Source organism: Lactuca saligna, chromosome 9 (assembly GCF_052625555.1).
Source record: "Lactuca saligna cultivar CGN05327 chromosome 9, ASM5262555v1, whole genome shotgun sequence".
NCBI lineage: Eukaryota > Viridiplantae > Streptophyta > Magnoliopsida > Asterales > Asteraceae > Lactuca > Lactuca saligna.
The window spans coordinates 31,700,778-31,772,866 of NC_136425.1; the positions used below are offsets into that span (position 1 = coordinate 31,700,778).

At 37.9% G+C, this 72,089-nt stretch overlaps 1 protein-coding gene across 2 annotated transcripts; it reads right to left on the reverse strand.

Moving 5' to 3' along the window:
• Positions 1–25,613: 25,613 nt before the first annotated feature.
• LOC145018016 (protein NRT1/ PTR FAMILY 5.14-like) lies at positions 25,614–49,216 on the reverse strand. 2 transcript variants are annotated; one of them, XM_078975953.1, is made up of 4 exons: positions 48,892–49,216; positions 48,597–48,814; positions 28,662–29,098; positions 25,614–26,580 (listed from the first exon to the last, which is right to left on the reverse strand). In XM_078975953.1, exons 1-4 carry the CDS (start codon positions 49,040–49,042, stop codon positions 25,635–25,637), a joined length of 1,752 nt encoding a protein of 583 aa, XP_078832079.1. In that variant the 5' UTR covers positions 49,043–49,216; the 3' UTR covers positions 25,614–25,634. The 2 variants fall into 2 exon arrangements, with proteins under 2 accessions (XP_078832079.1, XP_078832080.1); XM_078975954.1 differs by having other exon boundaries at positions 48,913–49,214.
• Positions 49,217–72,089: the final 22,873 nt, after the last annotated feature.

A 72,089-nucleotide genomic window follows, 5' to 3' on the forward strand; every position in this document is an offset into this window, starting at 1 on the left:
ACCAGGTAGGAAGGTCAGAAGTGATAATGGATCAGAATTCAAAAATCAAGTATTTGAAGAATTCATGATAAACAAAGGAATCAGTCATAATTTTTCATCTACTTATACTCCAAAACATAATGGTGTAGTTACAAGGCGAAATTGTTCCTTATGTGAAGTTGCGAGGCCGATGTTATCTTTTGCAAATATTCCTTTATATTTCTGGGCTGAAGTAATTGGAATTAAATGTTTTTGTAACATTCAGGTATTGGTAAGTTTCACTTTTAGCCCTTAATGCAATTTTTTTTTATAAATTTGGTCCCTTGCTAGTACGCGATGCGTACTAGCCCATTGTTGGTCGTGGTTTCCACCAACATACGCGGAGCATACGTGGAGTACGCATGGCCTACCCAAGGCTAGGAAAAACCCTATTTTTTAGGGCTTGCGCCCTATTTAAACGACTTAAACTCATCTCTTGGACATTTTAGACCAGCCTCCATCTCCCTGTGCCCTGAAATCGAAACCCTAGAGTGATCTGGTGAGTTTTGAGCTTGAAAGAGTGTTTGTTGGTGGTTTGTGAAGCAGAAGAAGAAGAGGAACACTTGGAGGAGTGGCTTGAGCTTGTAGATCCAGGATTACCTTCTCATTTGCAAGCTTTTGAGGTAAAAAGCTCACACCTTGATGGTATTTTGTGTTAGATCTACTTTGTGGTGCTTCTTGGGCATTTTTGGGTCTTTTGAAGCAAAAATGAGCTTTTGATATACTCTAGAAGTAATGGATGATATATCTAAGCTCCATTTAGGCTTTATGTTCATAAAAAGGCAAGCTATATGGATGGTTTTTGGTCCGTGCATGTATTAAGACCTTTGTTAAGCTCTTTATGAGATTTTGAGTCCCATTAAGCCATGCGTGTATGTAAGGTTGCCGACTTTACATGATAAGTACCATTTCCCTTTTAGGATCAGATCTGAGAGTTTGGCTTGAGATATTAATCGATTAAGTGCTTAATCAGGAAAACTGGGGAGTATGCTGGGCGTACCTAGTTGGTACGCTGCGTGTACTAGCCCCAGATGGAGTATGCTAAGCATACGAGCTAAGTACGCCCCATGTACTCAGCAGAGGGGATTTGGGCTTGACATCCTCAGTATTGGCTCTAGGTTGAATTTTCAAATTTAGGTTTGGTTGGGCCATTAGACTTTTGTTTTGGGCTAGCATGTTGGGCTTCCTTGGATTTAGGCCCATGTTGGGTTTTGGGCCCAATTTGGAAATGTTGATATTTTGGATTTAGGCCTTTTGAATAGTTGAGTTGGGCCTTGGCTTTGGGCCAAAGATAAAGGGTAAAATGGTCTTTTACCCTGGTTATGGGCCAAATAGCTTAGACTTTTTCTTATGGGTCAGAATCCAATTAATAGTTGGATATTATTGATTTTGATAGTGCATGGATTTTCTGGGCCAACAGTCAGAGATTCATTCGAGTGATTCAACCGCTAGATGTGAGTTTCCTCACTGTTTTTAGTGGTCAAAGGCACCAATGTCGACCCATGGATTGTATGTTGAGTATGCTAGTTGTCTACGTGACTCTTGCATGTGATATGTGTTATATGTTACCGGGCAAGGCCCGATGTCGGGAGGTGCCCGATAACTATCCTGTATGATATTATCTTTGTGATTATTGCATGTGTTTGTATGATTATATGTTTATATGTTATATGTACACCGGGAGGGGACCGATGCCAGGCAGGGGCTATTGACCGATAGATCCATATACCGAGAGGGACTCGATGCCGAGCGGGGCCCATTATATGTTTATTATGTATGGTATGTGGTAGTTTGGGGAACTTACTAAGCTTTGTTCTTATGGTTTTTAGTTTATGTTTCAGGTACTTTTGGTTCGATAAGGAAGAGCCCGAGATGATTGCAATGCACACACCACCTCGTTCCACATTTTATGATTACTTTGATCTTTCATGATGTATTTGATATACTTTGTTCTATCGTGTTTTTATGATGATGATGTTTGGATTACAATTTTATTAATTTAAAAATGAAATTTTTTGGTCTTTATTTTTGGGACGTTACATTTTATTCAAATTCATTCATTTATCAATAAAATATTTTCAATCACTCCATAAGAAATTTTGAATAAACAAAAACCTAACATTAAATTCTTTCATGTACAACTCCAAAGAACATCGCAACAAGTTTGATGTTAAAGATGATGAATGAATTTTATGGGATATTCATTGACGTCAAAAGCTTTTAGAGTTATCAACACGAAATCCAAGAAAATTAAAGAAAGCTACTATGTTACATTTGATGATAATTTTTTTAAGAATTTTTGATAAAATCCAAATGTTTAGAATGATGAATGTTTTCCATCTTTAATACTCAAACATGTACTCTTATGACTCTTTATGAAGATTTATTAAATCTTTTTGATGATACAGAAAAGACAATTTCTTCTAAAGAGAAAGCTAATGACAATAATGAGGATGAAATGTTGAAACTGGTCGATGATGCAATTGAAAATATTGAGATTCATGAAGTAAGTCAGAACCATACTTTTGAGCGGGAGAATATAGAAAATTTTGTTCCACTTTCGAATGAAGAAGTTGTTAGATCAATCTCTAATTCCAATTCTAATTTACATAATGATGGTTTTGTGTAGGGGAGAATTTAAATAATCATGATCATTTCCATGGGGAGAATTCAAATCCGAACGCAAATGTCACATGGGAGAGTTCATTATATGATGACATTGGTGAGAAATCAAATTTTGAAGAAATAAATGTTGAAATTGATGATGAATACGATCTAAACTATCTACCTTTAACAAAATGGAAAAAAATATCATTCGAAAACTCAAGTCATTGCAGATACTATTTCAGGAGTCTTATATTGTGCACAACAAAAAGAAAAACAAGCTGCTTTATTTTCAAAAATGGAATTTTGCTTGTTCAATTCTTTTATTTCTAAAATTGAACCTAAAACCGTTAAAGTTGTTCTTGAACATGCAGATTGAGTAAAATAAATGCAAGAAGAATTGCATGAGTTTTAAAGAAACAAAGTCTGGAGATTAATTTCACTAAAAGATGCATTTGTTGTTGGTCTGAAGTGGGCACTTCGAAATAAGATGGATAAAGAAGGCAATATCATTCGAAACAAAGAACGTCTTGTGGTTAAAGGATATTGTCAAGGAGAAGGAATAGATTGTGAAAAAACATTTTCACCTATAGCTCGATTGGAATCAGTTCATATTTTTCTGGCATATGTAGCACACAAAAACTTTGATGTTTTTCAAATGGATGTGAAGTGTGTATTTATAAATGGAGAGCTTAAAGAAACTCTTTATCTTGAACAACCTCCAGGTTTTGTAAATGAACAATATCCGGATCATTGTTATGTTCTTGATAAAGATGTTTATGGTTTGAAACAAGCTCCTCGTTCCTGGTATGTAATTCTGACTCGATTTCTTAAATAATCCAAGTTTAAACAAGGTTCAGATGACCCTACTTTATTTCGTAAGAAGGAAGGTGAACATCTTATGACACTTAGATTTAATGGTATATGTGACATCCCCAATTTCACGGCCAGAAAAGACCGTTTTGTTTATGCTTTATTTTTAAAATTAGGGTAATCTTTTAAAGAAAATAGTTGCAAGATTTTCTCCCAAAACAAAATATGATAAGAATTTATCAAAGCATTCCTTTAAAGAAATTTATTTTCATTATATAACAAAATCTCGAGATGTCATGTTCCGATACAGACACATAAGCATAAACAGAAATTACATTTATTTACACTAATGATTTACATCTCCTTTAAATCTCTCAGTGAATTATGTCTTCGTATTGATACCTGTGATATAAAGAAAACTGAGTGGGTCAGGCTTGGGAGCCTGGTGAGCATATAGGGTTTTCATCCCACAATGTTATATCATATATTTATAAATATAGAACTTTCAAACTTGTACAATTTCACCATATAAAGGCAACTCTTATCCCACCCCATCGATCCTCACAACGACAAGATCAAAACTCTCGTATCTAAAATTTTCCTCTTTACCTGATCCCTACTCACGGATCTAAAACTAACCTTTTCACCCGATCCATACTCACGGATCTAAAACTAACCTTTTCCGCTGATCCATACTCACGGATCTAAAACTAACCTCCTGATCTGATCCACACTCCCAGATCAATAATTGTACCCAATCCATACTCCTGGAATAGGGACAATTAACTATTACTTAATCCTGATCTGATCCATACTCTTGGATCTATAACTGTGCCCAATCCATACTCCCGAACTAGGTACAATTAACTTAGTCTTAATCCATACTCCTGGACTAATAGCAAGTTTATCTCTTTACCTGATCCATACTCCCAGATCTAAAACTAACCTCTTGGTCTAATCCATACTCACGGATCTAAAACTAGACTTTTGATCTCATTATCCGACTCATCCTTTTATCACACACCAACTATCTCATCTACTCGTGTTCTACCCAACATATTTGTAGATATAAAATACATATACAGTTTAACTCATTTAAAAACTATATAAAACATCCATTCCACCAACATCTCAAATAAACAACAATATATAAACACATAACACATTTCATAGAAAATACTTCATACTTATGTGTTAGAAGAAAGTAACTATACACTCACTTGATCAGAAGATGATCGGACAGCACTACGACTTGTAAAAGTAGTATTCTTCGGTAGATCTGGAAGATCTTCACACATTTGGCTTCTCGCGGGCAGAGCTTTGGCTCAGAAACTTTACTTCTCGGGATCTTCGGGGCTTCGGGACTTGCTTCGGGTCTCGGGGTTGATACCGGGGCTTCGGGGGTACTTATTTGCATGTAAATCGAGGTAATATGGGTGAGAGATGAGAGAATGAGCAACCAAACTTGGCTGACCCTTCAAATCTATTTATAGGGAAAAATCTGCCCTTGCCACATCGTGACACCTTTTTCCACATCGTGGGCTTGGTCGTCACTGCACGCGTCATTGCAAGTTGCATCTGGGGGACTCCCGGAGGTGTCAGAAGACTTGCCACGTCGTGGTACTGCTCGCCACATCGTGGTATCTGACAGTTTTGGGGTTTCGCTCCCCGAACTTCAGAAATTCATAACTTTCGCATACGAACTCCGTTTTTGACGTTCTTTATATCGACGCGTAGGTGATATTATGCTCTACATATATTGTTTAGACTCTATTGGATAATTTTGAATTTATTTTTAATATATTATAAATATATTACTTATATATTATCTTTAGTAGGCCGGGACAAGAAAATTCCGTTCGAAATTCATAACTCCTTCATGTGAACTCCATTTTTGTCTGTCTTTTTATCGTTGGACTAATATCGAAGACATATTCGACTCTCGTATAGATCACTAAGGATATATATCTATCTACCTTAAATTCACTATTTACGTCGTGCTCGGTTCTGTCGCGAAACTTCGACATGTCATAACTTCTTCGTTATAACTCGGATTTTGGCGTTCTTTATATGCACGAAAACCTTGTGACATATACTAAATCTTGGTTAAGATTAATCATTCTAAATAATCTTCCATAAAAAAGTAATTTTTGATGCTTATCGTCTCTAAATTGACTAGCCCGGATCTACGGACGTTACAGTGTATGTTTTCTTATCCATGTGAATTGTCAAAACTATAGTCACAAGATAAGGATAATGACAAATCCAAACTCATATGGACTGAACTCAATCTTAATTTCTTGCCACCTGGCAGCTTATTACTTCCAAGTTGTTGTGCAACCAATTGAGAACTCTAAGAACTCATATACAAAGCCAACTTTAATTGGGATGGGCACAGAATATGTCAACACGATAAGTTATGAACCTCAAGTCGTGTGCTAGTGAAGAACTTCAGGTTTTTATTCTTGATTAGTTCTTGAGACTTTCAAGACATTTAAGACTCCCACTGTCCTCTTGACATATAAGACTTTATTGTCAGATATTCAAGAGATAGCGTGGATTCTAATCAAGACAAACACTTCACACTATTGGCCTTAGTCGGTCTTTGTTTTATCAAAAACATCACAACTAACCAATTTCAAATGTACAAGAGTAGAAAACTTTTACTCTTACATTTGACATGTGTTTTAAACCTTCTTTAAGACATGTCACTTAAGTTACAATCTTGGAGAATGACTCTAAGACTTGTATTGGAACGAAGTATGACTCATCTTCTTGATTTAACCATTTCAACAATTTAAGTTCCTATTCTTAGTCATAAGAATGCACTAAGATTTCCTTAGAGAACTAATTATGATATGGTTTCTTAATCATTAAGATGATCACAACAACTGATACTAAAGTACTCTCCCATCTTTCCATATTTGAGAAACTTTTATCTTTCTGCCTAAGTTGATTCTTCTTATTCACTCTATCATACATTAGAACCTTTTCTAATTTCTCAGAATTACACTTAAGCTTGTAAGTATAACCATATTTACCGAGCTTTAGTAAATTATGACAAATAATCTTATCAATCTTTTGTGGTGGAGTTGACCAGTGCACTACTCGATCCTTTAGTCCTTCACTTGACTTACATATACATGTGAACAAGGAACTAGTCTTAATTTTCCAAAGATGAAAATTTTTCATCCATCATGCTATATAACTTGCATGATTCCAAGTTCCGGTCCAATTGAAACTTGGGTGATGATGATCTTTCCTTATTTGGTAAATTTAGACATTACCACAAATGAAAGAATCAATTTCATATTTCCACTCTTGCTATTAATGGAATCATATAAGCAACAATTTTTTTCCTCAAATGCCATTGTAAGGATATTTTATAATAAATAAAATCATCATTTTTCCTTTTATTTTAAAAACTTTGCGGAAAAACTATCCTTACAATGCAAAAGAGCATGAAAACTATGTTGTTATCTGTTCCTAAGCAATATATCATAACTCCTAAGAAGTGGCTCAAGAATGTGATCTTCAAACTATGCGATAGAAATCTATCTACGTGATCAGATTCAACATATTCTTTCTTTAAGTTTCTTCACTGTTCTTTGATTCTTAAAACATCAACATGTGACCCAGTCACATCATGCATCAAGAATCTCAGAATAGAAACTTAGCAGAGTTAGATAGTGGACCTTTCCTGAAGTAGAGTCAAACTTATTAACTTTAACATCCTTAGGTAAAATTGGCAGCTTTGCAACTAATGCCCCTTCCTTTGGCAATTTAACATATGGACGCTTTGGTAATGGAACATGAGACTGTCACAGACTTAGCCTTTCTCTTTACCATTTGGTCAACCGGGTTGACTATGGCCGATCCCTTTCCATTGGGAAGGGAGAGCTTTACTGGATATCCAATGTCATTATTGTCAATGTCTATAAAGTTTTAGGAAGTTGATCTTAGCAAATAGATAAGATCATTAAGGGTCTTGTCATAGTATGTTTCAAAGGAGTCCCAAAGGAGCTCACTATATGACTTAGAAAGTGATTGAACCACCAAATTTCTCAAGACTTTGACACCCAACTCTCCCGGCTTGTCAATATGTGATTACATCTCCAAGATGTGACCACACATAGACCTTTACTTGCCAATAGGGCTTGAGTGACTTTAAACTTTTCAAGAACTTGTGGGTTAGGAGAATAATTTGAGGAGGTGAAAGAATTATGATTTCCATGGGACATCATCTTCATTTAGGAAAGCTTGTTTCAAGAGATCTGGGAAGATCATAAATGTCTAAACCAGACATCTTTTTGGGAGATATTCAAGATAGTTGATTTAAAGTCCTTAATATAACACCCAATATGAAATATTAAGGCTAGGACCCAACACAATACTTTTATAACTTGGAAGAGGGATGTCGTAATCTAAGCTATAAAATATTTGAAGGTAGGTGAATAACGATTCACCAGTTTCTACCAAGATAAACGAAATGTATTATTAGGTTTTAATTGGATTTGAAACTCCTAGATCTTTTGAGATCCATTGAACTTTTCAATGGTATGTTTCAATATCGAGTGTGCCCTTCAGGTTTTGTGACTGGGATGCCGATGATCACAAAACAAGGTGTGAAGTAACCATGCAAATATACTTGGTACCCTTAATATTTACCCCTTAATCAATGTGCCGGTTAACCACACACGCTCCACCGATACTATGATAAATATTAAGTTACCCTTTGCCTACCTTGTTAAGTCCAGGTTAGTGTGCCGGTTAACCACACACGCTCCACTAACGACTTAAGCAAAGTGCAAAGTGTAATTTCATGGGTTAGCACCAAATTCACATTTTCCTAAGTAACTAAGATTGGGTATTTATAAACGGTTTAGTTACTTAGTATTTATCATTAATACATTTAATGAAGGGAGAATTATAGTCCTTGTCCTACCCGTTCAGCTAACGACCCTCCACCAGTCAAGGAAGCGGTGGGTGAGAGTAGACACCCATTAAACTGCCATTTTATAGGCAGTAACCTTATACCCTCCCCCCCCCCCCCCTTATAGACCGGCTCCGTGAATGAGGCCTATTAACAGTAAGACTGACTTGCTCTTATACACATATATAAATATTATTAACTTATAATATTATAAAGTATAAGGGTTGAATTTTAAATTTTAAAATTCTAAGGGCTAACTTGGAATTAAAGTATTCCTAAGTGAAAACTTTTCAAATTCCAAAACTTGAGGGCAAGTTCTGAAACTATTCAAAACTAAGTAATTCCATAACTTATGTGTTTAAAGTAGTTTTAATTAAAAGACTCTTCAAGTTCCATAACTTGAGGACAAGTTATGGAAGACTTTAAACTAATAAAAGAATGTAACTTTTCTTTATTTTGTAACTTATGGAATTAATTAAGGTCACACATTTTATTACTTAATGAAGTGACTCTTGAACCTCCATAACTTGAGGACAAGACTCTTCATTTTTGTAACCATTGCCAACTTTTATGAGTTTTATGAAACTTAAATGTGACTTTCTATATAACTTGAGGACAAGTTACAGAAACACATTTTAGAATAAACTCTTAGATTAAAATGGATTGAAAACACATAATCAATTAACTTTTTCTATTAATCTAAGCAACTCATAAGAACAAGATAATTCAAATCAAAATTTTTCATGTAATTAGTCTAAACCTTAAACTAATACAAAAAATGAATCTATTGAAAATTATCTTTGAAATTGGATTAGCATGAACATTACCACATCAAAAACAAGTTTATAAGTCCAAAAACATCTTAGGGTAATGTTCCTAGTCCAATTCCAACCAAAACAATCGAATATATGCTGTTTGGGGGTCCAACTCGTCGAGTGCACGAACAAACTCGGCGAGTTGGATGCATTTTGCCTTGGACTCAGCGAGTCCATCAATGGACTCGGCGAGTCTGCTGAGCAGACAACATAAAAACTTGATTTTTCAGCCAATTTTTCACGTATAACAAGAAAACAAGCCTAGGCTCTGATACCACTATTGGGTTTAGAGCATTCTAACACTCCTAAGTGTACATGCAACCCTAAATACCTTGGATCTATGTTTTCTCTATTATACATGCAAATATGAACTTTCCAAGGTATTCATCCTAACTAGCATAATAACATTGATTCAAATGAATATATCAAGTTAGAATTACATACCTCTTTGATATAGATTATCTTCATGAAGCTTGAGTACCTAGTGCCCCAAGTGTGACACCTCAAATGGTTCGCACAACACCAAATACACATGGAATAACTTGAGAGAACATACACACTTCATGAAATCGTCTAGCCCTTTATTCTCACACATAGTCGCCGATTTCTTGAGCCATGGGTTTCTTTTTTATGGTGGCTATTAGGGTTACACCATGTAACTCATAACTTTACCCATTCCTTATGCTCCATGGATTATCCATGGGTCACCCCATGGACTTAGTCCAACATAAGGAATCTTGGATCAAAAGCCCACATATATAAGAATGAATTATTTACACAATCAATCCATATATTTAATTAGTCTCCTTTTGATCACTTAATTAATTCCAAATTATTTCATGATAAATACTAATTAAATAACCTTCTTAATATATTAGAACTTATAACAACCTTAAGTGTTATTTCTCTCATTATAGTCTATCCAAATGCATGATGCCATGCAACCCAAATGGACCATGTCGGGTTAGGTCAAGTCTCACCAATTATAGTTATGGACTTAGATATTAATCTAACAAGTACTTCATAACCCAACTAGTTAACCCTAGTCAAAGTCAAAGTAAAAGTCCTTAGTCAAGGTCAACAGTCCATGTTGACCTTAACTCGTCGAGTACCCTCGGCTACTCGCCGAGTTCCTTGAGATCCTTAGCCACTCGCCGAGTCATCGGGGTGACTCGTCGAGTTCCCACGTTTCTCGATTGAGGCCATATGGCCACTCGTCGAGTTTCCTTCTAGTAACACATCAATACACACGTATTCCTAACTTGGGAAAAACTCATACGACTCGCCGAGTTGTTCATGCAACTCGTCGAGTCTATGACAATCTTCATCGGACTTGCTGAGTTGTTCATCTAACTCGTTGAGCCCACGGCTATCTTCATATGAATCACCGAGTCTCCCTTGCGACTTGCCGAGTTCCTTCAATCCTTAAGCCATATAAACCCATTTTAAGCCATGCAATGGCTCCAAATTACAGATCCAAGCTCCCAGGGCACGCCTTTCACGTAAAGTTGCAAACTTTACGTGCATGCATGGCTAAAAAGGTTCTTAATGCCAAAACTATGCTCTTAATGGGTTTCATGCACAAGGGGGGGGGGGGGGCTCATTCACGACCAAGACATGAACTTTATGAATCTAGAACTCGGGAAAGGTCCAGATCTGAAGTTACAACTTCAGATCTAGCTCATGTCTTGAAATATCACCTTACTCAAACCATAAAACCCTAGATTTCCACCATATGAGATCTAGAAGGAAAAGAGATAAAGATGTTGACTTGATACCTTCAATGGGTGCTAACTGACGCAGATTTCGGATTTCACACTCCTTCCTTGCTCCTATCCCCTGGTTCTCCAAGTTCTTCCTCCCACAAGCCCTCCTTCCAAGCTTACAATGCACAAGAAAGACACAATACACGGTTAGGGTTTTCTATGAGCTCTTACTGACTGCAAGGAGGCCAAATGAGGCTTATGCCTCCTTAAATAAAGGGTAGAACCCAGGACTTAGGGTTTCTTCTACCAGCTCCTACTCGTCGAGTCCCTTTATGGACTCGGCGAGTAGATCACTAATTTCGTGGTCCCGCATCGACGCTACTCGACGAGTAGGGCATCCTTTACTCATCGAGTAGGGCTTAAAACTAAAGAAATTCTTCCTTAATTTAATACCTGGGAATTGCGGCGTTACAACTCTCCCCCACTAGAACTAGACTTCATCCTCGAAGTCCTTTAGAATAAACAACGCTGGGTAGTGCTTGCGTATCTCTGCCTCCGGTTCCCATGTCCACTCGAATCCCTTCCGGTGTTCCCACTACACCTTCACCAAAGGTATTTCCTTGTTCCGCAAAATCTTATTCTTCTTTTCTAAGATGGCCACCGGTCTCTCCATGTAGTTCAGGCGCTCATCGACCTGTATATCATCCAGCGATACTACCGCCTCCTGGTCCGTGATGCACTTCTGTAACTGCGAAACATGGAACGTGCTGTGAATCCTGCTAAGCTCTTCCGGAAGCTCAAGCCTATAAGCCACCTTACCAACCTTGGCAATGATCCTGAATGACCTAATATATCAAGGGCCCAATTTTCCCCTCTTCCTGAATCGGGTTACACCCTTCTAGGGTGAGACCTTCAGAAGCACCATGTCACCTACCTGGAATTCCAACTTGGATCGGCGTTTGTCGGCGTAACTTTTCTACTGACTCTGAGCTATCTGTAGTCGCTGCCTGATCTGCTGAATCTTCTCGGTAATCTGCAAGACCACCTCCATCCGACCCATCAACCTATGACCCACCTCGCCCCAACAAACCGGGGTGCGACACCTGTGCCCGTTACAATAGCTCAAATGGCGGGGCGCCAAGACTAGAATGATAGCTGTTATTGTAGGCGAACTCCGCAAGCGGTAGGTGAGAACCCCAACTCCCACCGAAGTCGATGACACACACCCTCAACCTATCCTCGAGGGTCTGGATAGTCCGCTCGCTCTGCACGTCTGTTTGTGGGTGGAAATGTTATGCTGAAGTGAAATCGTGTGCCTAGCTCTTCGTGAAACTTTTTCCAGAAACAAGAGGTAAACCTGACATCCCGATCAGAGACAATGTGTGACATCCCTAATTTCATGGCCAGAAAAGACCGATTTGTTTATGCTTTGTTTTATAAAATCAGAGTAATCTTTTGATTAAAAAAGTTGCGGAATTTGTTCCCAGAATAAAATATGATAACCATTTATCAAAACATTTCTCGAAAAGAATGTATTTTCATTAAATAATAAAACCTTGGGATGTCATGTTCGATACAGACCAAAAACATAAACAATATAAAATAGACCTTACAATAGTTATTCAACTACTGATCTATAATCCAAAATCTTTCGTCAAGTCCACCAACTTATACCCTTGTGCCATTACCTGTAATGAAAAGAAAACTGAGTGGGTCAGGCTTGGGAGCCTGGTGAGCATATAGGGTTTTCAACCCACAATAATATAATTATTATATGTAATTAGCAAACAATCAACCCAATTACCCATCCCCATTATCTTCTTAAGGTTTTACCCTAAGAACCAACTATCCTTCATTCATTCATTCGTAAGGAATTTGGCACGAATTCCATTGCTGCAGAAGCGTTATTTATCAAGTACTAAATCCATAGTTATCTGGCGCTAACTCCATAGTCACCAAGGTTCACTTAACAAGCGCTAACTCCATAGTCGCCAAGGTTTACTCAATAAGCGCTAACTCCATAGTCGCCAAAGTTTACTCAACGTGCGCTAACTCCATAGTCGCCAAGGTTTATACAATAGGCGCTAACTCCATAGTCACCAACTATTCCATCTACCAATGTTCTACCCAATAATTTTTTAGATATAAATACTTACACAGTTTAAATCATTTAACACCTGTATAAAACTCCAATTTCCATGCCCATCTCAAATAGAGAAATAACATATAAACACATAGCACGTATCTCATAGCAATATGTCATATTTATGTGTTAGAAGAAAGTAACTACACACTGACACATATAAACAACAATAAACTTAATACACTCAAACCATACTTGTATTATTATCGTGTTTATGAAAGGTAGTATACACTCACTAGATTAGAAGATGATCGGACAACACTACGACTTGCAGGAGTAGTATTCTTCGGTAGATCTGGAAGATCTCCACAAAAATCGAACTTCTCGCGGGCAGAGCTTCGGCTCGGGAACCACACTTCTCGGGATCTTCGGGATCTCGGGACTTGCTTCGGGGCTCGAGAATAATATCGGGGCTTCGGGGTATTTCTGGCACGCAAATCGAGGCAAAACGGGAGAGAGAATAGAGAAAATGAACAAAAGAACAGGCTGCCCTCGCATCTTTTTTATAGGAGGCTGGAGCCTCGGAGTACGCGGGGCGTACAGGCGTACGCGGGGCGTACACATCCGAATTCGTCACTGCATGCGTCATCCGAAGAACTCGAGTGCGAAGGTCGTCATGCTTCGCTGTACGCGGGGCGTACTTCGGATCGAACCGCTGACTCCTCTTCGGATAATGCCGAGGTTTAATAATTAATTTTAATTATTAATTATTTAATAAACTTCGTAAATTCATATCTCCTTCATACGAACTCCGTTTTCGACGTTCTTTATATCCACGCGAAGGTGAGACTATGCTCTACAACTTTTGTTTAGATTCCGTCGGCTAATTTTGAAATTTATTTTTATTATTTATTTTTAATAGGTCGGGACAGAAAATCTCGTTATAAATTCATAACTTCTTCGTCCGACGTCCGTTCTTGCCTAACTTTTCGTCGTTTCGCTACTAACAACGAGATCTTCGATTCTCGTTTAGATCGCTAAGGCTAAATATCACTCTAACGTAAATTGACTTTTTATGTCATTCAGCGTTGTGCCGTTTCTGTCGCGAAACTTTAACGAGTCGTAACTTCTTCGTTATAACTCGGATTTTGGCGTTCTTTATATGGACGAAAACCTTGTAACATATACTAAAACTTAGTTAGGATTATTCATCCTAAATAATCTTCTATCAAAAGTCATTTTTGACGCTTATTGTCTTTAAATTGACTAGCCCTGATCTACGGGCATTACAATTATCCCCCCCTTAGGATGATTACGTCCCAGAATCATCAACGAAATAGGATTCGTATACTGACTCCATAAGTTATCTCTCCATTCTAAGTAATAACCTTGATGCTCAACCCTGCATCTGCTCTTCGTACTACGTTGGACTTTAGATCGACATCTTTAAGTTACAAAATAAATCCTTATTGTGGACTCCTTCTTCTTCTAAGGATAAATACATTCATTTATCTATTGTAACTAACCGATGGGTCGTGCCCCGATGACCTCTCATCGCGGTCGGACTCAATTAATATGACCACTAGGGTCGGAATAACCATCATCCTACTAGTCATTACCGAAACAAGGGAAATGACAAACTTGAATAAAATGAAATCAATTACTAGCTTCTTGATAACCTTGTGACTTCCCCTGATCCAAGCGTGAGTCCCGTGCTTCCGGTAGTATAGATCTCTACTACCATTCACACCTACTCATACTCGTCCCAAGTATTGTCTCGCAGTTAACCAAGTCACCATACATAAACCATATAATCATTCAACACATCAGATAACAAAACCAGGGTTTATATTAAATCTTGAAACTATTACACAAAAGTTCAAGTTCACCCTATACTATGCCTCTAACAGGTTATGCTTCCTGATACAGACTTTATATATTAATGTGAAGTCTTCATCTTTTAATCCTCCCATCCTTTTCTGCTTCGTTGAGGAACATGTTGAATGCCCTTGGCTGTGGAGGCGTGTTTTACTGTGGGCAGTCTTTAGAAATATGACCTTCTTCGTTACACCTATAGCACACCTTCTTGATAGGTGCGCACTTGTTGGCGTAGTGCCCTGTCTTCCCACATTTGTAGCAAGTCATCTCCTCGCTACATTTCCCGAAGTGTTTCTTCTTACACTTCTCACACCACTTAGCTTCATCTCTTCCCCCAGATTTCAAGAATTTACTTTCCTTGTCGATTATTGAAGATCCTTCACGCTTCCTTTTCTCTCCAACTTCAGCTCTTTCTAGACCCTTTTCTTTTATTTAGGTCTCAACATTCTTGGCTGCCCAGATGGCGGCTTTCAGAGTGGTTGCTTGTTTGACTATCGGACCAAAGTCCGCTGGTAATCCATTGGTAAACTTGTTGACCTTGGAAAGCTCAGTTGGAATTAGGTGTGGAATAAGCTTCATCTTCTCCGTAAAGCTCGTAGCATATTCAGTAACGCTCAATTTTCCTTTCTTCAGATTCTGGAACTCATTGTTGATTTCCAGAAGATCTTGCTCAGAGCAGTATTGCAATTTCAGTTGCACCACGAATTCTTCCCAAGACATCTTGCTAGCTTCCCCCTTGGGCATCGAACCAGCCAGTAACTTCCACCAGCTCAATACTCCAGATTTTAACAGAGGGATTGCAAGAGCGGTCTTCTGTCTGTTGCTACACTCGCAACTTTCAAACATTGTCTCCATTTCGGAGATCCAATCCATGACTTGCACCGGTGTCGGGCTCCCAGAAAGACATGGTGGTTTGGATGCCATGAAATCCTTGTACTTGCATCCACGTCCATCATTTCCTCTATCCTGGTTGTTTTGGCGAACTATTGGTGGGTTGGCTTGACCAACGGTCCCACTGTAGTTTCCTCCTTCAGACTGCCCCCCATTTACTTCGGGTTCTTCAACTTGAATTGACAATTCCTCGCGATTCTACCTGATCAGACGTCTGGTTGCTTCCATCTGATTATTCAACATTGCCCGGATCATCACTTGAACTCCGACCATTGTCATTGGTTCAAGTACTGCTGCTACAACAGGTATTTGTTCAATTACTGGTATCTGATTCCTGTTTTCATCAGCATTTCCAACTCCACTCCTCGTTCTCACCATTTTTGATCTATACACCGAATAAGGTGAAATTAGATCCTTAGTCACGATAAATATTCAAATCATCCTTATCACTCCGAAACGTTTACATGTTAGTTCTAATATCGTAGACGCACGCTTAGAATCCTAAACACATAAGGTTTCCAGATCCGGTCGGCAACAGACCATAGATCCGAACAACTAATATATGGCAAACATATAACAATTAGCACATAATAGCATTTTAGGCAATTTTCCTAAAATAAAATAGTGTCTGTGTCAATTTAGGTGTACTACGTAAAATATAATGGACACACTCAACTCACAATCATTGCTTAGCATTCTAAGTTTAAGTCTAGAAATAAATCCATATTCCTAGTTCGCTTAAACTAATGCTCTGATACCAACTATGACATCCCCAATTTCACGGCCAGAAAAGACCGATTTGGTTATGCTTTGTTTTATAAAATCAGAGTAATCTTTTGATTAAAAGAGTTGCGGAATTTGTTCCCAGAATAAAATATGATAACCATTTATCAAAACATTTCTCGAAAAGAATGTATTTTCATTAAATAATAAAACCTTGGGATGTCATGTTCGATACAGACCAAAAGCATAAACAATATAAAATAGACCTTACAATAGTTATTCAACTACTGATCTATAATCCAAAATCTTTCGTCAAGTCCACCAACTTATACCCTTGTGCCATTACCTGTAATGAAAAGAAAACTGAGTGGATCAGGCTTGGGAGTCTGGTGAGCATATGGGGTTTTCAACCCACAATAATATAATTATTATATGTAATCAGCAAACAATCAACCCAATTACCCATCCCCATTATCTTCTTAAGGTTTTACCCTAAGAACCAACTATCCTTCATTCATTCATTCGTAAGGAATTTGGCACGAATTCCATTGCTGCAGAAGCGTTATTTATCAAGTACTAAATCCATAGTTATCTGGCGCTAACTCCATAGTCACCAAGGTTCACTTAACAAGCGCTAACTCCATAGTCGCCAAGGTTTACTCAACAAGCGCTAACTCCATAGTCGCCAAAGTTTACTCAACGTGCGCTAACTCCATAGTCGCCAAGGTTTATACAATAGGCGCTAACTCCATAGTCACCAACTATTCCATCTACCTATGTTCTACCCAATAATTTTGTAGATATAAATACTTACACAGTTTAAATCATTTAACACCTGTATAAAACTCCAATTTCCATGCCCATCTCAAATAGACAAATAACATATAAACACATAGCACATATCTCATAGCAAATACGTCATATTTATGTGTTAGAAGAAAGTAACTACACACTTACACATATAAACAACAATAAACTTAATACACTCAAACCATACTTGTATTATTATCGTGTTTATGAAAGGTAGTATACACTCACTTGATCAGAAGATGATCGGACATCACTACGACTTGCAGAAGTAGTATTCTTCGGTAGATCTGGAAGATCTCCACAAAAATTGAACTTCTCGCGGGCAGAGCTTCGGCTCGGGAACCACACTTCTCGGGATCTTCGGGATCTCGGGACTTGCTTCGGGGATCGAGAATAATACCGGGGCTTCAGGGTATTTCTGGCATGCAAATCGAGGTAAAACGGGAGAGAGAATAGAGAAAATGAACAAAAGAACCGGCTGCCCTCGCATCCTTTTTATAGGGGGCTGGAGCCTCGGAATACGCGGGGCGTACGCGTCCGAATTCGTCACTGCATGTGTCATCTGAAGAACTCGAGTGTGAAGGTCGTCATGCTTCGCTGTACGCGGGGCGTACTTCGGATCGGACCGCTGACTCCTCTTTGGATAATGTCGGGGTTTAATAATTAATTCTAATTATTAATTATTTAATAAACTTCGGAAATTCATATCTCCTTCATACGAACTCCGTTTTCGACGTTCTTTATATCCACGCGAAGGTGAGACTATGCTCTACAACTTTCGTTTAGATTCCGTCGGCTAATTTTGAATTTTATTTTTATTATTTATTTTTAATAGGTCGGGACAGAAAATATCGTTATAAATTCATAACTTCTTCGTCCGACGTCCGTTCTTGCCTAACTTTTCGTCGTTTCGCTACTAACAACGAGATCGTTGTACCGTTTCTGTCGTGAAACTTTAACAAGTCGTAACTTCTTCGTTATAACTGGAACTTTGGCGTTCTTTATATGCACGGAAACCTTGTAACATATACTACAACTTAGTTAATATTATTCATCCTAAATAATCTTCTATCAAAAGTTATTTTTGACGCTTATTGTCTCCAAATTGACTAGCCCTGATCTATGGGCGTTACACAATGGAAACGGGAATCCCATGGCGAGACACAATCTCGCGAACGTACACTTCGGACAGCTTCTTGGCCGACGGACTTTCCCGTATGGCCAAGAAATGGGCACTCTTGATCAATCGATCCACGATGACTTAAATGGCATTAAACCCCTTCGCCGTCCGTGGTAGCTTTGTGATAAAGTCCATCGTGATCTATTCCCATTTACACATGGGAATCTCCAGGGGTTGCAGCTTGCCAAGCGGCCTATGATGCTCAGCGTTGACCATCCTACAGGTCAAGCAACTATCGACGTACCAAGAAATCTCGTGCTTCATACATGGCCACTAATAGCTCAAGCTCAAATCTCGGTACATCTTGGTGGCCCCCGAGTGAATAGAGAAGTGAGATTTATGAGCCTCCTCCATAAACATCTGCCTAACCCCACTAGACACTGGAACCCAAACCCGACCGCATCGGGTCAGTAACCCCCGACTATCCTGCACGAACATGGTATTCTCACCCTTGATCCTCTCTAACTTCTAATTCTTCGGTTGTATGCCCTCTACCTGGGCATCTCTGATCAAACTCACAAGAGGAGAATCCACCGCTATCCTCATACATACAGTGGGGGTAAAAGATCCAGCCGACTTGCGGCTCAAAGCATCCACAACCACATTCGCTTTACCAGGGTGGTAAAGTATCTCACAATCGTAGTCCTTGACTACATCCAGCCACCTACGCTGCCTCATGTTCAGGTTCGGCTGATCCATGATATGTATGAAGCTCTTGTGATCCGTGTAAATGGTGCAGCAGACCCCATAAAGGTAATGTCTCCATATCTTGAGGGCGAACACCACCGCCCCCAACTCCAAGTCATGCGTAGGGTATCTCGTCTCATGCGGCTTCAGCTGCCGTGATGCGTAGGCTACCACTCGTCCTCTCTGCATGAGGACCACCCCTAAACATGTGGTGGATGCATCACAGAACACCACAAAATCCTCAACCCCCTCCGGGAGTGTCAAGACTGGTGCCTCACACAAACGCTGAAGGAGGGTCTCAAACGCCCTATGCTGCTCGGGGCCCCATCAGAAATCCACCCCTTTCCTTGTCAGGCGAGTGAGGGGTACTGCAATCTTGGAAAAATCCCGTATGACCCTAACCTGATGATACCCAGATGTCAAATCTATCTTGGAAAATCAAGATGCGCCCTGCAACTGATCGAAGAGATCGTCTATCCTCAGGAGTGGATAACGGTTCTTCACCGTTAGTTTGTTCAACTCCTGGTAATCAATGCACATTCGGTGCGAACCTTCCTTCTTCCAGAAAAAAAGAATCGGTGCTCCCCAAGGAGAACTGCTAGGTCGAATGAACTGTTTGCCCAACAGTTCCTGTAGCTGCGAAGACAATTCCTACATCTCTGGTGGCACCAATCGGTACGGTGTCGTAGCGATAGGGGCCACACCTGGCACCAGGTCGATCCTGAACTCGACCTGCCTCTCCGGAGGTATCCCTGGAAAGTCTTCCGGAAACACATCTGCAAACTCCCTGACCACTGGTACATCGGAAACCGAGGTCTAGTCCTTGATTCACGTATCTACCACATATGCTAGATAACCCATACACCCATGCTGAATGTACTGCCGAGCCCTGGCAGCTGAACAAAACCCTGATCCTACTCTGGTGCCCTCACCATATATAACCAGCTTTCCCCCACTTGGGGTTCGAACCACCACTCGCTAGTCCTCGCAATCAATCATAGCACCGAACCGACTGAGCCAATCCATGCCCACAATCACGCACACCTCCCCCATGGGGTTTGGAATCAAATCTATCGGAAAATACACCTTGAAAATCTCTAAGTCACATCCTCGATAAACTGAAGAAACAGAAACCCCGTGTTCGTTGGCAATACACAATCGCGACGGACACTCTAACTCGCCCACTGGCACACGGAACTCCCTACTAAAAGATTGAGACACGAAGGACCGACTCGCCCCCGATTCAAATAAGACCAAAGCAGGTAAAGAGTTCACCAAAAACATACCTAATCACAAGTTTAACAGATAAGCATACAACAGATAAATAAAACGAGATGAGGATAGAAACATACCAGTAACCACATCTGGTGCTGCTCTGGTCTCCTCCACCGTGAGCTGGAAAGCACGACCCTGAGCCTTCGGAGGCTTTGCCCTAATTGGTCTCCCATCCGTGATCCTCAAGGTAGCCGGCGCTGCCGCCTGCACCGGCTTGGCGGCAAGTAGTGGACAGTTGGCCCTCATGTGACCAACCTGATCGCAGTGATAACATAACCTCATACCCTAAGCTGGGGCGGCCTGGCGACAATCCTTAGCGTAACGCCCCTCCTTTCCACATTTGTGGCACCCACTACCAGCCCGACATACACCAGAATGACCCTTGCCACACTTCCCATAAGTACGGCTCTGTTGACCTCCGGTTCTAGTATCAGCGGTCTTAGACCGCTTCAGTGCCGGCTGTGACAGTGTCGGGGCCGACCGCTGCTCCTTTAGCTGCAGTTCAATCTCTAACTCCCGCCGTCTGGCGGCCTCCTGCAACTCCGAAAGAGTATCACATCATTGGGTAGATACAAACTGCCGGATATCAATCTTGAGCATACTCAGATAACGGGTCATTTGAGACTGCTCAGAAGCAAACTCTGGACAGAACATCGCCCGCTCGGTGAACATACTGGTGATCTCCATCACCGAATCTCCATCCTTTCTCAAGCTCAGAAACTCCTGTGCTAAGCATTCCCGCTCAACCCTCAGAATGTAACGGGCGTGGAACATATCCCTGAATTGCTCCCAAGTAACGTCAACTCTCTGATCATCAGTGTACCCCCAGTCGTAAGTCTCCACCAGTCCTTGGCCCCGGACCTAAGCAGGTTCAGTGCACACCTGACCTTCTGGTCAGCAGGACACGAGTTGGTGAAGAAACACCCCTCCACATCTGAAATCCATCTCATAGCCTTGATGGGATCCTGCATCCCATCAAAAGTAAGGGGCTTCGTGTTATCGAAGTCTCTATACTGAAAACCCATACCAATTCCTCCCTCTATCGTAGATATAGCTGATGCAGCTGCTGCTGCGGCGACTCTCTGTAAGGGCTGCGTAGCGCTCATCAAAATACTCCACCATGGCAGTCTTAATCGACCCGAACATTTCCAGCAACTCAGCCTGGAACAACGCATCAACCTCATCGTGCATGATCGCTCGCATTTCTAGGATAGGCATGCAAATATTTACAGTTTCAGAATGAGACTTACAAATTATTTTTTATAGAAATATCGGATTTCTGAAAGCACTATGTGAACTACTTTAAACAAGTACATAACCATTTTTATACAAAAATTCTTATGAACTCACCAACTTTTTAGTTGATGCTTTTCAAAACGACTTGTATTCTCAGGGATCTAGTAATAGGTAATAGGTAATAGGCTCGGCTATGAGATCAAGTGGTGCGACTTCAAGAAATTTTACTTTTTTACTTTTTTGTAACAAGTTCAATATGTAAATTATGTAAATGTGTATTTCCAATGAATGATGTTTGGTTGCTATGTATCATTCATATTCAATTGTTATGATACTTTACATGAAGTCATCCGCCCCCGGACGTTTTCGCCGTCTTGGTTCGGAGGTGTGACACAACAAAACTCGGCATCTATTAACCGAGATACCAAGCCGCGGGGTTGGCCTGGTGTGTGCCGAGGATGCCAAGCCCCTCGCCGAGCCCACACCCACCAACCTAATTGAATTCCTTTCGACTACTAAAAACAATCATAAAATTAAAATCTATTTTTAATCAAAATTTAAATATAAAATGTTACATATGCTAAGATCACATGGTCATGTGTTTACATAGTTAGTTTTCAAAACAATAACATATTTTTGTTTTTAACTATAACCTGCACACTTCTAAAACAAAATTTGAACGTTCTTTTATTTTAACCCAAATAATAACGTCTGTTGAAAGGAAACTAATTTTTGGCCAAAAACTTATTATCGGAATGAAACAAATCCCGCTTACGCATCGCATGGGTACACTACTACTATAGCATATCATCATCATCAAATTATGCATATAAACTTTAGAAAGGAAAATAGCAAAGCATATCATCATCATAACATATAAACATCTCTACATCAATCATAACATGTCAATACTACATGCCATCACTACACAGTATTCAAATATAACTTCACATAAAATAGTATGTATATTATACGCACATGTCCTAAAACAAAAATAATAGTAAAAAACATTTATACAGATGTGTTCGTAGAAAATGTTAGTAGAAAATCAACTACGAACTCACCATAAAAAATCACCATTTACTCGTCTACCAGAACCATAGGAATTGATCACATATATACTTATATCTAGGCATGTAAACTGTTCTAGAACCGGACCGGAATAAAAAAATCAAAAATCGAGTAAGCCGTAAACTAAGAACCAATACCAAACGGATACGGCTCGGTTTTCAGTTAAGAATTCATCCTTGCCTATATCATCACATTGCTAATAAATTATACAGATGTGTTTGTAAAAAATGTTAGTAGAAAATCAACTACGAACTCACCATAAAAAATCACCATTTACTCGTCTACCAGAACCATAGGAATTGATCACATATATACTTATATCTAGGCATGTAAACTGTTCTAGAACCGGACCGGAATAAAAAAATCAAAAATCGAGTAAGCCGTAAACTAAGAACCAATACCAAACGGATACGGCTCGGTTTTCAGTTAAGAATTCATCCTTGCCTACATCATCACATTGCTAATAAATTATCAACGTATTAGTTTGAATTTTCCCCACCTTGCTATGCTAATTGATCCATCAAAATCATAAACAATCAAACTTTGTATCGAAAACGACTACATAATTGAAAATCACCAAAAACGGGTAACATGTAATAGGTCCGGGCGACCTACTTACCCGTACAACACATGGTGTCGTAGTGGACCAAATTGGGATAAAAAGAATTAAAATGTGGTCAAATACAGCCACAGGCTGATCAATAAGAATCCTTGAGGGCGGGCTTTGTCGTTTTGATGTCCTCGTTGCTTCTAAATATGGTTTTCGTGTAGAAAGTGACAATTTTATGTTGTAAATATGATCTAGAGATGATTTATGGCATAAACCATTATCTAAAGTTATAAAGTTTTAAACCTTGTATATATCGATTAATTACCGATGGAATCGAATCAAGTAGAGGATTTAAGCGGTAATAAACTGCTCAAAAGCAATGTTTTAAAAACCAACCGGGAACCGGAGATGAAAGGGGTAGGTTTTATGTCAATTTATATATCGGATTAGAAGGTTTCTTCAAAACTGGGTTGAATTGGTACGATAGAACCGATAAAAAACCATTTGAATCAACTTATTGGATTTGGACAATTAGTTTTCACTCAGCCTCTTAAAACAATCTATTTCCGAACGAATTAAACAATTCGATCGATCAAGTTATCCACAGTGTACACAACACAACTTGAATATCGACACACAACACTATCCGACACGACTTTGATGCACACTTAGCACCCGTCCGGCGTTGATCTTCTTAACTTAATACTTCTCAATTGTTGTGTTAATGGCTTTATGATATAGTTCATTATGATAAATATATATGTTTCTGGATATATGTAGGAAAATAAAAAATACATAAAAGTTATGAAAACCGGATTAAATCAGCGATCGAAGTGGTTGAATCAGTTGAACTAGGATCTAGTCAGTTGAACTAAAAACCGGTTTTATACATTACTCAAAAGTGTAAAATCACAATTGAGAGGTGTGTGTGTGTGTGTGTGTGTATATATATATATATATATAGAGAGAGAGAGAGCTAGAGAGAGAGAGAGAGAGTTAGGTTCCGTTGAGATTAAAAAGTAAAATAGAGATCTTGAGATTTAACCTCAGCCACATATTTCACATCTGCCGTTCTAACCCTCCAGCGTACCAGCATGTCAGACCTGTCCTAATCATAAATGATTATATTGCGCCATCCGTTCCTCTCTCCTCCGCCACTATCCCCACCACCATAACCGTCATTGCCACCACCACTAACACCATCTCTGGCACTAGCCGACCCCACCACTGCCACCTCCGTCACGTATACCACCGCCATCTCTATCACAACCACCTCTTCTGCCACCAACTGTCATAATCATATATGATTACTTAGTCTGTGAACAACATATATATATATATATATATATATATATATATATATATATATAAACATTTATGATTAGGCATATACATATAAAATGTATAATCATATGTGATTATACCTCTCTGTCATATAATCATTTATGATTAGGCATACCCCGCAGCTGCCGGTATGCTGAAGCGTTAGAGTGGCGAATTAGAAATATGTGACTGAGGTTGAATCTCTAGATTTTGACATTTTTTTAATCTCAAGTGAACAGTCTCATATATATATATATATATATATATATATATATATATATATATATATATATATATATATATATATATATATATATATATATATATATATATATATATATATATATATATATATATATATATATATATATAAGGCAATGGGGCATCGTAGGGTTCCCCTCTTAGGCATGTTGGACTTTTAGTTTCAATTTAGAAAGTAATCAACGAGATACATTTTTGTAAATAATGAATTTTTTTTAACTATTGATATACGTTTACGACGGTTAATTATGTGTGTCATAAATCATAAATCATGACAGCCGTTTATGACAGACATTTTAGTGCGTTGTAGTTCCTCTGTGATTAAAATCCTTTTTTCTAGTAGTAATATATATAAGTTGGAGAAAATTCTGATCCATTCTTTATTAAATTAGGAAACCTGGTGATATTGAACTAAAAACCATTTAATTAAGAGCTTTTAGCTAAAGTAAGAATAGCTTAATAAGAACTCTCCCGAAAGTAGGAATATATACCTTAATCTTGGTTATATAAAAAGTAATTTATTTGAATAGAAATGTTTAATAAGCTATATACAAGCGTTTATTATTTACTTAACATGGAATAAAATGTTTATCTATTATTTAAAGCATACTTACGCGTCTTCCTGGAATTGTTTCAGCTCCATTTCTAACGACTAGTAAGTACAAATAATATATATATATATATATATATATATATATATATATATATATATATATATATATATATATATATATATATATATATTTTACCTGAAAATACTAAAATGAATAACATGGTTCAAAATAGAGTATCAAACACAAAAGAAACTTGACGTGATAATAAAACAAGAAAACGTTTCCTCCTATAACTGTTCCCAGTAGTAGCATGATCAGCGCTTTGACTTAGTTGCAAGTTACCTTGAGCAGAGTGGCGTTCCTGTTCAGTCTCCTTGTAGAAACATTTCGCAATGCAATAGTAGACTATGAAGTTTGCCGAGCATAGATACACCAAAAGTCGATAATACTTGTCCAGACGAGTACCATTGTTGACATCGTATCCAAACCACCCTTGGGTCTTTAGTATTAAAATGAGAAAAGTGTTAACCAATATTCCAAAGCAGATCACAACTTCCATATACTCCTCACGATAACTCTTGATGGGTTCTTCTATTTGTGACTTAAAAAAGTTTAACGACCCTTCCTCAGCAAGGCATTCCATGCATCCAAGGATGCTGAATTGAGGCACTAACCAAAGAAAACTAATGGACGTGTCATCATCATCATCACCCTGCTTAGTGACTGCTTTCAACCTGGAAACCTCTAATCTCCATGCACAAACGCAAGATATGACAGAACAAAACATTCCAACACCAATTTTAAGCTTCTCATTTTTGTAGAAAGGAGTCCAACTATACATAATTAGGATAGCGAAGCCTGAAGTATCTTGAATCACATCGAACATCTGGGCGGGAATTTCCTCATTGCCTTTAAGATTGCTGAACTGTTCAATATAGAAAGTACTCCCGGCTGCTGAAACTAAGGAGACCACGATTAACGTTCCCCACATGGGAAACATCCTTAAGAGGCTTCGTACCACCTTTATATCCTCTTTGTAAGAACTATTTCCTCTGTATTTTTTCCCATTTGTATCTAAATGCGGTGGAGATCTATCCAGTGCAATCCCTTCATTTTCTTGCCTTCTAGTTTCTGGTAGTTTTTCTTGTTCTAAACTATTCATGGAACATCTACATCAAAATGTGGAATTTAGTTTCTTTTGCATGTAAGAAATTTATTGACAATGTGAACAGACCTATGAAATAACTTTGGTTTGATGTCTCAAATTGGCTTTGAAATTACTTTTTTTTAACAGAAAGCACATACACCCTTTAACCCACCTTTGTCCACAAAAGGACTTTGAACCCTCGAAACCATTAAGGGAGCACACCTTGATACTGGTAGAAAAAATTACTTAAAAATGCTCTGTGTTAGGAGGTGATTACTGTACGTATGATTGATAGTTGAATGAACAATTTGATGTTTCAATTTTCACTACTAGCTAGAATATGTTCCTGCGAAAATTTCCTAGGAATGCCAATAATACAAGGGTTATTTTTGACCAAAAACCGAACCCAAACCGAATTAGTTCGGTTTTCAAAAACTTAAACCGAACCCAAACCCAAACCAATGTGTTCAGTTTTTTGGTTTTCGGTTTCTAATCGATTCTGTTTCGGATTTATCGGTTTTACAACCACATAACCTTCAACCAAGGCCAAGTTCTATACGTAGATGAAAATATTTATATAACTGATATGGAGATGGCAACTTCTGTGTTTGAAGTGATGTGGGTAGGGCTATAAACGAATTAAACGTTTAGCGAACTGCTCATGAATTGTTCAATGAAAATTTCATTTATATTTGTTTATTTAATAAATGAACAAACATTAACATCAATTTTCGTTCGTTTAGTTAAACGAACGAACATGAACAATGGTCTCGTTCATTCAATTATGTTCGTGAACGAACGTTTATATCGTTCTTTTGCATTCGTTTATGTTTGTTCATATAAGTTCCTTTTATGTTTATATATGCTTAATTGTGTTTGATTATAGTAGTATATTATATGTTCATTTATGTTCGTATATATATTCAATTATGTTTGTTCCTTTATGTTCGTTTGTTAATGTCAGTTTAGCATGTCCACGAATATAAACGAACGAACATGAACAATATAATTTGTTAAACAAACGAACATGAATAAGAAAACTCATTCATTTATCTATTCATGTTCATTTATTTGTTCGACTAACTTAAACGAACGAACATGAGCAAGCCCTATTCATGTTCATTTACAGCCATGGATGTGGGATGAGTATAGCCGATAGCAAATGCATACCTATTAGAAAGAGGAAGAGTATAGCAATTTTTCTATCTTTCCAGCAATGTGGGATCGGGAGTTTGGCTTGAAATCAAAAATGAAAACAAGCGACAGCAAGAAAACTAGAACACGTAACATATATATATATATATATATATATATATATATATATATATATATATATATATATATATATATATATATATATATATATATATATATATATATATAGAGGAAAATGACTTACAAGCCTAACGAAGTTTCCAAACGGTTCAAATAAACCTCAATCATATTTTGTCTGTTTAAAAAAACTCAACCAACTTAACTTTTTATTTAAAAAGTCCAATAAAGTTCCAAACCATTTAAAAAATCCCAATTTTGTTTTGTTTAAGTTCATTGGGGGTTTTTTTGAACAGTCAAAACATGATTGGAGTTTTTCAAACGTTTTGAAAACTTTGTTGGTCTAACAAGTCATTTTCCCGATACGATTAAATCACATCATCTGTTTCTCTTATTTGACTTTCATGAAAGTGTAACTTAGTTGGACTTTTTAGACAAAATGTTAAGTTTGTTGGGTTTTTTTGAACATACAAAACAAGATTGAGGTTTTTTGAACAGTTTGAAAGTGTAACTTAGTTGGGCTTTTTTGTGTCGTGTCGTGTTCGTGTTACATAAAATCTTATCGTGTCGTGTCGTGTATAATACGATTTGCCACCCCTAGTGGGAAACTCATTAGTACCTCGTACAAAAGACTTTTCTCAAAAATATTTGGAAAATTCTTTAGAAAATTTCTGGGTAATGTTTTTTGTTAATTAGAAGGGTTTTTCCGAAAATATGAAATCGCTCGGAAATCCTTAGGAAAAGATTATTTTCGAGAAATTTCCTAGGAACTCCCACCTTTTTCTAGTAATGAAAATTAAAGATGTGAGGATAAACAACTTAAGATATTACCTTGACTTGGACTTGAGTAGCTTTTGTACTTTGGCACGAAACACTCTGAAGAATATTTCAACGGGTCTTTGAGTTAACTCATGTTGATGATACACTTTATGTCCTGTACAAAAAATAATCAAGGCTGCTATCATGGAAATAAGACAAATCAAGAATGTAGTTCTCCAGGTTGGTTGAACGCCCCCAAAAGCGTCTGGGGCAACCCACAATATTGAAGCAATCGCACCAAATGCATATGCTATGCGCCACCAGATTGCTCCACGTGTAAGAGAACGTTTTTTAGTTCGATCTGCTGATGTATCAATTCCATCTACCAAATCAATAAGTACGTGTTTTAAAATAGCGTCCCCTGATTTTCCAAGAGCCTGGAGAACCAACGCCACGACAATAAGCCATGTCACATCATAAGGATTGAATATCCATAAAATCAATACACCCTGTCGCAATAGACATATATGTTAAAATTATACCATAAATTTCATGGAAACACTAACAAGATTTAGAGTACACTAAAGAAACGACGTAGGTAAAAACTCAGCAATGACAAACTACATGTTGTAAAGGGAAAAACCAACTCTTTTGTGAACAGTTTTTGTAGAAACTTGTTGCAAACTTAGAATTTTAATTAGGGTTTAGATTGATTAAGACAGCTCGAATGATAACATCAAAACAAAGCTTATTTCCATTACCTATAATCAATGTTTGCCCAGGTGCGAAGGAAACAATGATTAACTCTCCATGTCAATATGTTAGCTCTAATATGGATATGTTATAAGTACTTAGCAAAGGTTTGTGGGGTTATTCATGACTCATGAGTAGAGAAAGCATTGCATTTAATGATGAGATGAGTTTTTTTTTTTTTTTTTTTTTTTTTTTTTTTTTTTTGCGGTGTAATCCAAACCGTATTATTAAAGCATTTAGTGGTGCGTTTTCGTCTAACAGTAGTATAAGCCATTAAAAACGCATTTATTGGTGCATTAGTTGAGAACCGCACCATTAAACACCATAAAATGACACCATTAAACACCCAAAAACAACACTATTTAATTTTTCATTTTCACCTAAATATTTAATTCTATTTTTTTTTCATCTCCCTGCCAAATCTTCTCTTTTGGCTCCAAAATTTTCAAATTATATACTTGTGAAATGAAGCATTGTTGTTTGTTTGTTGGTGGTCTACTCATTCAAGAAAGAATTATACTTCCCTCTTTGTGATCTCCCATCCTCTGGATGATGGCAACTTAGTAAGTTCCCCCTCTTCTTTTTAAATCTTGCCAATGTTACAACTTTTTTTTTTTTTTTTTTTGTTTGTGTGTGTGTGTGTGTGTGGCTATAATAGGTGGATGTTCCTCCATCTTGTATTTAAATCTTGATCACCAATTGTTTGACTATTTTTTAGGAATTTTTTTTGGTGCGGTTTTGCCTATTATTTTTGGTGCGGTTTTGGCTATTTTTGGTGCAATTTTGAAATCGTGCCATTAAATAGAGGTGTTTTTTGCTATGATATTTGCTGGTGTGGTTCAATACCACCACCAAATAAACAATTTAAGCGCACCTTCAAATGATTTACACTGGTGGTGATGGTTTTCAAGTTACGATGGCAGTGGATTTTTGGTTAACGAAGGTGGAAATGGATTTTTTGTGGTTGTAACAAGCGTATGTTCTAGTGGTGTGGGTGGCTGAAAAAGGGTTCTATGCAGTTTTCTGGTGGTGTGAAGATGGTGGTTGGTGGTGGTTTGGGTGGCAGCTAGGTATTCGACAATGTGGTGATGTAGAGGGTCTCGGGTGTGCTAAGGAAAGACTTCACTTGTTCGATGCAAACCTACTTTAAGAAGGTTCCTTTGATGTTACGATTGATTGTTGTGATGTAGTCTTCCATACAACTTCTCCTTTTTTTCACGTTAGTGGCAGATCCATATGTTTTGTTTGGTTACATGAGCTTATACTAAATGACATGTTTAAAGTTTACGAGATACCCAAATACTTCACTTTTTTTTTTTTCAAATAGAATTTGTCGAAACCTCTTAAAGTTGTAGTTAAGAAGAAATGATTTTCGATCCAGAGTTTTGCAAGGAAGATGATGATGTTCAATGGTGGGGTTTTTATTTAATGGTGTGGTTTTGGTTATTTTTCAGGAATCCTTTTTGGTGCAATTTTTTTTAACACCCGCAACTTCAGGCTAAGATATAATGATAATATAAATCATCGATTAGGATTTCATTAGTCGTGCAAGTTGTAGACTACATATTATAAAGCCATTTTTAGTGATTTACCGATAATCAACGAAATGCCAATCTTGATATAAGATTATTTAGGAAAAATAATCTTGAAGGAAAATGTAGGAGTTGCGATATGAATCTCGTACACATAAAACACACTCAAATTCGACTTCGTATACAGAGGTTATAGACTTCTGAAGTTTCACGAGCAGTAAGTATATCGTAAATGGTAAATTGGAGATAGTTTGCTTATTAGCCCAAGTAATCTAAACAAAAGTCGTAGTAGTTGTAAAATTGAGAGCGTACATATAAAGAACGTCCAAATCTGACTTTGTGGGAGGAAGTAATGATTTTGCTAAATTTTAGTGCAACAATTTACAACACTGATATCGACATTTAGATCGGTTGATTGTTAGCCGGAACAATCTAAATGCAAATCGAAGATCTCATCAATAGGAACCCGACAATATAAAGATAGATGAGAACGGATATCGTATGAGAAAGTTATGATTTTTACACGGATTTTAACAGTCTAAGTCTATTAAAAATAAAGTCAAAATTAGTCGACATAGTCTAAATGAAAGGTGTTGATCTCATTGTATGAGAAAATTATGAATTTTCTAAGAAAATAGAAAAATTCATGCACAACCTCGCACACAGATAGAATGTGCGGTGCGCACTGCCACACCACCCAAAATGCTACATGTGGCACCATGTAGAGAATAATACGTCACCCTTGTCCGACCAGATGTACGGTGTGCACTCTATCTATGCGCAACACACATACTTTTCAAGCCTATATAAATCCTCGGAAATCAACTCATTTATCATCCCAACTCCACCCGAATCCTTTTGAGCTCTTTCCACTCCTTAGTCTCAATACTCCCGATTTCCCAACCCCTTTAACAAAGCCCTACGGTGTTAGATAGTCGGTGAATAGAAGCTTCCGGATCAAAGTTATGCCCACATAAATTCCCGGTTTTCGCTAGTTATGAAACTAGACTAAGACTTAGTGTTTTATACGTATAGGTCTCTTTGGTAGTGTGAAGCGAACCACTGCCGAAATCGCCAGTCACCCATTTCATCATGTGAGTGCATAGTCCATTTCATGAACATATATTTAATACAAGTATTTATTGAATGTATTAAATATCTGTTAATTATATGATTATTTCCTAGAATATATCTAGAAATATATATGTTTATATACAAGATGCGAACCAGATATGATTCTATACGTGTTATAGTATAAAGATAATTGTTGGATTAGGTGTCTAAGCCCATAATTATAATTGGTATAAACTTGAATTGATGGTAGTAGAGTCCTTTTGGGTTGCCCTCAAACCTAACGATTGGACAAGATATTTTGGAGAGAGAGGTTGATTTATTATTTGATTAATAAATTGAAATAGACAATTTATTAATATATTGTGGGAATGATATAAATTATAAATAGTAATATTTAATTAATATTTAATCATAAATTAATTGGAATTAATTTTGAGATTAAAAGAAATCATTAAAAGTGCAGGGACTAAAGAGTAATTGTTCAATAGTTGAACAAGAGGCATTATGGAACCTACCTAAAGGCTTGGACGGTTTTAGGAGGCTTTAGTGTTTCTAGAATTATCCTTGGAGGATAATCAGGAAGCTAGATAATTACCAAAAACAAGATAATATTATTATATTGGTTTTAGAATTATCTAGGGTTTCCTTGCTGCACTATATAAAGACCCCTAGGGCTTCATATTTCGGCCACTCATACCCTAGAGAGCTAGGCCTAAATTCTGATCTCCTCCCTCCTCTTTCCTCCATATCTTTCTTGCTTAGGCATGACGATTGTGGTGCTTGCTTCCAAAGATCAACAAAAGGGATTCTTGGTTCTTTACTTCAACAATCAACAAGGTATCTATTCTTACTAATGAATTCAAATTTTGTTAATTTTTTTTGTAGTTTTATAGTTCATAGTATGTTGCCTTTATGTGAGAAACATAGATCCTTCTTAGGTTCCATGTGACCTAATCATTTAATTGTTAAATATTTTTCCGCTTAGAGCATTGTTTTTGTGACCTCAATAACCCATCAGTCGTATCCGAGTCTATGACTATCTTTCATGTGATTGCACATTGGTGAATTAATCCAATTTTTTTTAATTAATCGCATCTCACGACATGAGCATTGATGCTCACGAGGTGAGATCTAAGCAAATCAGATTTTTCGAGATTACCTGCCTAATCTGTTTTGTTTGGTAATTATCTACCTTGAACATCTTCAAAATCCGATTTTGTTGAATATTTGATGATAAGTTACAAGCTTTAAAGTTAGGAGATAAATCTTTGACTTGGTTAATTATTTTATTGATTAATATGATTAATTTTTTTAAGTGTGTAAATAACTGATTTAGATATTAATTGATCCTAATAGCTAATGTCAAATATCATATGGTTTATATTAAATTTAAATTATATAAAATTTTGAAATTTATTATAAACCTAGTATTTTGAAAAGGTTTTAAAATACACCTTATACTATATGTAAAATTAAAAGTTTAATTATTACTATATGTATAAGACTAAGTAAGTTGAACTGCTAGTATGCCTCATTCACGAAGCAGATCTATAAGGGGTATAAGGAAACCACCTATAAAATGTTAGTTAAATGGGTGTCCACTCTCACCCATCACTTCCTTGATTAGTGAAAGGTTATTAGCCGAACGAGTTTGATAGAACAATTAATTCTCACTAAAGTATAATGATATTAAAAAGTAACTAAATCCTTTTATTTTAAATCTCAGTCTTAGTTACTTTAGGAAAAATGTGAATTTGTATGCTAGTTCATGAAATTTCACATTATACTTTTGTAACATCCGGATTTTACCAGGTATAATGTAAGTTTAATTGTGTTATATTGTGAGAGGGACTCGGCGAGTCGGGGCTTAGACTCGCCGAGTAGGGACGCGGGGATTGATCGAGGGTGCGCACTTAGACTCGGCGAGTCCAGGTATGGACTCGGCGAGTCTGCGCTGTGTTATGAAACCCTAAATCTCCGGGTTTGTGGCCTATTTAAGGGGCCTTATGGCCGTCATTTGCGCTCACCCAACCCCCAGAGAGTGTCCCTAGAGTTCTTGAGCGTTGTGTGAAGGAAAGAGAGCCAATCTTGATCTTGTGTGTGTTGTTTAGCAAGAAGAAGGAGGCCCTAGGCAAGAGGAAGCAAAGGAGGTTGCTATTTCGTGGATTGGAGCTTAGATCATCACTCTAGAGGTATTATTTTCGGACCATTTTCTGTTTGGTGAAACTTGATGCAAGTTAGGGCTTAATATGATCATTTATGGGGTGATTTGGTGCCCTTTGGTTCCCTCTTTGAGTTGAGACCATGGATCTGGATCCATAGAGGTCCAGAGGGCCTCACTCATCAAGCTTTATGGGTGGAAATGGAGTCCTTGGCCTTGTGTTGAAGTAGTAGAGTCAAAAACATCATTTGTAATCATGTAGAGGTTATTTATGCATCAAGATTGTGACTTTACGTGCTAAATAAGCATGGGGGGACTGGATCTATGGATTAGTGGACTGGATCTGGCCTTTAGAGCAAGATTGAGTCAGTGCATGGCTCTGACTCGTCGAGTCCGAAGAACAGACTCGGCGAGTAGCTTGAATGCTGCACGACCACTCAGCGAGTGGCCTCGCCGAGTTGGGATGAGTGAACTCAGTGGGTCAAGGGGGAGTCAGGATGGACAGGTGGACCGAGTCAAACCGGACTCGCCGAGTTGTTCTTGAGACTCGGCGAGTTGAGTCGTGGTGGCCCCACAACTCGTGCCAGGTGGAGCTCGTCGAGTTGGGAGGGGATGCTCGACGTGTCAAGAGAGGATTCCAGGGAAATTGGTGAATGCGCTCAGACTCGCCGAGTCGCTATAGTGCACTCACCGAGTCCGGTCAAGTTGACCGTTGACCAGTGTTGACCTAGATTGTCCTGTTATGGTATGGTCAACCCTAGTTGGGAAAGTGTTAATTAGAGATATATTGTGCCATAGGGGGACTTCAGCTCGGCAGATCGAGTGTTTAACGATTTCAGGGTTACGGTTTACCGAGACACACGAGGTGAGTCTTCTCACTATACTTTACCTTGAGTAGGTAACCAGAGTTATGTGATAGAGTATTTGTATGTTATGTATGTTATGTGTTGTACTGCATTACTTTTATGTGTTTGATGCTGTGCATGTTTACAGAGTTAGAACCGGAAGGTTCACAGAGTTAGAACCTGAGGGTTCACAGAGTTTGGGTGCACGGACCCACAGAGTTATAGCCTCGAGTGGCTAATATGTGTTATATGCAGTATTTTGGGAAACTCACTAAGCTTTGTGCTTACAGTGTTGATGTTATTTGTTTCAGGTACTAGTGACAACCGTGGGAAGGCGCCGGCTTGATCCGTACACACACGTTTGGAGCTTGACATTTTGATCTTGGGATTTTGTACTATTTTGTTGAACAATTAAAAGGGGTTGTTTCTATGAATATGGATGGAATTATGTTTTATAAAAATCGAAAATTTTGTTTGAAAAATTAGTGTTACAAATTGGTATCAGAGCCTTGGTTTGAGGGATTCGGGTACACCTTCGGGGGTATTTGAACTCAAACTGAGGAAATGAAGAGATATTTTCAAAATAAAAACCAAAATTTTCTAAGAGTAAAGGGTTTTCCAGGAAGAAACGTGTGTACGATCAGTCAGCGCCCGAACGGTGAATTCCCAAAATATCTTTTGTTATGTAATAACTATTATTGTGATGTGTGTGCATTCTAGAGTAGGCTAGGTATTGCTGATAGGGCTAGAGTGGCCTGTTTTGTGATGCCTTAGCTTAGGGAATGGTGAGCTGCTATGAGACGTTGAGAGTAATTAGGTAGCAGCTAGGGTTTTGTGTGAGATCTGTTCAGAGAGATTTAAGTATAATAGAGTACTTGGGGACTGGGATCCGAAGAGGACGATTTGGGGTGTGTACCGAGACGGTGCAGACAGTAGTATTGGGCCCGTACTACTAAAAGCACCGGAGCGGTACACAGTTCAAATAAGAATCAGGGGATGCCAAGAATCAAGGAGGGGTGGATTGTTGAATGTAAGGGTGTTCGAGTGAATTCTAATTATCGCATGTTGTATTTCAGAGGTTGATCATGGTGAGGACACGACACATGCCGGAGGATGCCGGATCTAGTGATGAGGACATTCGACAGATCATTCATGAGGAGGTGGCTGTGGTCATCAGAGCCGAGATACCAGAGATGTTCGGGTCCATTAAGACCGCTTTGATTGAGACGTTTGACGAGCGCTATGCCGCTCTTTCTGAGGCTGCGGTTGCAGCAGCTACCGCAGCGATTGCTGCGGCAAGACCCCAGGGAGGTGATGCGATGTTGTTCAGGGAGTTCAGCAACACCAAGCCACCAGAGTTTGATGGTACGCAGGACCCGGTGGCAGCTATGAGGTGGATATCTGATATGGAGGGATGTTTCTTCACTTGCTCGTCCCCTGAGCATTTGAAGGTTCGGTTCGCGCTGAACCAGCTTCGCTTGGGAGCGAAGGACTGGTGGAAGTTTGTGACTGCGCATTTCACACCGACTAAGCTTTCGGCAGTGACCTGGGAGAGGTTCACTTCCATGTTCCGAGATGAGTATGTTCCTCAGGTGGAGAGGGAACGTCTGGCACAGGAGTTTCTGACCCTCAAGCAGGGTATCGAGTCAGTTACAGCGATTACGAGGATGTTTAAGGAGAGGGCGATGTTTTGCCCTGAACACGTGTCCACCGAGCAGGCACGTATGAGCCGTTATCTGAGCATTTTGAGGCGGGATATTCGGGAGTTTGCTGCGAACTCCTCGTACCGGACATTTGCCGAGCTTCAGGCAAATGCTCAGAAGAGGGAGATTGAGCTTGAGACTCAGGCCAGGGAGGAGGCGGAGTCTATGGGGAGGGATCGGTGGCCGGCACAGTCCCAGCCGGCAGCCAAGCGGGCCAAGCCCGCTGATCCCAGACCCGGGAGCCAGAAGGGCCGCACTTGTGGGAAGTGCGGCAAGGGTCACGATGGCGCCTGTCGGGCAGGGTCTTGCTACAAATGTGGCAAGGAGGGGTATATGGCTAAGGACTGCCCCAAGGGATTTGCAGTGTGCTTCCACTGCAACCAGACCGGACACCGGAAGGCGGAGTGTCCGCTGCTGCGCGGGGCATCTCAGGGGTCTGCTCCCGCCGCCATCAGAGCTGCTGCTGCAGAGAGTCGGCCCGTGAAGGCCGAGGCACCAATGGCTCGGGGGAGAGCCTTCCAGCTGACTGCGGAAGAGGTCCGCGCTGTACCCGACGTTGTGGCTGGTATGTTTCCTTTTCATTATTGTTTATGGTGTTGAGATATTATGCTTATATCATGCTATGCTTAGGTACCTTCCTTGTGAATTCTGTACCTGCTTTAGTGTTATTTGACTCGGGTGCGAGTCGATCTTTTGTGTCCTTGGCATTTAGTCAGCGTATCAGTGTTAGTCGTGGAGTATTGAGTCGGCCCCTGCGGGTTTCCATAGCCGCCGACAGAGTGATTTGTGCTACAGAGGTCTTCCGGGGATGTGTATTGGAGATATTCGGGGTCGAGTTTCCGATCGACCTAATTCCGATTGCGATGGGTGATGTCTGTGTTATAGTGGGCATGGATTGGTTGAGCCAATTCGGTGCGGTTATCGATTGCGAGCAACAGCTGGTGACTATACGGGATCCTAGTGGGGGAGTTATTTCAGTATACGGCGAGGGTACACGTTCTGGATCAGCCTTTTGTTCGGCTGCTAGGGTGAGGCAGTGTTTACAGCAGGGCTGTAAGGGTTATGTAGCGTATGTGATGGATACGCGAGTGATCTCCGAGAGACCGAGCTCTGTGGAGGAAGTTCCGGTGGTGCGGGAGTTCCAGATGTATTTCCCGAAGAGTTACCAGGTGTGCCTCCCGCGAGGCAAGTGGAGTTTGGCATCGATTTGGTTCCGGGGGCCGCGCCTATTGCTAAGGTGTCGTATCGCCTTGCGCCTCCAGAGATGCAGGAGTTATCCTCGCAACTTCAGGAGTTGCTGGGGAAGGGGTTTATTCGGCCGAGTAGCTCGCCGTGGGGAGCACCCATCTTGTTTGTGAAGAAGAAGGATGGCTCGCATCGCATGTGTATTGATTACCGGGAATTGAATAAGCTGACGGTCAAGAACCGTTACCCGCTGCCGAGGATCGACGATTTATTCGATCAGCTACAGGGAGCATCTTGGTTCTCCAAGATTGATTTGAGGTCGGGCTATCATCAGGTGAGAGTGCGGGACGAGGACGTCCAGAAGACAGCATTCAGGACGCGTTATGGGCATTATGAGTTTGTGGTGATGCCTTTTGGGCTCACTAATGCCCCGGCTGTGTTCATGGACCTCATGAACAGGGTATGTCGGCCGATGTTGGATCGGTCGGTGATTGTTTTCATTGATGATATTCTGGTATATTCGAGATCTAGTGAGCAGCACGAGGAGCATTTGAGGGAGGTGCTTGGGGTTTTGAGAGTGGAGAAACTTTACGCAAAGTTCTCCAAGTGCGATTTCTGGTTACGGGAGGTCCAGTTTCTGGGACATCTCGTTAACCAGAAGGGGATATTGGTCGATCCGGCCAAGGTTGACGCAGTGATGAGGTGGGAGGTGCCGAGGTCACCTTCTGAGATACGGAGTTTCCTCGGGTTGGCAGGGTATTATCGGAGATTTATTAAGGATTTCTCCAAGATTGCGGTTCCACTCACCAGATTGACCCGGAAGGGTGTGGCATTTGCATGGGGTCCCGAGCAGCAGACCTCCTTTGAGATGCTTCGCCAGAGGTTGTGTGAAGCTCCAGTATTAGCCCTTCCGGAAGGTATGGAAGGTTTTGTGGTATTCTGTGATGCATCGATCCTAGGATTGGGAGCGGTATTGATGCAAAGGGGTCATGTGATAGCTTATGCATCGAGGCAGTTGAAGCCTCACGAGACGAGGTACCCCACACATGATTTGGAGTTGGGGGCAGTGGTGTTCGCCCTCAAGATTTGGCGGCACTACTTGTATGGAGTTCGTTGTACGATATACACGGACCATAAGAGTTTGAAGTACTTGATGGATCAGCCTAACCTAAATATGCGGCAGAGGAGATGGTTAGACGTGGTCAAGGATTATGATTGTGAGATCTTGTACCACCCGGGCAAGGCTAATGTGGTAGCCGACGCGTTGAGTCACAGGGCGGAGAGTACTCCCCTGCGAGATGTATGTTTGAGATTGACCGTGATAGCTCCAGTTCTGGACGCCATTCGTGGAGCTCAGGCCGAGGTCGTGCGTCTGGAGATGCAGAAGAGAGAGCGGGTTGTTGGGATGGTTTCTGAGTTTATATCGGATAGTCGAGGCCTTATGACTTATCAGGGCAGGATCTGGGTACCGTTTGTGGGTGGTACCCGTGCCACATTGATGGAGGAGGCTCATAGATCGAAATTTTCGATCCACCCCGGGGCCACGAAGATGTATTTGGATCTAAGGAAGGAGTATTGGTGGCCCTGTATGAAGAGGGATGTAGCATGGTTTGTCGAGAGGTGTTTGACCTGTCGAAGGGTAAAGGCCGAACACCAGAGACCGCATGGCAAGTTGCAGCCATTGGAGGTTCCCGAGTGGAAGTGGGAACAGATCACTATGGACTTTATCACCAAATTGCCGAGGACTGCCAGAGGAGTTGATGCAATTTGGGTGATTGTGGATAGATTGACAAAGAGCGCTCACTTTCTTGCCATCAGTGAGAGTTCTTCAGCAGAGAAGTTGGCGGAGGTTTACGTGAGGGAGGTTGTATCTCGGCATGGGGTGCCGATCTCGATTATTTCAGACCGCGATGTGCGTTTCACTTCCCGTTTTTGGAAGAAATTTCATGAGGAGTTGGGTACTAAGTTGCATTTTAGTACCGCATACCACCCCCAGACCGACGGTCAGAGTGAGCGGACGATACAGACACTCGAGGACATGCTTCGAGCTTGTGTGTTGGATTTTGGGGGTAGTTGGGACTCGTATTTGCCTCTAGCGGAGTTTTCCTACAATAACAGCTATCATTCGAGCATTGGTATGCCGCCCTTTGAGCTGTTATATGGTAGGAGGTGTTGGACTCCCATATGTTGGGGAGAGGTTGGGAAAAGGGTAATGGGCAGTACAGAGATCGTGAATCAGACGACAGAGCAGATACAGCTGGTCAGGCAGAGGTTATTGACCGCTCAGAGCCGGCAGAAGAGTTACGCGGATAGGCGCCGGTCCGAGTTGGAATTTTCAGGTCGGCGACTTTGTTCTCCTGAAGGTCTCTCCTTGGAAAGGAGTGATCCGGTTCAGGAAGAGGGGCAAATTGGGACCCCGGTTTATTGGCCCGTTTCGTGTGATTGCCAGGGTAGGCCGGGTAGCCTATCGGCTGGAGTTACCAGCAGAGTTAGGACAGATTCACAACACTTTTCATGTATCGCAGTTGAGGAAATATATAGCCGATGAGTCGGCAGTGGTTCCACTTGAGGATATTCAGGTTGATACGAGCCTGAATTATGCGGAGAGACCAGTGGCTATTAGGGATCGGAAGATCAAAGTTTTGAGGAACAAGGAGGTACCTTTGGTATTGGTTCAGTGGCAACATCGGAAGGGATCAGAGATGACCTGGGAGCCGGAGGGTATGATGCGGGAGCAGCATCCGGAGCTGTTTTAGAGCGGGACTTCGAGGGCGAAGTCCAGTTCTAGTGGGGGAGAGTTGTAACATCCGGATTTTACCAGGTATAATGTAAGTTTAATTGTGTTATATTGTGAGAGGGACTCGGAGAGTCGGGGCTTAGACTCGCCGAGTAGGGACGCGGGATTGATCGAGGGTGCGCACTTAGACTCGGCGAGTCCAGGTATGGACTCGGCGAGTCTGCGCTGTGTTATGAAACCCTAAATCTCCGGGTTTGTGGCCTATTTAAGGGGCCTTATGGCCGTCATTTGCGCTCACCCAACCCCCAGAGAGTGTCCCTAGAGTTCTTGAGCGTTGTGTGAAGGAAAGAGAGCCAATCTTGATCTTGTGTGTGTTGTTTAGCAAGAAGAAGGAGGCCCTAGGCAAGAGGAAGCAAAGGAGGTTGCTATTTCGTGGATTGGAGCTTAGATCATCACTCTAGAGGTATTATTTTCGGACCATTTTCTGTTTGGTGAAACTTGATGCAAGTTAAGGCTTAATATGATCATTTATGGGGTGATTTGGTGCCCTTTGGTTCCCTCTTTGAGTTGAGACCATGGATCTGGATCCATAGAGGTCCAGAGGGCCTCACTCATCAAGCTTTATGGGTGGAAATGGAGTCCTTGGCCTTGTGTTGAAGTAGTAGAGTCAAAAACATCATTTGTGATCATGTAGAGGTTATTTATGCATCAAGATTGTGACTTTACGTGCTAAATAAGCATGGGGGAACTGGATCTATGGATTAGTGGACTGGATCTGGCCTTTAGAGCAAGATTGAGTCAGTGCATGGCTCTGACTCGTCGAGTCCAAAGAACAGACTCGACGAGTAGCTTGAATGCTGCACGACCACTCATCGAGTGGCCTCGCCGAGTTGGGATGAGTGAACTCAGTGGGTCAAGGGGGAGTCAGGATGGACAGGTGGACCGAGTCAAACCGGACTCGCCGAGTTGTTCTTGAGACTCGGCGAGTTGAGTCGTGGTGGCCCCACAACTCGTGCCAGGTGGAGCTCGTCGAGTTGGGAAGGGATGCTCGACGTGTCAAGAGAGGATTCCAGGGAAATTGGTGAATGCGCTCAGACTCGCCGAGTCGCTATAGTGCACTCGCCGAGTCCGGTCAAGTTGACCGTTGACCAGCGTTGACCTAGATTGTCCTGTATGGTCAACCCTAGTTGGGAAAGTGTTAATTAGAGATATATTGTGCCATAGGGGGACTTCAGCTCGGCAGATCGAGTGTTTAACGATTTCAGGGTTACGGTTTACCGAGACACACGAGGTGAGTCTTCTCACTATACTTTACCTTGAGTAGGTAACCAGAGTTATGTGATAGAGTATTTGTATGTTATGTATGTTATGTGTTGTACTGCATTACTTTTATGTGTTTGATGTTGTGCATGTTTACAGAGTTAGAACCGGAAGGTTCACAGAGTTAGAACCTGAGGGTTCACAGAGTTTGGGTGCACGGACCCACAAAGTTATAGCCTCGAGTGGCTAATATGTGTTATATGCAGTATTTTGGGAAACTCACTAAGCCTTGTGCTTACAGTGTTGATGTTATTTGTTTCAGGTACTAGTGACGACCGTGGGAAGGCGCCGACTTGATCCGTACACACACGTTTGGAGCTTGACATTTTGATCTTGGGATTTTGTACTATTTTGTTGAACAATTAAAAGGGGTTGTTTCTATGAATATGGATGGAATTATGTTTTATAAAAATCGAAAATTTTGTTTGAAAAATTAGTGTTACAACTTTATAGTAATTAGTGGAGCGCATGTGGTTAACTGACACACTAATAGTGACTATAAAGAGTGATAATGGGAATCTTGAAAATTATCATTAATTAATAGTGTGTGTGTGGTTAACCGCCACATTAAAATGAGATGATAAATGACGCTGAGAGTGCCAAGCTAATTTGCATGGTTATTCACATCTTGTTTGTGATCATCGGTATCCCAGTCACAATGGAAGATCATAATCTGAGATTAAACATGCCATTGAATAGTTTCAATGAATCTCAAAAGATCTAGGAGTTTCACTTAATTTAATTTCCTTAAGATTTCGTTTTTCAATGTTATTTACCTACCTTTATAAAATTTACAATTAGATTACGACATCTCTTTTCTAAGTTGTGAAATTTTTAATTGGATCCTAACCTTAATATTTCATTTTGGGTTGTTATATTAAGAAATATTCCTGTTTGATTAAAACTAGCTTACTTTTATGGATGTCTACTCTAAATGATGCTTGTGGTTCCTCATCCTCTTCCAATCAAAACTTCTCATTGCTAAACATCTATTCAAGGGTGACATTGGATGGTACCAACTATAATGACCGGATGCGCAACATCAAGATGACCCTTCTTTTCGAGGACAATGAGTACATCCTTGAGAAAGAGTTCATTAGGATTGACGAAGAGAAGGCCAATCTTGAAGAACCGACCGCCTACAAGAATCACTAATATGATGCAACAAAAGTTGCTTGCATCATAGTGGCCACCATGACTCCCTATTTTGCAGAGATACTATGAGGATTACTGGTCGTATGGGATAAACAACGACCTTATGGAAAAGTACCATAAAAAAGATCGTCAAGAAAAGTATGAAGTGGTATAGTCGCTCATAGAAAACAGATGAAAGAGTGAGAATCTGTTAGCAACCACGTGTACAGAATGCAATGATACATGAATCTCCGTGTAAAGCTTAATGTGAATTTTGATGAGGAGTTGGCTATTGACATAGTCTTGAACTCCTTACCAAGTTTTTATGATCAATTCATCTTGACCTATGATATGAACAACAATAATACCACTTTGTCTCAATTGCACAACCTCCTACGAACAACTGAAACAGAGATGAAGGAAAAAAGTGTTGCCTCCACTCCTGCTAGTGCTCCCATTCTGGCCATTGGTCAAGGGAAAGGGAAAAAGAGGAAAGGTCCACCAAAGCAAAATTGGAAGGGAAAGTCTTAAGCTGGGTGGTCAAGCAATGGACCCAAAGGTAAATCCAGTTCTGATGCTCCCCTGTCTCTGATCCCAAAGAGGCCACTTGATTTTACTGCAATGAAAAAGGGCATTGGAAATGAAGTTGCCTAAAGTATTTGCAAGACATTAAAGATGGCAAGGTGAAGCTGACTTCTGCAGGTATATACACTATATTATGTAATAAATCATCATATTCTCGTTCTTGGGTCCTTGATACAGGATGTGGATTTCACATTTGTTCTGATTTGCAGCGGCTAATAAAAAGTGAGGACGTGGGGCATTGTAGAATAAACTTGATCATGGGGAATAGGCGATCTTCACATGTCACCAAGATTGGAGTTTATAGTCTAGTGATTAGTGATGGAGTTAGTTTAGATTTATTAAATTGTTGCTATCGTCAGAAATGAAACGAAACATTGTTTCTTCTCATGCATTGTTTAAACAACATTTTAGATATTCTTTGAATGATGAGAATGGTTCTATTTCTCCTTATAAAAATGGTATTTTTTGAAGCTTTACTTTGTGATGGTGTGTATGAAACTTTGATGTGTGTAGACAATTTAGGCAATAATATATTTCAAATTGATTCGTCTAATGGTATAGACAAAGCGTTCTTGTGGCATTGTCGTCTTCGACGCATTAAAAAGAAATGCATCGCCTAACTCTAAAAGGATGGAGTGTTGGAATCATTTGACCTAAGGTTTGATGATGCATGCGAATCTTGTCTTTTCGGTAAGATGACAAAATCACCTTTCAATGGATCTTGTGAAAGAGGTGAAGGTTTGTTGGACCTCATACACACAGATGTGTGTGGGCCATTTAGATCCACCATAAGGGATGCTAATCGATTCTATATGACTTTTATTGATTATTATAGCAGATATAGTAATATCTACTTAATCAAGCATAAGTCAGAAACATTTGAAAGGTTCAAAGAGTTTAAACAAGAAGTCGAGAATCAATTGGGCACGAAGATAAAGATGCTTAGATCCAATAGAGGTGGTGAGTATCTTAGTATCGAGTTCCACGACTACCTTAAGGAATGTGGAATAGCTTCACAAATTGACACCTCCTAGGACACCACAATTTAATGGTGTGGCTGAGAGGCACAATCGAACCTTGTTAGACATGGTTCGTTCCATGATGAGTCGATCTTCTCTTCAAATTTTGTTATAGGGGTATGCCTTAGAGACTGCCACCCACATTATTAATCTTGTCCCAACTAAGAAGGTTTCCAAAACACCTCACGAGATGTGGACAGGGAAGGGTCCCTCGTTAGCAGATATCAATGTTTGGGGTTTTAAAGCTTTCGTTAGATGAGAGACTCTTGAAAAGGTTGAACCTCGAAGTGAGATATGTATTTTCATCAGTTACCCACAAAATTCCTTTGGATATTTGTTCTAAGACCTAGTGAGAACGCGCCCTTTCTAGCAAGAATGGGAGTTTTTTGCGAGATAGAGCTCATATGCAAAGAGGACAGTGGGAGTACCATTAATCTTGAAGAGATTCAGGAATAAAACGATGAAGGAACCTCTGAAGACGTTAGGGTTCAACCAAAGGATGAAATTCCAGTTGAACTAGATGATGAGTCATTACCTCTTAGGCTTTTAGCATGCCACCTACGCTTTATGGTTTCCATATTACTACAAATGGTGATACGTTTATCAGTGACAGTACACTGGTAAATTTTGATGAACCGGCTAACTACAAGGAAGCAATGGTAGATCCTGAGGCAACCAAATGCACGATGCAATGGACAACAAGATCAAGTCCATGTATGACAACCAAGTTTGGAATATCGTTGATAATGTACCAGGTCGTAAGACAGTTGGGTGTAAATGGATCTTCTAGAAGAAGACCGACATGGATGGAAAGGTAGACACTTTCAAGGCTCGACTAGTTGCAAAGGACTTTACATAAATCCTACGGTTGATTACGATGATACCTTCTCACCAGTGGCTAGGATAAAATATATTAGGATAATGCTCGACATATCTGCATTTCATGGTTATGAAATTTGGCAGATGGATGTCAAAATCACTTTCCTTAATGGGAAGTTGGTTGGGGATGTTTACATGAGTCAGCCAGAGGGTTTTGTTGATGCAAATTTTCCCAATAGAGTGTGCAAGCTTGAGAAATCCATCTATGGATTGAAACAAACGTCTCACAGATGGAATCTTTGCTTCGACGAGAAAGTCATGGAATTTGGTTTCTCTAGAAGTGAAGATGAGTCCTGTGTATATGTCAAAGCTAGTGGGAGTATAGTAACCTTCCTGGTGTTGTATGTTGATGACATACTTCTTATATGAAACAACATTCCAACTTTGCAAGAGGTTAAGTCTTGGCTTGGAAAGTGTTTCACTATGAAGGATCTAGAAGAGGCTGCTTATATTCTGGGGATAAGAATTCTGAGAGACGGGAGTAAAAGACTAATTGGACTTAGTCAGAGTACATACTTGGAAAAGGTACTAAAACATTTTAGTATCGAGAATTCCAAGAAAGGAGAACTGCATATATAGAGTGATAGTAAATTGAATAAGACTCAGAGCCCGAGTACCGATGTAGAGATAGCATAAATGAGTAGAGTTCCATATGCTTGCGCCATTGGATCTATCATGTATGTTATGACACATACTCGCACTGATGTGGCCTTTGCTTTGAGCATGGTCAATTGTTATCAGGGAAATTCAGGTAGAGCTCATTGGATAGCAGTTAAGAAGATTCTTAAGTATCTGCAAAGAACTAAGGACTGGGTCCTAGTACCTGGTAGCAGTGATACAGTGAGAGCAACCGGGTATAGTGACGCCAACTTTCAAACAGACAGAGACAACTTCCGTTCTCAATCTAGATGAGTGCTTACCTTAAATGGAGGAGCGGTAACCTAGAAAAGTTTCAAACAAGAAACAATGGCTGATTCTACTATGAATCAGAGTACATAGCGATAAGCGAAGCATCAAAGGAGGCAATTTGGTTGAAGAACTTCATCGGAGACCTTGAAGTTATGCTAGCCATCAAGGAGCCAATGAAAATTTTCGTCGATAATGAAGGAGCAGTTGCCTTGACAAAGGAACCAAGAGATCATGGCAGATCAAGACATATCGACAGAAAATACCATTTTATTAGATATAGGGTAGAAGAAGGTCACCTCGTAATGAAGAGGGTATTATCTGAAGAGAATCCTTCAGATCCCCTTACTAAGGGTTTAAGTAGGGTCAAACACATTCAACAAGTTACGAGCATTGGTCTGAAAGATGATATTAGTTTTAGTAGTTAGATAATTAGTTTGAAACTTGTAACAAAGTAAATATAATTTACTTTTGGTGATTAAATAATAGAGAATTATTTATGAGTTTGTTTACTAACTTTTGTCAATTGTTTAGTATTATTGTGTTTATTTTTTCATGTTTTACTTCATAAATAATTCGATGATTCAAATTCCACAGTCGATCATACTTTTGGAAGTAAGTAGTGGATTAACATTGTCATTAATTAGATTGTAGATTGTCTAAAGAGTTTTAGACATAACAATGATATTTCTGCAATGTTCATGAGTACTTTGAAATGGAGATTTAAGTATTGGATTAACCCACGCTCATAGAATTACTACATGCAATTTATCACGAGTAATTTTGAAATGATAATATCTTATAATCTTAAAACAAAGATATATGAATTGTGGTTTACAAGTTAGTTGTGCATTGATGATATGTATGTAAACGCTTCAGTAACTTGATGTTATAAAATATATTGTTGTGCATGATCTGATGAGTAAATACTGCAAGCATATAAGTCAAAGTTTATTCGTTCCTTTTGCCTTAACAGGCAAAGCAATATCTTTGGGCCCCTCGCTGATTTGGTGTTGACTTATAGTGTCGGGCTCGGCTAGGACTAAATTGGTGTTCGATTAGAAGTTCTATGTCATTACAAATCAGAAATCGGGAAACAAAGTATTGAACAATGAGATTGATTATGTTCCATGTATCATATCTGAATGATATCTTGTAGAACGGAGGATTATATGATTACTTATCTTAGGACACATAGCTGACTGGGTCAGAGTTTGACAACGACTTTTACAAGCTACAATTTGCTGATCAGTTTAGAAGTTATACTGGTAATTATAGTTACACACTTATCTAAGTGGAAGACTTTTGAATTAGGTGTCTAAGCCCATAACTATAATTGGTATAGCTTGAATTGATGATAGCACATTCCTTTTGGGTTACCATCAAACCTAGCAATTGGACAAAATATTTTTGAGAGAGATTGATTTATTATTTGATTAATTAATTGAAATACATAATTTATTAATATATTATGATTGATTGTTCCATTAAAACATATTATTACCATATTATACCAAAACATCATTTGGTGTGGTGTTTATTGTATTATAACACCGTTATTATGTGCCAATTTAACCATAACAACTTGTAACGTGACCCACGTGACCCATACCCAACACTCTAAACCAACCAATTCTTACCATTAGTAGTTATCAAAATCTATTAAGTTCTCACAAATTACGTTTTATTTTAAAAAACAAGTTTTTTCTCAAAAAGTGATGCTTTATAATATTTTTAAAATATACAATTGTTTTTCCAAAAACTTTGGAAATAAAAGTGATTTTTTCTAAAAAAAAAAGAGCGGTTTTTCAGATCAATGGTTGGGAATATAATAAAATTTTCAAAATTTCCCTAATAAAAAATTGTCAAGCTATCTTTAAACTTGACGGTATGATCTAGATAACTGAATTGCATACGAAAGGACCTGTTGTAGCCCTACTTGTCTCTAGCATGATGAAGATTCAAATTAAGTTACTTGAGAATTGAGACAAAGAAGTAGTGTACAAGTATGATAGGAGTGTGTAGGTGATCTGTCTCAACCAATTCCTATGGAGCTGTTTCGGGTTATCAGACTGAGTAAAGATTTTAAAATCAAAGGTAGGAATCTGCTGTAGGTAATTGGTCTCTTTTCTAGTAGTGTCCAATTATTTAACAAACGAATTAGCTGCACTTACGCTGATATATGCAGTGTTTGAAAATAAAAGTGTTCGGAATCTTCCAACAAACGAATCAGCTGAGTGAGCCATGAATATCACGAAAAGTGATGATAAGGAGTCTTGGATATTTGATAAAACCGCAGATCTCACAAAACCACCATCCATATTGTACGTAACATACCACATAATTACGTTTGTAACCGCATGATACGTTAAGGAACGACTAAAAACCAAACCTGCATGTATATCATATAAATTTAGTAGATCTTGAATGCATAAACAAATACAAAAGGCATGATTATATAACACTAACTGGATTTAGAATCGAGGTTACCAATCACAAACAGGAGACGATGATCATATATAAAGTAGTAGTCTTTCAAGCAGAACGCCAGGATAAATATTGAAAAGACCAAGAAGCCCAGCAGAGTATAGGAAACAATGAATGGCACCCCGATGTCCATTAATTATTATCATCAACTAGCTTGCTTCTTGCCTACTTAAGTCGCCTTTCTTTAGTACTTAGATTTGTAATGACATGCAACATGTAATTCTGAAGACAATGGTTTTTAGATATCATATCACAGTTTATGACCCCAGTCATAATTGACTTTAATTCCCAAGTCTTTACATCTTGTCCTTGTCTAGCTACCAATGATATATAACCATACTTAACCTTAAATTGAAGTTTATTGTAAATATACTTTTAAAGTTTCTAATTATAACGGTGATGTTGTAACATATAATAACAGTATTTAAGATTCTCTTAGCAGCAGTAATATAAGTAGTTAATCTTTCTGAAACTTGGTTCACAGAAATCCTAATATAAGCCTAAATGAGGCTTTTTGTTTTAAAAGAAGGGTAAACCTCAGATTTATTCTATAAACATTTATATATTTAATTTGTACATGCAAAGAAAGAAGTTATACGAGATAAATCCCTTTGCCACAATAATATATCGTTTACAGAAATTTCTAAATGTTAAATCCTAAAGCAATTGCGAAATTAACCTTATTGGGATAGGTGAATGCCAATATAATGTAATCGGCAATTAATATCCACCACTAACAACCAAAACTATCCTCGTCAAAATAAAGTTGCAGCCACATGAAATGCACTTAATCATCTTTATGAAACCTTGGACCAGTGGAATAAAAATGGAGTTCAAATGAAAGGCACATAATCATCTTTTTGAAGCAACTTTTATGCTGTTTTGCTTATGTCCTCGCATTCCTTATCCCTTCCTTTTTTTTTTCTTTTTTTTCTTTTTTTTGACCAATGATCTTATATTTATGTCTTCTTGAATGATCAACAGTTTTCTGTTTAAATGCAACACTGTTAACTATGCTTATGGTGGGCCTCATTCTATGTTTTTTCTTTTGAACATAGGATTCTATAAGAAATAAAAGCACTCCTGCAACACTCTTAACATCTCTTCCTCATCACCAAAACTGAGCCTAATTGTTCAAATGTACGAGCACAATTTGATCAATTCACTGTTTCATAATGTTATATTTATTTGTTATGTAAAGGGGAATTATAGCAGAAGCAATTTTGACAATCAAGTGGCGTATAAATTGTAACTTGCCCATCGAATTTGTAAGGATACCAAAAGCACTTTTGAAAATAATTGCCCATGTAAAAGTAACTTTCAGAATCATACTTGAGACATGCGGATCTTTCAAATAGGTTCCACAATTATGGTGACCGTTCTCGAAGTGCGATTCAAAGGCAAGGGCTGTCCCCTTTTGGTAGTTGTGTTTAATATAAGTCGGATGGTAAAAAAATTAAATCGTGTGTAATGTTGGTGATTTTAGTGTTATTAGCGTATTTTAGTGCAGTTATTACTAATATTGAGATAGGGTGGGTTCTTTTTACTCATCGAGGCTGGAGGTGCTCGAGGGGGGACATCTCGAAGTGATAAATGTAAACTCGGGAATACGGGGGTCCGAAGGCAGCGCCCCTTGGTACAAGACTCCAAGGTGTAATGCTCTTGGTGGAGTCTAGGAGCAACATCCCTTGTGGGGTCCAACGGACAAAGCACTTGGCGATGGTTCCTCTACCGATCAGCGGACGGGGTCAAGGGGCAGCGCCCGAAAACCAGAACGAGTTTCTATAATAGGAAAGAGTCTAAGCATGCCTTTCTAGCTAAAAGCAGGTATAACATGATGTTGATGATGTCATAAGTTAGTTATGTTGTATAACCACTCGATTTTGGCGCCAAAAGGGAAGTTATCCTTCCGACTGTTTTCTTACATCCAGGGAAAATGACACAAATGTTCTATAAACTTTTTAGGGTTTATCCGTTTAATCCCTAAAGTTTTTATCAGAATTTATGGGTCCCTAAACTAGGATATGACCTGCTCTTTTAGTCCATGTCAACCTGTATAATAGCCGATTCAGTGACATTTTAAACCAAAAAAAAAATCACATTGTGCTCCTATAAAGAAAAAAAAAAGTTCTGGTTTAGAAGTTCATAGGATATTTGTATCATTCCCCTTAATAATATAAGGATGATAGGTGTTCCGGAATCGGGTTTAGAAGTGACCTGACTGGTAAATTGTCTCTCTTAGATTATCCCAAATTAGATTTGGTGATGCATAAGGGTCCAAATCACAGATTTTGGAAAGTGGTTGCAATCACAATCCTAAAAATTATCCAAGTACAAATTGATATTCTTAGACCCAAAATCTAACATGTAATATTGGACTTGTGTGTATTAGCTAAGTACAGAACTATAGGTCTGTATGAACAACAACTTCTTATTGTGCTTTTTCTGTAGAAGGAAAGGAGGAGAGAAAGTTAGTAATAGTTCTAAGGCATTTTTCTTTGTTTATTCAATGAGCAATATAAAATAGGTCAACTCAAAAAGAAAACTTGACTCGTACTCTGCTAAAATGGAAATGAAGCAGGAAAATAAGGAACATAATTACACATGCCAAAGAAAATTGAAACTATTCCTTAACTATGTCAAATAAGAAAAATACAAAACTAGTGCCACATGTTGGGGTGCATTAGGATTATTCCAACATTTTCCCCCTATTCCGAATCAATTATGTCATTAAGCCCAAACATTTTCTCATTTCTTCAAAATTGACCTTGCCCAACGATTTGGTTAATTAGGATATATATATATATATATATATATATATATATATATATATATATATATATATATATATATATATATATATATATATATTCATTGTTGTTAAGTACTTACCTGCTTCATTACAATCTCTAGATATCCTCTTTCAACACACTCATGTATGAAGTTGAACCGTGTGTTAGTATGCTTTCCCCGTCCATGAAAGATCGGGTTCTTCATCGAAATTAGAGCCGACTTGTTGTTTACCTGCCGAACCGCAGGGCTAATTTCTTTTCTTGTTCTCTCACTCGAATCCACCATTGTTGTAGTCACCACCAACTCAACCTCACACGAAGACAAAACAACACAATGATGCGTATGTGATGCCCAAGTTATCAGGTTCGCGTCAAGGCAGAATGCTATTCTAACTATACTTCATTGATCGTTTAAGGGTTCCACAATCCATTGAACATGCGACATCATCCATTAATCATCTATACAACACCACCCACAACCTATTAAACACTTGTTCAATCCTAATAATCATTTTATTTATTTTATTGAGCCATTCAATGATCATTCAACTCTACCATGTCATTACCCACCCTCCATTCAACTCTTATTCAATCCTAATCACCACCTTATTCAACTTTTATACTACTTGTATTGTCGATGCTCTTATATCACGAGCAAAACAATGTCCTTTTAATCACTTGACAAAGTCCATAGAGGGTTGTTGACAACTTGTAGACTTTTCCAAGCAGCGGGTTAAGCCCTAAGGTTAAAGGAGGGAGTAGCGGTGGGGAAGGGATTATTTGTTTTCTATTTTTGAAAAATAAATTAAGTAAAAAGAAAAGAAAAAAAATAAAAAGAGTAAAATAGTCATTTTATATGGATTAGGGACCAACTCTGCAAGAAATTGAAACCGGTAAGGGTGGTGAAGGGCTTATTTGCTTTCTATTTAAAAAATGAAAAATGAAATAAGTAAAATGAAAAGAAATAAGAAATTAACAGGGTAAAAAAGCATTTTATATAGATGGAGGACAAAGCCACAATAACCATCTTAGTACATTAATACATTATCTTTAATAATCAGGACATTTAATTATACAACAAAAAAATGAAACCACTGGTATCATTAGTGTAACTAATTAAATTGGAAGTTGGACCAAACTTGCAATATCCACTATATCACATGCACCATTCTATAAAGAATGGGATGTTTGACCGAAGGAAATGCAGATTTCTAATTTTTTACAAAAACAAGGTGTGCTTCACCTCTCATAAGGTGTCATTGGTAGCATTAGTGAGGCGCATATCTGGAATTTCATTTCATACATTATCTTCCACTTTCCTCCACCCATCATAAACATGAGCAGCCTTTCCTTGTCTTTTAATGATCAAGCTGATAGTGATAGCGATGAAATTCCAAATGACACTGGTGATCCTGATCATCGAAGGAGCTACGAAATAAGTTCAGAGAACAATGAATACGATGCTCAGATGTCGAGTAACAATGGGTCAGTAAATAATCAACGTGTTCCATTGCCTAGAAAAAGAAAAGCTTGTTTCTTTCTTTCCTATTTCAGTTTTCTTATTCTGTATCTAGCATTTTTACTTGTAACTGCCTACACATATCCCCTTAAACCAGTATGCAATATCTCTGATATAATACCACTCGATGTTGCGAAAACAGAGAACGGGTCATTCTACCTAGTTCTCGAATTCATCAACCGGAATCCACTAATATCATTTTCATATGAAGGTTTTCTAAACATCAGCGTCTATTATATTTCAAGTTCGAATGTAAGTTACTTTGCAGAAACCACAGCTCCAGGGTTCGATCAGCAAAACTTAAAGCAAACGGAAGTAACAGTTCACATACCTGCACCAGAGTCGTCCCAGTTATCCAAGATGCAGAACACATCCAGTCCAATAGGTTTGCTAGTGAATTTGGATTTCATTGTGGGCTTCCGTTGTATATCATGCAAGGAAAAACGCCGTATGACTTTCAATATCACGTATTACTTTTAAACGACCACAAGATCTGAATCTGAATATATCATTATAATAGTGTAAATCTTCTTAAAACATTAGGGCCTTTCAGATGTGCCCTTTGTCTTAGTATTGCAAGTTTCTCTAAGTGTAATACCATTAGTCTCCACCAGAAACCGAAACTAATTTTATACTGCCCTAGCACTGTACGTTACCTTAAATAATTATTTGTCTTTCAAATTCCAGTGGTGCAGTTATTATTTATTTATTTCGTTTTTATTTTTTGAATGCCCAAATTTACTATAATTAAACTAAGAACATTAAGCAAGCTAGAACAAAAGGAGGAAATTCCATAGAGCAAGTGAGCAACTAGAACGCCCTTTCCTACCAATAGGGTATTTGACTTAGGTGTCATTATCACTCTTTTAAAGTCATGGGTGCAAAATATTGATATTTAGGAGTAAGTTAGTTTATTGGTTCAAAAAAACACATCTTTTATTATATTGCTCAAATTTATTTATTTTATTTTTATTGAAGATATAATCAAGATTTTAAAGATATCCTCATGGTTAAAAGACTTGTTGAAGATATAAACAAGATTTTAAATCATATAGATATATAAAAAGAAATAATATATATAGAATTATTAATTATAATAAAAAATTACCATCTTAAGTCACTTCTTAGAACCGACGTGCACGACTAGTAAAACTAGAGGTTTGAAAATTGCTATCAAATCACGAAAACCGTTATTTGGAACATTAGATAAAACAGACACAGATTAATCTTAGTGAATAGATTGTTAACTATCATTTAGTTGAATGCCAAGTTAAGTTTATAAAAGTAGATTACGTATCCTTTTAAGTTAGCAAAAGTAATGATAATCAATGACTTTAAACACATAAACATCACTATCAAACAAAGTTTAGTTTGAAGAGACAACTATGTTTTAAAACCGGTTCTTATCATTGTATACATATTTTGTTCTATAACAAATTTCGGATACATTATTTGTTACTAAAAATGTTTAATGTTATAAAGATAGATGATGTATTTGTATTTATCTGAAATTATAATATATTTTTGTAGTATATTAATGTTTTTTTTTTATGTATTTGAATTGATTTAAAACTTATAGTTATTTGTCTTTTTAATATATTTAGATCTATCTACAACATGTTACATATATTTTTAAAATCTTAATCTTTGGATATATATATATATATATATATATATATATATATATATATATATATATATATATATATATATATATATATATATATATCCGTAGAAACCACAGTTTTATAAGGTAAACAATAAAATTAGATTGATAAAATAAAAAAAATAAAAATTCAATATTAAACTATATTGAAGTATGATTGTTAATTTAGGATCGATAATATTGTATTTTAATAAATTAGTCTTGAATGATTAATGATTTAAAATTTTAAATACTGTTTTGACTTTTAAAATTCAAAAATGAATATTGATATTTATATATATTTTTTTAAGTATTAAATGTGAATAAGTTTATAAGGATGCCACATAGCATCACTAGAATCATATATTCTAAAAAGATACCACTTGACACAGTGATTTTTATTTATTAGGTAATATATATATATATATATATATATATATAGAGAGAGAGAGAGAGATAGAGAGAGAGAGAGAAATGAAAATACTAGTAACCGACGTTCGAACCGAAAATCAATAATTTCAAAACATTGCTAAAAAGTCTTTATGTAACGCCTAGTTCCTAGTATGAATTTGTCTTTAATATTGTTACATTTTCCTTGGAGAACTCGGCAAGTTGGAGCCTCAAGTCGTCGAGTAGAAGTTGTCTTGGACGCGGGGTTTTAGGAGGCAACTCGGCGAGTTGAGGTGCCTCGACTCGGCGAGTTGTCCGCTCAAGAGGAAACCATAATTTTAGGGTTTTGTACCCTATTTAAACACCTTATGTCCCGGGTGTTGGCCTTATTTCCAGCCTCCAAAGTCCCTAACCCTAATCTCAAAACTCTAGAGCCTCTTTGAGTGTTGTGAGCTCATTGTTAGTGTGTTTGAAGCTCTTGGAAAAAAGAGAAGCTTGGTGTAAGGTGGTGATTCAAGTAGGGGTCTTCAAGATCTTGATTCTTTGCATCATTTCCAACATTTTTGAGTATAAAGTTCTAACCTTGTTCAATATTTGATTAGATCTCTTTTTAGGTTAGTTTAGATGCTTTTAGCCATGTTTTAGTGGTTGGTGGGCGTTGTAGGATGTCCCAGGTGCTATTCTTCCAGATCTATGGTCCTTATGAGCTCTTTTGGCATAAAGGTGCCAACTTTATGGTCTTAAGGGCTCCATGCATTTATTAAGTCCATCTTATAGCTTCTTTTGAGCATTTGAGCTTCTTCTATGTATACTTGAAGGTAAAGCTGGAAACTTTACGTGGTATTTCAACTCTTAGAGCCAGATCTACAATTTGGGGTTATGCCTTTGGTGAATTCATGCTTATTGATTGAGCCTTATCTTTTAAGCTTACGGTTTGGGTTCTATACCCATTAGGATGGTTCTTAAGGGTAAAGTTAGAAACTTATCCTTCTAGGTGATATTTTAGTTAAGATTTGAGTGGTGAACCTTTTAGTTTCGAGAATGGCAACTTAATAGATTAAGAGGTGTGTTTCCTGAAGAACTCGGCAAGTTCATGGGTGATCTTGGCGAGTGGATCGATTTTTTCTGATTCTGTTGACTTAAAGGGAAACTCGGTGAGTTCACGGGTTAACTCGGCGAGTTGGGTCGAATCTTCGTGATTTTGTTGATTAATGGGGAAACTCAGCAAGTTGAGTCAACTCGGAACATTGACTTCGACTTTGACTTTGACTTTGACCTATTTTGACCTTTAACGGGTTTCTGGATATTTTGTCATGAACTTAAGGAAGTCTTTTATGTTTAGGGGTTGAGTAGAGTCAATACTGGAGTCGGGATCCATTCAACTACCGTTTCTGTATTCAAGGTGAGTTTCCTTACCGGGTTTAGCAGGTTGGAGGCACCAAGACCAACCCATGTTTATATTATTTTGTTAGTATGCTAAATGTCTTTATGAATCTTTCATGTGCTTGTGTTTATATGTCTTCCGGGCTAAGGCCTGATGTCGGGCGAGGCCTAGTTAGAGAAGGTTAGTATGAGTTCCTTCTACAGCTGATGGCGGATAGATGTGTGGAATTTGCCCTAGGAAGACCTAGGATGACATTTAGTGTTGGGAGCCTTATCTGAGAGGAAATATTGGTTTTAGAGTAACTTGGCTGAGTGAAGACACTTCATGAGGAAAGTACGGATAGATGTGGAAGGTAGTATCGGCCCATACTACTGGAAGTAGAGGATCTGTACTTGATTCAAGGAGGGTTGTAATGAAGCCAGGGAGCTTGTGTAGTTATGATTTCCTCAATATACGCATTGATGCTTATTCTAATAGTTTTATGGTCTATTTTTCAGTATGTTGGTATTGTGAGGCAGCCAGTGGGCAGTTCCGGTATCGAGGAGGGTTCAGGCTTGGGTTCTGGAGCCGAGCATCTTGATGACCAGAAGATGGAGTTTATCTCATCTGATATTATGTGTAGTATCCTCGATCAGACTCTGATGATATTTAGCATAGTCAAGGAGGCTATTCTGGAGATTCTTGATGGGAGATTGAGCGACTTTCATGTTGAGATGGTGGCTTTGAGCGCGACGCGCTCTCTGACCTTCAAGGAGTTTCAGGCATGTGGAGTGCTAGACTATCATGGGACTGGGACCCCATTGCGAGCAACATATGGTTGGAAGATGTTACCAACGCCTTCTGTACCATCTGATGTCTTGATAGGGACAAGGTCATAATAGCTTCCTGCCTCCTAAAGGAAAGGGCTCGTGATTGGTGGGAGGAGGTAGGGCATGTTGTAGGAGGTGATTTTTTTTTTGGAATCAAATTCCATAATATCATTGTTTAAAATGAATACTCTGATTTTCAAATAAGTGTAAATAAAAATTTTTAAAATGACCGTGAATTTAGGGATGTCACAAAATGGATCAAGGGTCAATATCATGGTTCAAGATTATTTTTCCTGATGCTGACTTATTGTGGCTTTTCTTGAGTGACTATTAAATCTAATCAACGCAGTCTCAGCTTGACCAATCATTTGTTGTTAACACCAGATCAATAACCCCCTATATATATATATATATATATATATATATATATATATATATATATATATATATATATATATATATATATATATATATATAGTCAAGATCAAATCAAGATACATATATATATATATATATATATATATATATATATATATATATATATATATATATATATATATATAGCTCTCTATTCTGGCGGAAGTATCAAATATACTTTGACAACATAGATCATCATTATTCCTCATGCAATATCTAGTCAAATCCTATATAACTACCAGTTATAGACAACATTCGGGGAAAAAATCAAGATACAACATATTATAGAACAAAACCTCATGTATCTCCATTTGAAGAATAAAAAATATAGCCATCTTAATCTACTCACGACATGGTTCATCAAGTAATCTTTAAGCGTGGTTAGTCAAATATTTAAAATCTCAATTTTCAAGCACTCATCGGTATTGGTCGCAAAACTTTGCTATGTTCATCCCTATGAACAATATACTAATACTACATGACAACCTTAATTCACTACTATATTCCAAGAGTAGGATTGATTGTGGAAGTTTGAATAAAAAATTATTCTAAAAGTTGTTATAAACATGTAAAAGAAGGAACACAAATAACATGAACAAACACAGTAACTTATTATTAATAATCACCAAATCGAAATATCCAAAATGTTCCATATAATCAAACTAATAATTGTATATTCAAACCAATTCACTAGCAAATCTAATGTCAATAAAACTAGCATGAGCATAATGTTTAATTTTTTACAATAGTTTGGTAAGCGTATATGCCAAATTATCTTCTGATGGAACTCGGCTCATAATGATGTCTCTATCTTCAAGTAGTTTCCTTATAAAGTGAATCTTTCTCTGTATATGCCTTGTGCGCTTGTAATGTTGAGGTTCTTTAGTTAAAACAATTGCACCCTCATTATCACAGAAGATCTCAACATATTAGATGTTGTCTAGTGATCAAAGTGAAGTAGGTTTGACACATTAGATTATAAGGTTCGATCTTACAGACCCACCGTACTTGCTATACTATGGAAGTTCACAAAGTCCTGTCAGTGATGTGGACCAAAATTTAGAGGAACGAGAGAATGTGTTTTAGGAGTTGAATAGTCATTTACTCCATGCACAACAATTAATGAAGGCTAAGGCGGATGAGCATCTACGAGAAGTCCACTTTGAAGTAGGCGATTATATTTTTTTCTTAAGTTGAGACCATATTTGCTAGTTATTGTCTTACGTTTTGTTAATTGCAGATAGATTTACAACAATGTCAAATATTTAGACAACTTAAAATTAAGTAGACAAGCATATTAACGAGAAATCTTTGAATTCGTTACAATGCTTCGAGTAAAATTTGACTTTAATAATCTAAAATACCAAAAAATAACTTTGAAAACCAAAGACCAGTTAGTTAATTACAACAAGATTATCCCTTTTACTTATTAGATTAGTTGGGTATCAGGTAAATCTGGTTGGGTTAATCGAGTATCGGGTTAATTTCTTCGGGTATTCGAATAACTCGATTTTTTTCAGGTCAGGTAGGGTACGTTTGTTGGGTTTCGGGTATACCCAAATTACCTGAATTATTTTTTAAAAAAAATTTCTTTCGTAAAGCTTGTACTCTGTAACACGTGTTTGATCACACTTAAACTAACTATCATTATTGTAAAACATTAATCTTTTTTTATTATGGCAATATGACACCAACGGTATTAAAAGCAATTATTTATATGTCACTATGTTCTTTAAAATTTTAATTGTTTTCTAGATTATAGTTTTTACTGTAACTAAAAAACTCATTATCTTGACAAAACTTCAGAACATAGCAAAACTTATTGCTACGATTATCTTAATCATTTTAAACTTTTAAACTAAGATCTATAAGTATTTTTTGTTAATGTTTTACTAGATTAGATTAACTTGTTAAAAGATTATTTGATATCTCAAGTATTATTGACTAAAAAATCTCAATGTTCAAAGTTTGAGTAACTTCATTTATGCCTCGTTTGTTTATATAAACAAGACTAATAGAGAACGACATATTTATTTCATTAAATTTAATTTCAGTCGTAATTAAAAAAACTATTACATATTTTGGGTAATACTCGAATTACTCAAATTTAATTTGGGTCGGGTAACGGGTATTTTTTTAACATGAAAAACTTAAATTGCTCGACTCGAATTACCCAAAACCCGAAAGATTACCCGATAACACCCATACATAGTAGAGAAAATTACAAATACAACTTAATCCCTTAACTACTTTGTGGAAAATAGCAAAAATAAATTAAAAATAAAAAAATAAAATAAAATAAAAATTAAAAAAAAAAACCTCAAATTACAAATATAGCCATGAAAATCGCAAATGGGATAAGCCCATTTGCGATTTTAGCATTCAATCAACGAACGTACACGTCGCTAAAGCACAATCGTGCTTTAGCGACTTGTATGTTCGCAATTTTTTTTTTTAGTTTTTTCGTATAAATACTCCTATATCTGACTAAAATCGCAGATGAACTAAGTTTATTTGCGATTTCCTCTCATCTCACTTGCAATTTTGAACTTTTTTTAAATTTTTAAAATTTTGACTGCAAAATTGATAGGGTTTAACTACGAAACAACTTTATTATATATAACATTTTGCAAGAAATTCTCACTTTAGTTGTTATTTCTTTGGAAAATTTGTTTAAAACCTCTTTAATAAAATGAATTCTCCAACAAATAGTTTGAATTTTTAAAATGAAATCATCCATAGTGACTCCAAAGAGAGAGTTCTCCAACAAAAAGTTTGAAAAATGAAAGAAAAAAATTACGATTTTATACCTCTGAAAAAGGTGAAATCACAGATGGACACAAAATCATCTGTCCATCTGCGAACGTACAAGTCGCTAAAGCATGGATGCGCTTTAACGACTTATGGATTCACAATTGAAATGCTAAAATCACCGATGGACTTAGGGGTTGTTTGATATTACCTCTAATTGGGTCCAATAGATGACCCGATTTGAAAAAGATCTACTAGCATGTTTGATTTTGTTTTAATATCAAGGACCCGGTCCATGAAAAATGGTTGATTTGGTCATTCACTTTTAATTGATGGACTGGCACAAAAACGTGAGGTGACCTTGCCTTTTTCGATTTTGCTCTACGCATTGTGACAACCTCCACAGAAAAAAAGGCAGCAATGTTTAGCTGACTGGGTCTTCTTCCTTGGTTGCCCCTCGTTTAGTTTACACTAAAGCTTTCTCTTCTCCCTCAATCACCACACACAACGACATGTGTGCCGACTCCTCCTACCTCCAACCTACGCCTTGGGTCGCCTCCGTCCGATGCCGCTTTGCCTTAGATCCGGCCTCCTTCCAAAGGTAAGAAAAATCCTTTTTGCCCCTTCTTTGCTTACGTCACTGAATGATTTCATCCAAGCGTATTTCAGTTGAGTTCTATTTCGAGTTTTTCTTGTTAGTGATCAATTGTATTGTTATATCATGAAAGTGAGAATCATTTAGTTTAGTTTATAATTCACATATTTGTTAAAGTTTTCTTTATTTTGTCTCTTAATAACTATGATTTTGGAATTGCAGATAGTTGATGTCGTGTTAATTCATTGTGACTGTTTTCCCATAAACCATTTGATGAAAGTCCTAAGAGAAGCAAATTAGTCAAAATTAACAGAAGAAAGACATATTTGTTTAGTATTTTTTATTCAACCTTTATAAGGTTTGAATATTTCATAGCCTAGTCTTTAAGAGAATAGAAACACACAACAATAAATTACATTTGTATATACATATTATTGGTAATGTATTTGTGCTTGTGTGTTTGAGGTAATGTATCAAAGAGATTTACCTGTTACTGAATTGTATTCTCGTTCATATAATCATATCATGCTATTTTGTATTAACAACTTATGAAAGCCATTAGGGAAAAGTACATAATATTTTTTTTGGATCAATTTTGACATTATCCTTAACTTTCGATGTCAATTTTGACATTTTCTGGTTAATAAAATGGTTTATAATTACAAAGATTGGGGTTATCTTTTATCACTAATGAATCAAACAAAAGGGTTAAATCGTAACGATTGTTGCTTTGTTGTTGTTGTTGTTATGCACTTTGTTTTCCACTAAAAGCTTGATAATTTGATGTATAATAAGCTTAAGAATTTTGTTTTAAGAATTTTAATGCTCTCATGAACTAGAAAAAGTCAAACACTATACATTCACAAATTGAATATTTGAATTTATTCATGTATATTACCTTTTTAACGAAATAAAAATCGTGTTTGTGGAGCACGTGAGCTAAAAGCAAATAGGAACCAAAAGAATGTTGCTCCAAGCGTTGAATCAAGCTTTTAGCTAAAACAATGTAATTTTAATTTTAATTCCTTTAATTGTTAAATAGTATTTAATAACCTTAAATGTTTATATAAAAAATGTAATGTTATAAATTAAATGTCAAATCATAAACGATTGTTATAAACTGAATGTTTGTGGATAATATAGTAATTTGTCACAGTCAGTTAAATACACAATCAAATAATAAATTTCAATCAAAAATAATTCAGTCAGAACTTCTAATCCAGTCAGAGCTTTTATCGAGTTAGCAACTATCAAACAACTCCTTAATCCATCTGCGATTTTGATGCATATATTTGTAATTTTTTTTAATTATTTTTTTGGTACTTTCTACCAAAAGTTAATTAAAGGATTAGCCATTAGGCTACATTTTTTATTTTCTCTACATATATTAACCCTAATCTCACACCGGAGGGTTTGATTAAACGAAAAAGATAGTATTACAGTCGAAAGTGCGAGAATCTTCACTCGATCGGTACTATACATCCACTTGTTCGTGACTATTCTACGTTCATGAAACCTTAATTTAATCTGTCGATTGTTAGTATTTGTTCGCTTAACTCTCATCTATAGACATTTTTCCGGATTTAATTTCTATTTCAATGGCTATAATGTCCATTTGCGGTGTATGATGGCGTAATGAGACGTTAATGGAGTTTAGTTTAGGTAGATTATCGTAAAATTATTGAACGAATGTAAAACTAAAACTAATCCTTCTCGTTAGGGTTTTGAAATCGCGTGATGCTTTGTTTGTTTCAGATCTTGTAACTTGTATCAATGAATTATTCTATGATTTTTATGGTAAAATAGAAACCAATTTGGACATCCATCTCGTTTTGTTACGTTTTTTCCCTTATTTTTTATGGTAATTGGAATTTGAAGCACCATGAATGCGTGAAATCTTTGTTTTTGACATTGTGGATTGATTATTCTACAGACAACGTGTAGGGGAGATGGCAATGCATGGCAGTGAAGACGCAAATTCCAGTGATCACTTTGATGGTATTCTATATGATTATTGATATTACATATGTTTGTATGTTGTTTGATATCCATTTTGACGAAAGGGATGCTCTTTTTTTTTTTTGGTGAAGGGAACAACAAGCATCCGGTTTTCCTTTTAGGAGGTGACAAGACTAATGAGCGAGTGAAACTTGGAGTAAGGAGGAAGAGACGTAAAGGTTTAATGTCAAGCTTGGGGAAGCCATTTGCACTCATGAAAACATCGCGAATTAAAAAAAATGTGATTCCTATTGGAAAAGAAGTTGGTGGCTACAAGAAGGCTCAGAAGCACCAACATAGTCATTGGGATGTAAAGAAAAGGAGTCAGGGAAAGAAATCAATAGCACAACTCAGGGAATCTGAATCTGGCAAAACACATATCAAGGACCTTGTGGAATCATTTGGTTCAAAGACAGACCCTTCTGAAGATGAAGAAGATGAAGAAGATGAAGAAGATTCAGAAGATGATTTTTGTGGTATGCGAAGCCGGCGTAAGGAATGGTTCAAATCAGACCGAATTGAATATTTAGGGGGTAATCCTTTTCCTCCTCTTCATCCGGATTATTTTGCGGAACCGGAGATGGGTTAATTTTGGTAGGAAAAGTGAGTTGATGTCACTTTTTTATTATTATTATTATGATTATGATGATGATGATCATCATCATGTGTTTTTTTAGTTGATGCATATGTTTTTAGTTGCAACAAATGTAAACTAACCCATAATCCTTTTTGATCAATCATGTAGGTTTTATATGATCCAACTCCAACGTCACACGTGAGCTTGCTTGCTTTCTTGTTCCTCTAAATCTATAATTTGTGTTATTCAGAATGTAATGAAAAGCTTCTTGATGTGTAATTAAACCAGGAGAGGAATATAAGACTGCAGTTGGTGAAAACTACTCTTGACCATCACCTTAAAAAAACTAACTCATTTGGTTTGGTTTATTTTGGCTTGATAAATGTCTAGTTTCTTTACTTCTCCTCAAAGTAGTTCTTTACTAAAAAAAAATTCGTTGCTATTTTTGGTCAAATATTTAGATTTATCCTCGTATTGTGAGAGAATTATGTTTTTGGGTTTTTAATGGACCTTATGTTGAGGTATGAGGGGTTAATGTGCGAATTTAACATTTTTCTTTATAAAAACATCATTTGTTGATAGCTGAATGAAATGAACAGTAGAACTTTTTAGATCGTATCAATCTTAATTCTCTCCCATCTTATGATTTTTTTTTTCAATGGAACTGGTCTTATATCGGCAGGGTTTACCGATGTAAAAACGACCATCATATCTTATGTAACAACGACTATCATATCTTGACAATTTTTCTTTAATAGTTAGCCTTAAAAAAGAAATGACTGGGTAGTTAATTTAACAATACCCTATAAGGCTTACATTTAAAAAAAAAAAAAAAAATTAAAGCTTACATTTTTCAGAAAAAATTATGATCGACTAAAAGCGAAAGCTTTTGATACTTTTGACATAGAACAAATTAATAAAATTGTCCTTACGGTTTTGCTGAATTTGTGTGTTTGGTCCTTAGGTAATTTTTACACTCGAACAATCCTTAATGTTAGATTTTATTGTGTTTTTTTATCCCCAATAAACTTAAAATGTCCATCATACCCTTATCAATTTCTTTTTTATTTACATATTATATATTTATCACTTATGAAATTAGAAAATAAAGTGGGTCCAACCCACCTATACCCCCTTCCCTTTCATCTTTATTTTCCCTTTTTTCTACCTGTTCCACTTTTTCATATCTCCCCTTCTTGATAAACGAGATCCTCGACAATGTTCTAACGATCATGATGATGATATCTTTTATCTAACACTAGCTACCCTTCTACTACTCTGTTGCCTAAAAGCTCACAAGAAATCAATCGCCATAGTTTTCGGAGATCAACCTACTCCCTCCGCTTCTATGTCGCTAGCAACCTCATAAGAAATCGACGCCATAGTTGTAGAAACATAAACCTCAAAGAAACCCCTAATAATCCCTAGTTTTCTCTCACCCTCATTACACCCACGCCTTCACTTCACCTACTACTTCCATCGATGCCTCTGCCCCTTCCCCCTTCAAACCAACAGTGCCTTGTCCAACTTCCTGCATCGGCAATACCGGTCAAACTTGCAAATCAATTTCTCACAGCTTATGTACAACAAAACCCTTTTATTTCGATCTAAAATTCACCGTTGGAGGTTACCAACGGTGGTTATGAATATCTTGAAAATCTCGATCTAATTTTTTTTTGTTCTACATTATATGTTTTCGGGGTACCCACACAATATGGTCACATCTATTATTGGTAAGATTGAAAGCACATTGTTGTAATCAAGAGTTTTAGTAAAGTACATTGTTATTTCTATCAAATGTAGGATCTAAAAAAGTTTCATAAATTAAAAAAGTCAGGATATAGTATAAAAGTCAAATTGTAGCAAATAGCAACAAAAATCCCCCTTACATCGATATAGCCAATATCCTTAAAAATTTGTTCCCATAATAACAACTTATTTATGATTTCTCACACGTATATCATGTTAAAGTTTTAACATGTTGAATTGATAATTGACTACCTTTTTATTTGTGTTTCAATGTTTTTGCTCATATCACATCCAAAGACTACCCTTATGGAAGTTATATTTGATGGGTTTGAGCCATAAGAACTTTCCTATGTGCACATGCAAACCCTAATGCTTGGATCTAGGTTTCTCTAATTGAACATGCAATGTATCCAAGACTTCTAATGATAGATCTAGTATAATAACATAAGAAAACAGATCCAAAGGAATACCTTGAGTTGCTTGCTTTAATCTTCTTGTCCTTGGAGCTTAGAGTCACAATTGTCACTCCTCTAATGGCTTACAAACACCAACTAGTAAGAGGATGATAACAGAGAGAGAGAGAGAGAGAGAGAGAGAGAGAAGGGTGAGAAAATCGGCCAGGGTTTCTTCAAATGCAAGAGTGCCGATTTCCTCAACCCTATGGGTGTATTTATACTAGTGAGCCTCCTAGGGTTTCACCATTAAAACCCTAATTGGATAACTTAGGCCCTAAGCAATCCAATATCCTTAATGATAAGCCTTGGACGATTTCTAGGCTCTTCCAAACCCTAAAATCATCCACCCCCCCCCCCCTATCTATAAGGATTCACTGCTCAAAATACAACTATCATACAATTTATAGTTTATGCCCCTTTATTTAATTAATCTCTTTAAGTCACCAAATTAATTCATAATTAATTAATGACTTATATTAATCAAATAACAATAATATTTCTTCTCTCATTATAAATCATCCTGTCAAGTTGCTATGGTGAAGCCAACCCAAAAGGACCATGCTCAATCGGGTCAAGTACTTACCAAATATAGTTGCAGCCTTAGACACTATTCCAACAGTCTCCCACTTGGATATGTCTAGTAACTATATATACAAATACAAACCGATTAACAATCGTAGCTCTCAAAGACGCTGTCAAACTCTGATCTTATCAGTCTTGTCCTTTAGATAAGGGATCGTACAATCCTTTGTTAAGATATTATGCAAACAATTCTATGGAACCAATTGTCCAACAGTTGGTTTCTCGAGCTCAAATTTATTTGAAATAGAACTTAATCGAACACATCAATTTAGTTCTGACCGGGCCCGACACATAAGTCAAATCAAATCATCGAGTAACCGAGATATCGCTTTTACCCTCTTATGATAAAAGTAACAGATAAACTTCGACTTATATGCATTTACTTATTCATTAATCAATCATACACAACAATGCGTTTTATAACATCAATTTACTGATGCGGTTTCGCATTATCAATGTACAACCAATTAACAAATAACAAACCATATATCTAGGTTTTAAGACCATATGATATTATCGTCTTGCAATCAACCTTTTTCATCAAATTCCATAAGGTGATTCCAGCAAGCGCGGGTTTGTTCCAATGCTCAAAACTAGTTCATAAGCACTCATGAACGTTGCAGCAAACTTTTACTATGTCTAATACCATTTAGACAATCTACATACAAATTCATGACAATCTTCATTCATACCTACTTCCAACATATGAACGATTGTGGATTATTTGAATAATTCGATTATTCTAAATAAACTCAATTATTCTGGAAGTCAAAACATGCAAAGTGAAACAATAGTTAAACATTTAACATAAGACAGTAACTTTACTTATAAATAATACTCCTTTATTTATTCATCAAATGTTAAATTACATTTATCTATTACGAGTTTCTAAAATTATCTAATCTAATCTAATATCATCTTTCAGTTCAATACTCCTAGCATGCTGCAAATGCTTAACCCTATTCAGTCCCTTCGTAAGCGGATCTGCTGGGTTATCTTCTGATGATATCCTCCTGACCACGAGGTGTCCTTCTTATACTCAATGTCTAATAAAATGATTGTTTCTGTCGATATGACGAGATCTACCATGATCCCTTGGTTCCTTGGTCAAGGCAACCGCTCCTTCATTATCACAGAAAATTTCCATAGGCTCCTTTATGGCAGGTATAACTCCAAGATCACCAATGAAGTTCTTCAACCATATTGCCTCCTTCGACGCTTCGCTCGCTACAATGTACTCTGATTCGCACGTTGAACCAGCTACGATATCTTGCTTGGAACTTTTCCAAGTTACTGATCCTCCATTAAGGGTAAAGACCCAGCATGACTGCGAACGGTAGTTGTCCCTGTCGGTCTGGAAACTGGTGTCACTATACCCTCGCACCTTTAAGTCATCACTCCCCCCGAGGACTAAAAACCATTCCTTGGTTCTCCAAAGGTATTTAAGGATATTCTTGACCGCAATCCAATGGGCTCTGCCAGGCTTCCCTTGATATCTACTAACCATGCTCAAAGCAAAGGCCACATCAGGGCGAGTACAAGTCATAGCATACATGATTGAGCCAACTGCGGAAGCGTATGGTACTCGGCTCATTTCTACTATTTCGGCTTCGGTACTCGAACTTTGAGTCTTACTCAACTTGGCATTACTTTGTATCGGTAATTCTCCTTCTTCGAATTTTCCATACTAAAACGTTTCAGTACTTTATCTAAGTAAGTGTTCTGACTAAGTCCTATTAGTCTCTTACTTCGTTCTCTCACTATCCTTATTCCTAAAATATAGGAAGCCTCTTCGAGGTCCTTCATAGCAAAGCACTTCCCGAGCTAGAACTTAACCTCCTGCAGTGTCGGGATGTCATTTCATATGAGTAGTATGTCATCGACAAACAGAACCAGGAAGTTGACTATACTCCCACTGGCTTTGACATATACACATGATTCATCTTCGCTTCGTACAAATCCAAAGTCTTTGACTTTCTCATCGAAGCAAAGATTCCATCTGCGAGACTCTTGCTTAAGTCCATAAATGTACTTCTCAAGCTTACATACTCTATTGGGATGCTTCGGATCAACAAAACCCTCTACCTGAGCCATGTAAACATCCTCATCCAACTTCCCGTTAAGGAAAGCAATCTTGACATCCATTTGCCAAATCTCATAATCATGAAATGCGGAAATAGCTAGCATCACCCTAATAGACTTTATCTTCGCAACTGGTGAGAAGGTCTCATCATAGTCAACTCCGGGAGTTTGAGTAAAGCCCTTCACAACCAATTGTGCCTTATATGTGTGTACATTCCCATCCACATCGGTCTTCTTCTTGAAGATCCATTTGCACCCAATGGTCTTACGTCCGGGCACATTATCAACCAAATTCCAAACTTGGTTGTCATACATGGATTGGATCTCGTTGTCCATTGCCTCTTTCCATTTTGCGGACTCCGGGCATGTCATGGCTTCTTTATAGCTATTAGGTTCATCTAGATTTATTAGTGTACCATCACTAATGTATGTGTCCCCTTCGGTAGTAATATGAAAACCATAAAACTGGGGTTGAACTCGAACTCTTTCGGAACGTCTAAGAGGTAAGGATTGGTCAATAGGTTTAACCGGAGTTTCCTCCTTGGGTTGAATGCCAGCGATAGAGGTTCCTTCATCAATCGATTCTTGAATCTCTTCAAGCTCGATCTGCCTCCCACTGTCTCCTTGTCTTATGAGTTCTCGCTCTCGGAAAACCCCTCTCCTTGCAACGAAGACAACATTGTCATTCGGTCTATAGAAGAGATATCCAAAGGATTTATGCGGGTAGCCGATGAAAATACATCGCTCACTACGAGGTTCGAGCTTTTCGTGAGTATCTCGTCTTACGAAAACTTCGCAACCCGAAACCTTGATATGTGCTAACGAGGGAGCTTTCCCTGTCCACATCTCGTGAGGTGTTTTGGCAACCTTCTTAGTAGGGACTCGGTTAAGGATGTAGGCAGCAATCTCTAAGGCATACCCCCAGAATGAGATAGGTAGTGAAGCACGACTCATCATAGAACGAACCATGTCTAACAAGGTTCGATTATGCCTTTCTGCCACACCATTCAACTACGGTGTCCTAGGTGGCATAAATTGTGAAACTATTCCACATTCTTTGAGATAGTCGTGGAATTCAAGACTTAGGTACTCTCCTCCTCGATCAGATCGAAGCATCTTGATTTTCCTGCCCAATTGATTCTCCACTTCATTTTTGAATTCTTTGAACTTTTCAAACGTTTCTGACTTTTGTTTGATTAAGTAAATATACCCATATCTACTATAGTCATTGGTAAAAGTCACATAGAAGAGGTTCCCATCCTTTGTGGTTGATCTAAAGGGTCCACATACATCGGTATGTATGAGGTCCAATAAACCCTCACCCCTTTCACACGTGCTAGTGAAGGGTGACTTGGTCATCTTTCCAAGTAAACAAGATTCGCATGTGTCATCTTCCCTAAGGTCGAATGACTCCAACACTCCATCCTTTTGGAGTTTGGCTATGTGCTTCTTGTTGACATGTCCATGACGATAGTGCCATAAGGATGCTCTATCCATACTATTGGAAGAATCCATGCATAAAACATCATTTCGTAGGTTATCTACAATCATAACAGTTTCATAAATTCCATTACATGGCATTGCTACAAAATATAAGACACCATTTAGATAAGCATAAATTGAACCATTCTCATTATTAAAAGAAAATCTAAATCCTTGTCTAAACAAACCATGAAATGAAATGATGTTTCTTGCCATATCTGGCGAGTAGCAACAATTATTTAAATCTAAACTTAATCCATTACTAAGCACTAAAGAATACACTCCAATCTTGTTCACATGCGACGATCTTCTGTTCCCCATGATTAGATTTATTCTTCCACGCTCCACATCCCTATTTCTTCTTAGTCCCTGCAATTCAAAACAAATGTGGTAACCACACCCGGTATCGAGGACCCAAGAAATAGCATGAGATGAATCATTAGATTTAATTGTGTAAATGTCTGCGAAAGACGGCTTGATCTTTCCTTCCCTGATGGCTTGCAGGTATTCTGGGCAGCTTCTCTTCCAATGCCCTATTTTGTGGCAATGGTGGCACTCTACCTCCTTTGGGTTAGGGTTGGGCATAGCAGGATCAACTTTGGTCCCACTAGAAGAGGAACCATCTCAGGAATTTCCCTTGCGGTAGCTCTTAGATGGAGCCTTCCTCTTCTTGCCCCTTCCCTACCCAATAGCCAAAACAGGAGCAGCGGGTGGATTGGGAGTTGGTGCAACAGACTTGTCCTTGAGGTTGCTCTCAACAACCCTTAGGAGACCTTGGAGTTTGCTTAGGGTGACCTCCTCTTTGTTCATGTAATAGGTCATCCTAAATTGGTTGTAACACGGAGGCAAGGAATGAAGTACCATGTCAATAGCCAAGTTTTCCCCAAAGTCGACATTCAACTTGCGAAGACGATCGACATACCTTTGCATCTTTTGCAAGTGTACGGTTAGAGATTCTCCATGTCCCATTTTAGCATAGATCATGTTAGTGAAGATCTCGTAACGTTCTTGCCTCGCGTTTTGATGGTATCTCTCCAATAAGTCTTGATGCATTTCGTACGGAGACATGTCTTCATAGGACTTTTGGAATTCGGCATTCATTGTGGCTATCATGATGTAATGAACCTTCGTTGCATCACGCTCATGAGTCTCAAAAGCAGTAATTTTAGCCAGAGTAGAGATTTCTAGATTGATCTTTTCGAGCTTCTCGTCAAGGACATACTCCTTGTCCTCGTAGCGAGCAATCGTGCGAATGTATCTTATCCATTCGCTAAAGTTCATTCCATCGAACGTTACTTTTTGGCAAAGGCTCATCAATGTGAATGAGCTAGTAGTAGCGTTGTTCGTGTTTGACATCTACAAATAGAAAGGACAAAGATTGATTAGAATTTGAATCCCTAATTATCACCCAATAAGAAAATTAGGGCTAGGATCCAACAACATTATTTACATATTAGAAAAGGGATGCCGTAATCCAACATGCAAACAATTTGAAGGTAAGTGAATGATGATTTACTAATTCTCCACCATGAAAACATGACGTTAAGTTCTAAATGTACTGAGAATTCCTAGTTTTTCGATGAGATTCATTGAACTTTTCGATGGCATGTATAAATCTTGATATGCCCCTCTCGTTTGTGACTAGGATGCCGAGGAACACAAAGTGGGTGTGAATAACCATGCAAATCTACACGGTGCCTTCATTGTAACAATCACCTATTCGATGTGCTGGTAAACCACACACGCTCCACCGAACTATGATAAACAATGAATCACCCTTTGCCACCTATGCTTAGAACCAATTAGTGTGCCGGTAAACCACACACGCTCCACTAACTTCTTAGCAAGGGTGCAAAGTGTAATTTCATGGGATTGCATCAACTCACTTTTCCTAAAGTAACTAGGATTGGGAATTTGAAAAACATGTAGTTACTTTGTATTTAATATTATACT

Bases quoted from the DNA above. Each gene is read 5' to 3' on its own strand.
- LOC145018016 (XM_078975953.1), bottom strand. From the start codon at position 49,042: ATGGACATCGGGGTGCCATTCATTGTTTCCTATACTCTGCTGGGCTTC. The intron at 48,815-48,891 runs GTTAGTGTTATA...ATATACATGCAG, and splicing joins TAACCTCGATTCTAAATCCA to GTTTGGTTTTTAGTCGTTCC. The intron at 29,099-48,596 runs GTAAGTGCAGCT...CTATTGCGACAG, and splicing joins CAAACACTGCATATATCAGC to GGTGTATTGATTTTATGGAT.